General features: G+C 42.5%; 1 protein-coding gene across 2 annotated transcripts; it reads left to right on the top strand.

Annotated features, from left to right (window-relative positions):
* The first annotated feature begins 18,079 nt into the window (after positions 1–18,079).
* On the top strand, positions 18,080–45,453 carry LOC147612330 (uncharacterized). Of its 2 annotated transcripts, none has more exons than XM_086782938.1 (3): positions 18,080–18,161; positions 18,333–19,078; positions 45,000–45,453. In XM_086782938.1, exons 2-3 carry the CDS (start codon positions 18,425–18,427, stop codon positions 45,285–45,287), a joined length of 942 nt encoding a protein of 313 aa, XP_086639064.1. In that variant the 5' UTR covers positions 18,080–18,161; positions 18,333–18,424; the 3' UTR covers positions 45,288–45,453. The 2 variants fall into 2 exon arrangements, with proteins under 2 accessions (XP_086639064.1, XP_086639063.1); XM_086782937.1 differs by having other exon boundaries at positions 18,086–18,244.
* Positions 45,454–72,089: the final 26,636 nt, after the last annotated feature.

Here is a 72,089-nt window from a genome sequence, read left to right as displayed (position 1 = left end):
ACAAGGGTTAACAAGAGTGCTTAAGAGAGGGTACAAGATAAACTTAAAGAGAGTAGGCATAGTTAATCCCTTCCACTAAAACTAAACCCACCAAGAATATGGATTGGACTCCCGACCGAGAATGGTCTACAACGGTGGCAAGCCCACATATACCCTACAACGGTGGCAAGCCCACATGTACCCTACGATCACCAATCTCATATTCTTAGAGGCATGGAAAACTCTTGGAAATCCCACAATTACACAAGAAAACACTCACATTCATTTCATTCCTCAAATACCCTACAACGGTGGCAAGCCCACATATACCCTACAACGGTGGCAAGCCCACATGTACCCTACGATCCACACCAATCTCATATTCTTAGAGGCATGGAAAACTCTTGGAAATCCCACAATTACACAAGAAAACACTCACATTCATTTCATTCCTCAAATTTCTATCGAAAATAACTAGTTGCAGTACAGATTTCATTTCATAGATGCAGGAGCACTCCAAGACCGGATTATCAGTGGAAAAGAGTGGATTGATACCAAATCAATTAGCGAGAAGAAATGGCTACCATGGAAGTCAATGACAAAAAAGCCACAGTCCTCGTATGTACCCAAGAGGAAATTATACACACACCCACACCCTCAACTACCCCTCCCGTTCCCCCTCACGACCCATCCTCATCACCCGCAGTCTCCCATGTTCCCACACCCCATGCCTCACCAAAGCTAGTCAAAAGAGCACTGTCGGCCCCATCCAACCTTGACAATCAAGCCTCGTCGTTGATAATCTCCCTCCACCCTACATCCCTTGACCACAAGCACCCCGACCTCTTACCATTATCATGACAATCAATGGTTGGTGCCCAAGAATCTTCTAGCAACTCAAGGATTCTATAATGGCTACACATAACTCTAGATCCCAAAATGGCCATCTCCGAAACCCAAGTGCGAGAATCAAACCAAGCCAACAAAACCCAACCCTAAGCCAAAGCTTCAACTTTGGCTAGTCCCCACACCAGTCTGCTAGAAGCACAAGGGTACTATAAAGGCACCATTCACCTCTGGCTACCCAAGAACGCCACTTGTGCACAAGGGTACTATAAAGGCACCATTCACCTCTGGCTACCCAAGAACGCCACTTGTGCTCATCCACCACAACTCCCCAAGGAGTTGCGAGACAATAGGCCCAACGCCTGAAAGTTAGGCAACCCCAAGCACAAAGAATGCAATGACGATGGTGCCTACCCAACATGCTCATGGCTCAAGGCTTCCACAATGGAAACACACACCTGTGGCCCCCAAAGCCACAATTAAAAGCCTATCCTCAATGTCGACAATCTACTCGTAACTCAAAGCCTCATCGACAAACAACCAAGAAGCCTCGTCAACCACGGGACCACATCACTTAGCAATGATGGGTGCCCAAACATCTCTTAGAAGCCCAAGGCTTCAATGATGGAAACTCCATCATTTGGATCCCACGGTATAACCATCAACAATTAGCCCAAACCACACCAACCAAGCCAATACTTGCCAAATCGTCCCGGATGGTTCGACACGACCAACAAAAAGCCCCTCTTCATCGCTCAAATCCTATATGGACTTGCCCCCACACAACCCATGGGCACTTACAGGCTCAATTCGCTCAACCCTTTCAACCAAAGGATCCTCGTCCACAAAGCTCCACCCGGCCCCTCAACTTCGTCACCAAACCAAGGGGCAGTGCCACACACATGTCAGAGCTTATCCAACCACTCTTACTTCTCATTTAAGTATTCCATGCTAGTCTACTCATTCAAGTACTCTGACTTCTCTAAAGAGGATATCCAGCTGCAAAGGCGATAAAAAAGAGAAAAAAAATGCCAAAAACAAAATAAAGAGTACTATTGGGCACATAAAAGAAAGCAAATTCATAAGCGCCTATACGACTGGCTGGATAATCACCAGTACTCCACTAACTTCTTTCCATGTTACTAACTCCCCCACCCCCTCTCATTTCCAGAGAGACAGGAGAACCCACCAAGTACGACACTTCCCAGCATCCCTCGACAGCCTCTCACCAATCATAAGGATGCCATCGAGTTTAGGAAGGGAAGTATGTTAACCACATATTAGTTAACACGTTCCTACGACATCTATATCCGCACACTTATGTAATGGGTGCCTGCACTATATTGTAAATCTCATTTGATGAGGGAAATGCCTTAAAGATGCTCCCAAGTATTGAGCTTCGAAGGACAGACAAGAGGATCTCGATTAGTTGGCCAAATCATGGAGAAAATCCTTGTAACTATGTTTTGGAGCACCTCGGGTGGCCTAAAGGAAAAAGACTTGGAACTATAAAAGCCAATTTCTAATGTTTGTAACCCATTCTCCCATTTGTGCAATAGAAGTGGAATGTTCTCTCTCCCTCACTCTTGCAACTCTAATCGAGCATATGTGGTGTGCTTAGGGTTAGGGTTTGGGAGTGATTAGTGCTAATCACTTATTCTCTTTTTCTTCCCTCTTGCTTCTTCTCTCCCTCTTGCTTGAGTGATTAGGCTATCACCGCACGATCGTCTTCCGCGAAGATCCCACATGATCTTCGGCGAGAGAGGTTACACCACTCCTTGGATTAGCAACCGCCTCGATATGGCAATGAGTGCGGGGGAGGATACCGGTGACGAGCAACTATGGTGGAGCTCTTAAGCATTGCTCGAGCTCGGAATATCGATAACTTTCTATGACACGTTAGGGTGAGCTTAACAAAGACCAAGCCACGGACACACCAACCCGAGTGTTGGCACAACTACAAAGCAACCATCTAGCAAAACAAGGCCACCTAGCAATAAGTGGCCATCAGTGTAAAGAAGACCTCATATGGTCATTATTGGCATTTTAATAAAAGGGACAATCAACCTAGTGTCGACATCCAAGTTCTTCTCAATCAACCAATAAGTGCAGGTAAAACCCTTCACTCTTCTTTTATTGCTTCTTTTAGGGGATGGCACGACTCATCCTATTACTCACATTGGGAATGTGCCATTGGCTATGTAGGATGGCAAGATGAGGTACTTGTTGAGAAATGTGGTGCCATTTAGTACAAGACTTAGTAGGGAGTGAGTTGAGTAAACCAAAGAAGGGATTTCCAACAAGAAGCCACATGAGCAAAGCTGAATTATCCCACATGAGTTGGCAAAGCCAATGTTGTACTCACCCATATAAAAGGGGTTATTTCAAGCAATGGAAGGACACAAGCATCTTAAACTTCTCTATGAGTGCAAGTTAATATATCTTGCAACCTAATTAGCTTAAATCCAATCCTTAGTTAGTATACACACACACCATAGATTAGGTTAAATGGAAGGACACAAGCATCTTAAACTTCTCTGTGAGTGCAAGTTAATATACCTTGCAACCTAATTAGCATAAATCCAATTCTTAGTTAGTATACACACACACCATGTGTTCATCTAGGTATAACACACCATAGATTAGGTTAAATGTGTTTATGAATTTAAGGTTAGCACACTTCCATAGCCCTTGCCATTGCCTAACATATCATGATTCTTAATAGTACTTGGCTGATGTACTTCATATGCCTAACATAACAAAGAATTTGGTTTCTACTAGGCTGATGGTTGAGCAGGGTTTATAGGTACACTTTAATCCTACGGGCTACTATGTTGAGGACTTCAACAACGAATGTCATTTGGTTGCAAAGGGCTAAAGAGGGAAGAATTTTTACTTTGGATGATGTAAGGATGCCTGAGGTAAAAGCTGCTATGTTTGCACAAGGTGTAGGTGTTGTGGACAATATAAATATCTTGCATAAACTTATTAGTCATGTGAATGAGCAGCGATTAAAGTCTATGTAGAGTTTAGAAATTATTACAGGTTTGCCAAAGTTTAAGGTGGTTGGAATGCATAAAGTATGATAAGCATGTTAGTTTGGAAAGCAAACAAAGAATATATTTCCACATGACAACAACATAATCATGAGAGAACTTGATGTGGTGGAGTCCGATGTATGGGGGTCGACAAATGCGGCATTGTTTCTATATATTTTTCATTGATGGGACCACATAGGGAAGACATGGGTCTATTTCATGAAAGAGAAAAGTGAAGTGTTTACTCGCTTAAAAAAATTCAGAATGTTGGCTAAAAAGTAAATAGGTTTATATGTTAAGTTTCTAAGATCAAATGGAGGAGGAGAGTACTTCTCTAATGGGTTCAGTGATGAGTACTTGAGAAATCATGGAATTCAAAGGCAATTCACATACAGGTACACTCCACAACAAAATGGTGTTGCTGTGAGACAAAGAATAGATACATTGCTGAGGTTGCTTATGCATTGACGGGGCTAGGAAGAGCATGCCTCACCATTATTAGGCTGAAGCAACTGTAGTTTACATTATGATGAACAGGACCCCCACAATGGCAATGGATGGTGTGATGACTCCAAAGAAGAAGTATATTAGCTCGTGGTACAAAGAATATACTATATGTAACTATTGGTAAATATGGATTTGTGCCTTTATCCCATTACTTTATAATCCATAAGATGATTTTTTTAAAACTAATAAAAATATATGTTACACATTAGTCCTCGGTGTATGTTGCAACATCAAAGTGCAAGTTTCTATGTTGTTGTATCTCTATGCTCACACGTATACTTATCAATTGTGCATCACAAGTATAATGACATATTATGTGTGTCTTTTGTATCATTCTTAACAATAAATATTGGAAAAGAATTTGGATAAGAGGTAACACTAACCATAGAGGTACTTATGATTCTCATAAAAGGTTATCATTAAACAACACTTTCTGTTACAATAAATCTTTTAATACTCTTGTGTAGACACATACCGTCATCGATGCTACCTTCTTGAGCATAGTTGGAACAAACCGTGCATAACCATTTTCACTTGATTATGTCATTAATTCTTGCTCCACTATGCATAGACGCGGATTGCATGGAGATGTAAGTAATAAACATATGAGTACTCCAAATGATGGGTGTTGCGCATTATGTGAAATTTAGAGAAATGTTTTCTTTGAAGGTGAAGGTGAATGTCAACATGGAAAAAAGTTTTAGGATAGTTTCTTGAAGCACCATGCAAAAGAAGAGCAAGTGATTGTGGAGCTTTATGCGCAGGATGTGGAGATTGCACTATGGTAGCCCACAAATTAGGCATGAACATAGTTTGTGTTAATCCTGAAGAGGAGGTTGTGAAGACTATCTTGATGAACATGTCATTGTAGTTCAATGAACATATGTGTGGAGCTTTATGCGCAGGATGTGGAGATTGCACTATGGTAGCCCACAAATTAGGCATGAACATAGTTTGTGTTAATCCTGTGAAGAGGAGGTTGTGAAGACTATCTTGAGTGACGAACATGTCATTGTAGTTCAATGAACATATGTGTTTACAAATATTCAAGTGAATGGGTTTAACAATTGTTTAGGATTATGTCATGATCTTATTTTTTATATAAATAGAGAGAGAGAGAGAGAGAGAGAGAGAGAGAGAGAGAGATGTGTGTTCGGTTTTAAAATAAAATGAGAATGAGAGTTTCTTTTATGTTTGTACTTAGCATGTCAAATAATAAATAAAGTAATGGCATTATGTGTATTTTGTAGAAACGTGTCAAATAAACAAATAAAGTACAATATACAAAACAGATCTAGTGGCTATATAGGCAACATAGATACACTTCTCCACACTAATTTCCTTCCTCTAGTTCATGTCCAACCATTGTTGCACATATGTGGTGCTAGTCGTGCACACAATAAGTAGGAGAATGTTCCTTTGCCCAAATTCATCCTACTCTTAAACATCCAGTCCGAATAGCTACTAGGTTCAACCCTTGCAGTTTGGAATAGGCCTAACACAACCTCTCCACAACTTGTACTCGTGGCACCTACAAGCAATCCAAGATTTGTGTGTCAGTATGATGCAAGCCATGCTTTGACTTACAAAGAGCACCTGGTGCAACATTATTGTAATTATTGCAATGAGAATTATGACCATTGGTTCATCCATCACTAATATTGTTGAATGTTAAGAGTATTAGAATAGATTTCAATTGCTTTAAAAGTGTCCATTTTAAGAACACTTTAAACCTTAAAATCTCTTAAAACATTCATGAAAAAAAGACTAGAACCCATCAATGGAATCAAACTTAGATCACAATACACAACCAATCACACATAGCCTATTATTGCACAATGGCATAGTATTAGAAATGGATTCAAGTCAATTAAAACTACCCTATTTCAAGAACACTTAAACCTTAATAGCTCTCAAAAAACTCATGAAAGAAAAGACTAGAACCCATCAATGGAATCAAACTTAGATCACAATACACAACTAATCACACAGAACCTATTATTGCACAATGGCATAGTATTAGAAATGGATTCAAGTCAATTAAAACTACCCTATTTCAAGTCAAACTACCTTATTTCAAGAACACTTTAAACCTTAATAGCTCTCAAAAAACTCAAGAAAGAAAAGACTAGAACCCATTTCAATGAGATGAAGGAATCTTGGGCACTTACTTTTATCATTATGGACAAAGTGGCAATAATCTGACAAAGATAGAGCTCAATAAAAAAATAGGCAAATGCCATGATGGATTAAAATGTGTGAATGGTTAACCCAAGAAAAATCAAGCTACACCTTTTAACTAACCCAATGTAAGAGTTCCGACTAATGTAAGTCTAGTGATGACTGATGTAAGAGTTTTGAGCATCACAAGCTTCGGGGCTTCCACTTTGTGGCCTGTATCTAACTCCTTTTGTTGAGGTACCATCAATTTACCTATGTTTGTTGGCATATCCACAAGGGAATCCTCTATGATCGTATCTTTTTTAGCATGTTGGATATGTACACATTTAGGGGTGCTTCTTTTACTAGCGTGTTTAGTTCGGTTACTTACCTTGTCAAAACACACAGACTTCGTTGAAGAGATGCAAATGCAACTTCCTCTTGTGGGTGGTATGCTAGCTTTGTGTCTAGATTACCTCTCTATTGTAACACCCAAAGGCTCCAAAGCTGATGGGGTGTGGAGGAAGAGAGTCTATCTAATGATGACCGATGTAAGAGTTCCGACCAATGTAAGAGAGTCTAGTGATGACCAATGTAAGAGTTCTCACCAATGTAAGTCTAGTAATGATCGATGTAAGAGTTCGAGTGTCAGAAGCTTCAGGGTTTCCATGGCTTTATGGTCTATATCTAACTCCTTTTGTTGAGGTACCATCAATTTAGATGGGTTTGGCATATCCATAAGGGAGTCCTCTTATTACTGTTTGTTTGTCCATCCCTCTGTGGTTAATTAGGGATGCCTAATTACCACTATGCTTGTAGCATGGCAGTTGGGTGATTCTCAATATTCTATGTGTAGGACATATGAAATTAGGGATGGCTGGAACTAAGTGTTTGATTTAATGCTTATGTGTTGTTGAGTAACTTTAGCATGTGTTGCTAATGTGAATGTGTTTGAATGGATAACATGTAGGTTAGTGAGATTAATGAGCTTTGTGCTCGTAAGACAGAATAGCCGGGATGTGACGGCGGTGATATGGCATGAGCTATTATTCGGGACAATTCTCATTTTTTATATTCTGGTCATAGTATTTACTACGAGGTATTTTGTATTAGTGTTGTCCACCCACTTTTTTTATCCTTGGGTGTGATATTGTTTTGTTTAGCCCTTGGGGTTCTTTATGTGTTTTTCCTTTAGTGGTTTAGATAGGAAGAATTTAACCCAAAGTTAAGATAAATTTATGTCAGCATCCTTCCACTTCTTGGGTATTTATGCTTTATTCATAAAAATAGCCCACTTGCCAAAAATAGTTGCCGAGAGCCTTGTTCATATAGTCTGAAGAAGAAATGACAGGAAAACTATTCATAAGTCGAGTAATGGTTGTTATTGAAAATTCTTCTTTTGTTCATACAGTCTAAAGAGATGACAATGAAAACTATTCCTAAGATGGGCAATGGCTGTTAATCGAAAATTCTTCTTTTGTTTTAGGGATGTGGATGCGTATTTCCAACACAATATTAAAAAAGAATAAAATATGTAATTTAGATAAAGAATCTGTGTGAGTGTTATGGGTCAAGGATGTGATGTCAAAATCCACCACTTGTATTGCCGGATCCCAAACAATTCCACATGTCCATAAAATGAGAGGTCCCCATCCATCAAGGAAAGACCAAGGAGGAGGCTCATAGTAGTCGGATGAGCTTTTCCACCAAAAGATAAATGTGTGGTCCCGAAGTGTTTCGAAGAGCCAAAAGGAGTGGACGGGATAGAAGACTGATTGGCCATTCTTGATATAGAATCCAAGCCTAAGTATATGAAATAGAAACTTTGTCGCAAAGTCTTGCCAAATTAACTTGTAAACAAAAGTGTTTTTATCAAAAATCGAGGCACTATTCTCATAAAAGTTTGAATCACATAAACTAGAAACCTTTTAAAATATTGAATATGAAACTTTGACTAAATAAGAAACATAAATTTAACTTAAACTCTTTCTTTATGCTATGCTTTAAGCTTTAACTAATTTGGCTTGATTTGGTCAAAATTAAACGTGGTTGAAAAACACCCAAAGAGGATAAAAATAAAGAAATGATAAAACTCAAAAATAACCTGGCCAGTTTTAAAACTTAGGACAAGACTTACTTTTAAGCTTTTAATCTAAAACCTCCTAATCAAAATCTCTCCACAATCAATCACACTTTAGGCTTTAAATTAAAACTATATTCTCTTTTCTTTTTTCTTCTTCCAAACCTTCTAGCAAGGTGTGAAGGGGAGGGTAGGTACTTGAAGCTTGTAAAAGCTTTTAAGCTTATGATGTCAAGTTTCTCATGAATTATGTTCAAGAACTATATATTTTCTATCCATAGAAAGCACAACGATTCATATTTTTAGCAAAAACATTTAAAATTTCCTTTATTTTTACAATAAGATAAGCATTCTCTTCAAGGACAAATTGACTCTATTTGCCAGTTCTCAAATGGATGCCCATAAAATTTTTTCATGCCCTGTCCCGACCTCATCCAATCTCGACCTCATCTAATCTATCCAATCTCGACCTCATCTAATCTTACTTTCAAACGCGAGCTAGTTGATATGACACAACTGAGGACAATTACCATCTCAGGCAGGATGGATATTACGGTTTATCTGTCCTTCCCTTTGTGGTTAATCAAGGACACCTAATTACCACTATGTTTGTAGCATGGCACTTGGGTGATTCCGAATATTCCATGTGTAGGACATATGAAATTAGGGATGGTTGGAACTAAGTGTTAGATTTAATGCTTATGTGCTGTCATGTAACTTTAACATGTGTTGCTAATGTGAATGCGTTTGAATGGACAACGTGTAGGTTGGTGAGATTGACGAGCTTTATGCTCGTAAGCCGGAATGGCTGGGACGTGACGACGATGATATAGCGTGAGCTATTACCGAGACGGTTCTCATTTTTTATATTTTGGGTGTAGTATTTACTACAAGGTATTTTGCATTAGTGTTGGCAGCCTACTTTTGTTATACTTGGGCGTGGACTTATTGATTTGTTGCACCCTTTGGGGTTCTTTATGTATTTTTCCTTTAGTGGTTTAGATAGGAAGAATTTATCTTAGCTTTGGGTTAAAGCAACTCCTATTTTTGTAAAGGGCAAGCCCATGCATAAGTGTGCAACTATTTTTGGCATGTGGGCTATTTTTATAAATAAAGCATAAATACCCAAGAAGTGGAAGGATGTCAACACTTCTTGTGGGGGAGGGAGATTGGACCCAATATTGTGTTCAAGGTGATGTCTACTCTATTTCTTGTTTTTTATTTCAATTTATTCTCATCTTGTCAAATGAAATTCAATTCTATGGCTTAGTTTTTTGTTGTATTTGTGAGTTTTGTATTATTCTTCAAAAAGTATTATCCCATGTCACCTCTATAGTCATATCTTTTTTAGCACATTGGATATGTACACATTTAGTGTTTTTAGTCTGTTGCTTACCTTGTCGCTATCTCATTGAAGAGATGTAAATGCAACTTCCTCTTGGGTACACTAGCTTTGTGTCTGGATTTCCTCTTTGTTGTCTCGTGGAGTGTGAAGGAAGAGCTGATCTTACCTTGATAGAGGTTTGAAAAAATTCCTACACTTGAATTACTTAAGCAAGAGGTGAAAAGAAGAAGCTTATGCAAAGAGGAAGCCCAAACCATTCCTAGCATCAAGCAAAGCATGAATCCACGCAAGGCATGTAAGAGAGTAGAAGGCAAAGAGAAGAGCTCAAAAAACTATGTTTTGCTATGGTTAATGCCTTCTTCTGTTGCTTAAAATCAAAATTGGTTATGTACAAGAAGCTAGTGTTTATGCTCACCTAGCCAAGACTCAAAATAGTCCATGCTCACTAGTCTAGCTTTTAACAGCTATATACATAAAGTCTATGGCCTTACGTGAGCTTAACTATAGCTCACGTAGTAAGTTCGCTTTATATGTTATAGTCTCATGTTCACAAAAGTAATTCTAGATTACAAATGTATGGCACAACACCTTACAAAACTAGGGGGATGGTCACTGAGCGAGCTTGGTGGAGGCAGCTTTTCTTGGCTTCCCTCTCTCTACTTGAACAATCTCTCGTTAACTATTGCCAGCACCATCTCCACCCACCACCGCCCAGCCCAGCGCAGCCCACACCACCCTCTCTCTCCTTCCACCCTCTTCTCTCCCCCACCTCTTCTCTCCCCACTCTCTCTCTCTTTCCTCCCTCACTCTCTCTAGGAGATCCTCCTCTCTCCTTCTCCACCCTCCCTCTCTCTCTCCCTTTCACTCTCCCACCCTCCCTCTCTCTCCACTCTATCCCTCCCTTTCACTCTCCCACCCTCCCTCTCTCTGCTTCTCCCATCCTCTTTCCTCCCCCTCTCTCTTCCCTCCCTTTTCCTCTCCCACCTTCCCTCTCTCACTCTCTCTATCCTTGTCTCTCTTTGCTAGCACACTCTCTCTCTTCGATTACCACCATCCATTTCCCTCCCTCTCTTTCACTCTCCCACCCTCCGTCTCTCTCTTTCACTCTCGCACCCTCCCTCTCTATCCTTCTCTTACCTCCTATCCTCCTTTCCTCTCTTGCTCTCTATATCCTCCTCTCCCTCTCTATCTTTCTCTTACCTCTTATGCCCCTTCCCTCTCTGGCTCTCTATATCCTCCTCTCCCTCTCTATCTTTCTCTTACCTCTTATGCCCCTTCCCTCTCTGGCTCTCTATATCCTTCTCTCTCTCTCTATCCATCTCTTTGCTCACTCTCTCTATCCTTCTCTTTACTCTCTCTCTCTCTCTATCCTCCCCCCTCTCTCTCTATCCATCTATTTGCTCACTCTCTCTATCCTTCTCTATACTCTCTCTCTATCCTCTCCCTCTCTCTATCCTTCTCTCTCTCTCTCTCTCTCTCTCTCTCTCTCTCTCTCTCTCTCTATCCTTCTCTCTTCTGTATCTCTTTCTCTCCCTCTCTATCCTTCTCTTACCTCCTATCCTCCTTCCCTCTTTCGCTCTCTATATCCTCATCTCTCTCTCTCTATCCATCTTGTTGCTCACTCTCTCTATCCTTCTCTTTACTCTCTCTCTCTATCCTCCCCTCTCTATAACCTTCTTTTGACTCTCTCTCTCTCTCTCTCTCTCTCTCTCTCTCTCTCCCCTCTCTATAACCTTCTTTTGACTCTCTCTCTCTCTCTCTCTCTCTCTCTCTCTCTCTCTCTCTCTATAACCTTCTCTTTACTCTCTCTCTCTATCCTCCCCTCTCTATAACCTTCTTTTGACTCTCTCTCTCTCTCTCTCTCTCTCTCTCTCTCTCTCTCTCTCTCTCTCTCTCTCTATATATATATATATCCTTCTCTTTGCTAACTCTCGCTCTGTCCTTCTCCCTCTCTATCCCTCTTTATCCTTGTCTTTGCTAACTCTTTAGTCCTTCTCTTTGCTCACTCTCGCCTCCCCCCCTCTCTCTTTACCCTTCTCTTTGCTCTCTCTCTCTTTACCCTTCTCTTTGCTCTCTCTCTCTCTCTCTCTCTCTCTCTCTCTCTCTCTCTCTCTCTCTCTCAATCCTTCTCTTTTCTCACTCTCACCTCCCTCACTCTCTCTCTCTCTCTCTCTCTCTCTCTCTCTCTCTCTCTCTCTCTCTCCACGTCTTGTGTTCGAATCTCACTCCCATCGGATAGATCATATTTGGTCTCTTGGGATTGTTCCTACGACGTTAAAAGGGCTTCTTCATCGGGTGTGTGGGTAAATAAACAAAATGGGCTAACCTTTCTATCACCCAATGTGTGGTAGATTGGTTAGCTCATGGAGTTGTTATTCAACACGTCTTATGTTCGAATCTCACTCCTGTTGGTGGATAGATCATATTTGGTCTCTTGGGATTGTTCCTACGACGTTAAAAGGGCTTCTTCTTCTTCTTCTTCTTCTTCTTCTTCTCCCTATACTTCTCTTTACTCTCTCTCTCTCTCTCTCTCTCTCTCTCTCTCTCTCTCTCTCATATTTTCTCGAACTCCTCATTTTGTTCTTACTTACTCAAGAACCTTCTCAGAACACAAGAACCTTCTCCTCATTTTGTTCTTACTTACTCAAGAACCTTCTCAGAACACAAGATCTCTCTCTATCTTTCCTCTCTACCCTTCTCTCTCACTCTTGCAATCCCTTTGTTTGCTCACTCTCTTCGTCCTCCCTCTCTCTCTTCCCCTCTCTTTGCTCTCTTTGCTCTCTCTCTCTCTCTCTCTCTCTCTCTCTCTCTCTCTCTCTCTCTCTCTCTCTCTCTCTCTCTCTCTCTCTCTCTCTCTCTTTATGTCCTTCTCTTTGATTGCTCTCTCTATATTTCTTTCTCATTTCCCAAAACAAAGCTTACTTAACTCATGTTTTGCATACAGATCCTCAAGTCTACAAATGCTTCATTACCTTATTCATCCACACAATACAGAAAATGTCAATTCTTTAGTGGTTTGTACATATATAAACATCATCACAAAACCCCAACATGTGTTGCTCTCGCCCTCTTTCTCTTTAAACAATCATAAGATCATGACCCAGTCACTTGAATATTCATGGCCCAGTCACTTGAATATTCACAAATAAATATGTTTACTACACTACAATGAAATCTTCATCATCAAGACACTCTTCACAACATCCTGATCGGGATCAATACAAACAATGTTCATGCTAATTTTTTTGCTACCATAGCACAATATCCGCATCCAACATAAATGTCATGAGAATATATTTTAAGTCCTCTAGAAAAATATTATTTATCCCCTCTTGAGTAATTTGGGGATGCCTAGATTACTCTTGCGTCATGCTGGCTAGGTTAATATCGTGGGTGACACCACTATAAATATTAATACGTGCGGTATATGACGTATGTTTGAGGCCACCTATGATTATTTCAGTTAGGTTTGTATGGCAGGGTGATTCCAGGGGTACTTACGCCTGGTAGTCATGAGTTGGTGATGATTTGTGCCTGTTTAATATTTGTGGGATTAATTTAATAATTAATTGGGCTTATATTTTCAGGTGATGAAGACTATGGGAATTGAAGAGTTTACTTTGGAAGAAATGTCTTGGTTCATCACATTTCATTTTTGGCAAGCATAGTAGCTTGTAACCTTATCAAATGATTTTTCCATTTTGAACTTTAGGAAAGATACATTTATTTATGTGGAATTTATTAAAGCCTATGGCTTTACCCTAGTCCCAATTTGACACTCTATTTTTGTTAAAGAAGAGTGCCGTGCTCTCTAAAAAGCACATCTTGTATTTTGGGGGCTATGGCCTAATTTTGGTGAAAAGGAAAGCTAATAAAGAAATACTCTTGTGTGGGGAGGGGCCACGCACAAGAGAGGGGAAGATTGCATCCAATATGGTCTTTTTGGAGCTAAGTATTTTTGTTTAAGTGTTTAATTTTTCAATTGATTTGATTTAGTTGAAGCTTACAAGCAATGGTTTTTTTATGATTGAATTAATTCTCTACTTTTCCCAAATCAATTCCTAGAATAAGATTCCGGTTGCAGTGGTATCAGATAGTTACAAATAGCACTATCTTAGATATGCTTAGAGCCTATGTTTCCCAGCAACCTAGTGCATGGGATAAGTACATACACCTACTCCAATTTGCTTATAATAATACTCCTCATACTGCTACTGGTCGAGCACCATTTGAGATTATCTATGGAAGAGCATTGCCTATTCCGGCTACTAGACTCTTTCATAAGATTGAAGCAGCCGACCAATATGTTAGAGACTTTGATCGCATTCTATCTGAAGTGCGTGATTGTATTCAAAGAGCTCAAGAGAAGTATACATCTCAAGCAAATAGGAAGCGCAAAGATTTTTCATTTCAAGAAGGTGATTATGTACTTTTAGAATTGAAAAGCGTCGATTAAAGAGTGTGGACAAATTCCCTGCAGTGAAGCTAGCGCCTAGATATTATGGGCCATTTAAAATCCTTCAAAAGATTAATGATGTGGCCTATAGACTAGAGCTTCCATCTAATTGGAATATCCACAATTCTTTTCATATCCATCTCTTGAAACCTTTTCGAGGAACACTTCCTACTCACCCAACATATGAGGAACCACCTCTTATTGAAGGAGAGGAAGAAGTACTAGTTCCTGATGCAATCATTGACCAAGAGATAACAACAACAAGGACAGGTAATCAATACTTCAAGTATCTTTTGACTTTTAAGAATCATCCACAAGAAGATGCTAAATGGATGACTGAGAAATTTTTCCGAGTTTACCCTGAAATTCTTCATTCTTTTCAAACCCAGCAAATCCGCAAATTGAGGACAATTGCAAACTCAAGCAAGAGGGATGTCATGAGAATATATTTTAAGTCCTCTAGAAAAATATTATTTATCCCCTCTTGAGTAATTTGGGGACGCCTAGATTACTCTTGCGTCATGCCGGCTAGGTTAATATCGTGGGTGACACCACTATAAATATTAATACGTGCGGTTTATGACGTATGTTTGAGGCCACCTATGATTATTTCAGTTAGGTTTGTATGGTAGGGTGATTCCTGGGGTACTTACGCCTGGTAGTCATGAGTTGGTGATGATTTGTGCCTGTTTAATATTTGTGGGATTAATTTAATAATTAATTGGGCTTATATTTTCAAGTGATGAAGACTATGGGAATTGAAGAGTTTACTTTGGAAGAAATGTCTTGGTTCATCACATTTCATTTTTGGCAAGCATAGTAGCTTGTAACCTTATCAAATGATTTTTTCATTTTGAACTTTAGGAAAGATACATTTATTTATGTGGAATTTATTAAAGCCTATGGCTTTACGCTAGTCCCAATTTAACACTCTATTTTTGTTAAAGAAGAGTGCCGTGCTCTCTAAAAAGCACATCTTGTATTTTGGGGGCTATGGCCTAATTTTGGTGAAAAGGAAAGCTAATAAAGAAATACTCTTGTGTGGGGAGGGGCCACACACAAGAGGGGGGAAGATTGCACCCAATATGGTCTTTTTGGAGCTAAGTATTTTTGTTTAAGTGTTTAATTTTTCAATTGATTTGATTTAGTTGAAGCTTACAAGCAATGGTTTTTTTATGATTGAATTAATTCTCTACTTTTCCCAAATCAATTCCTAGAATAAGATTCCGGTTGCAATAAAGCTCTACTAACACTTGTCCTTGCTTTACATGATGGCTCAACAAGCTATCCCAAAAGTCATATCCACGATGAGATCCACCTATAAAGAAAACACCTCTCTTAATTCCACCCAAAAATGTAAAGCCCTTATTTAGGAGCACATGAAGAGTTAACTCCATACCTCACCATGTTGTCCCATCTGGGCATCTGCCCCAGTGTATCATGTTGCAAGGATCAATGATATAATCAAGTGAGAAAGGTTTTGTATGGTTTTATCCAACTATGCTCATGAAGGACGAGAGTATGTATCTGCACAAGAGTATGAGATGAATTTTTGTAGCAAAAAGTGATGCTTAATGGAAACCTATATGGTTAGTGTTGCTTCTCTTGTCCAAAGGCCCTTCCAATCTGCTTTGTACATCGCACATTCACCAAGGTGTCCAAGGAGAAGCCAAAACACTCGGTATGAGCTATAATGGTTGCCACTTGATGCACAGTACCAATGACATATAATAGAGCCATTGTCGTCTAAGATGGTCTTACAAATCTAAAGCAATGCATGCTCCTCTCCATTTATGTGGCATTAGCAGAAACGAAGCATGTAAGTTGGTTAGTAGGAGAGGGTTTTAGGGGAACCATCTCTTTATATGATGTAGCTGTTTCAGACCTCGCGAATGCCTTCTTGCAATCCACAAAGAAGCATGCATTCATGCTTCATCCACAAAGAAGCATGCATTCATGCAAGGTAAATATCACGGAGCAGACCCTACAATAACAAAGTTGATGGAGAAGGCCAAAACATCAAAAGCTCCAAGTCCATCAAGCCACTAGCAGATTCATGTGGGGGAAGCAGTGATGAGTGGCACACCAATGCATGTGCAATCAGACTTTTTTGGTGATAACATTACTATTAGCTAGCGTAAAACTCATCACATCGTCCAGAGTATGTCACATAAAACCAGCCACAATTATAAATCTTGAGAAAGATAACTCATCACATCGTCCAGAGTATGTCACATAAAACCAGCCACGCAAGAAGAAACAAGGTAGGAAATTAAGCTTTCCACCCACTATTTCTTCAATTTCAGGTGGTCAAAAAAATGCAAAGAGAGAGACAACTTAAGCAGAGCTGCAGGAAATTGTGGAGAGTGAAACACAATTCAATGTGGGCTATATACGTCGAACATCTCCACACAGCAAGGTAACTTGCACAAGGATGGTTAGGTGGCCGAGATGGCAAGTGGTTAGGTGGTTGAGATGGCAAGTGCAAAAAGAGCATCAAGAACTGCGGGCAAGGTGTTCCAGCTCCTTCTTTCTATAGTATGAGAGAATGGTATGGGGGACAAAGGTGTCAGTTTATGTAGTTTTGTAATAGCAGCGTAGATCATACTTGGAGAGTATGTAACACCATCTGTTAATCACCTGCTAGACCCCCGATTATTTGGCCAGTGGGACGAGGTACAAACCTAATTGTGGATGAGATTTGAGAATTGGAGGCTGGTGGATTTGTGTTGCAAAAGGGACAATGTCAAGAAGCAAATGATGTGGGCCAACAGTCAACAAGGTATAGAAGTGGCATATCAAATATGGCAGCCAAGTGAATAAATTCGACAGTCTCAAGTACAGCTACGGTCTTTGAGCATTTGGTCATTACAGTTGGGCAGATGGACGTTTTTGTAATTGAGACTGAGGAATTACTAGTGCGTAATCAAAAATACCAGGTGACTATGGGAAAGAATCCATCATGCACATGTCTTTGGTATGACCTAAATGAGAAGGGGGAGCCCATGCTCGGAAAGGTGGTGCTTGGACGGGAGCACTTGGAATATAGGTCCACCTTGACTAGAAACATGAGCCAACATTGCACTAGCTTGGGTTTGGGAATGTTGCATGTCGAGGAAGAATGTGTACTAGGAGAAAGGTGAGTGAAGCTGGGAGTACTCATTGTCATAGGATTTTGGGAGTCCATGCTGCACCGCATTGAAGTAAAGCCAAACACATAATGAATAACAACTCTCTAAAATGCCAACCATTAGATTCATGCCTCAGTGTGTGCGTGCACACGCACATATCCACTTGAACTTATCACAAGAAGTCCACCTCATTAAAAGCATTAGAAACATACAAATAAGTGATATGGAACAATAGCAACAAGAATTTACTAAAATAGTATAGTAACTTGATACACGCATTAAAAGGGCCTGTGAAATGTGAGATTATTGTTGCTTCACTAGCAGAGATCCTTGGAAGGCACTTGCATCGAAAATGGCTTTTAAGTGTTATCGCATATAGTAATGTCTCAAATCTACCTTTGCCTCTTGGAAAAATATACCAAGGCCTAAGGACTCTACAAAAGGAAAGAATTCTTCCTTTGGAAAAGCCACCGTGTGTAACCGGGGTGTGCCCGCCCTAGTCATGGAACTTTATCCCACCACCGTGTGTAACGGCCCTCGATGCTTCAGCTGGAATATGCTACTTTTTTATTTGAAGCATCGCCATAGGCTAAGGCGTCCGCACCAAGACTCAGACTGTGTCTCTCTCTCTCTCTCTCACTCTGAGGCTTGGTTTGGTTGTACATTGTTTGCTTTCTTTCATCTCCTCTCTTCTCTTTTCAGGTATGCGCCTCTGTTTTCTGAGGCCGCTTTAAGTCTCTGCGGTTTTGCTTCTTGGTGCTTGTGCTTAATCAAGTGCCCGTTTATGCAGGGTGTTGCCGGATGTATGCGAAGGGGTAGGGTTTTCAGAGGGGTCGACGATCGGTTTCGCAACAGGAATAGACAGATAACCTCCTCAAGAAGATGATGCAGGCTTCTCAAGAAGACGGGAAGGCATACACACCATACAAGCTGAAGCACACCTTGACGGGCCACAAGAAAGCCGTGTCTAGCGTCAAGTTTTCCTGCGACGGAAGACTTCTAGGGAGCTCCTCCGCAGATAAGACCGTCAGGATATGGAGCGCATCAGATGGAACCTTCCGGAAGCTTCTGGAAGGGCACAGTGAGGGCATTTCGGACTTCGCATGGTCCTCTGACTCTCGCTACATCTGCTCTGCCTCAGATGACAAAACCCTGCGCATTTGGGATGTCCAGACTGCAGAAAATGTGAAAACCCTGAAAGGCCACACAAATTTTGTCTTCTGTGTCAACTTTAACCCTCAATCCAACCTCATCGTCTCCGGCTCTTTCGATGAGACGGTCAGAATCTGGGATGTGAAAACAGGCAAATGCCTCAAGACCCTTCCTGCCCACTCAGAGCCTGTGACTGCAGTGAACTTCAACAGGGATGGCTCTCTCATCGTCTCCAGCAGCTATGATGGCCTCTGTAGAATATGGGACACGGCCACTGGACATTGCCTCAAGACACTTATTGATGATGAGAATCCCCCTGTGTCTTTTGTCAAGTTCTCTCCAAATGGGAAGTTCATCCTGGCCGGTACTTTGGATGACACACTTGTAAGTTATCTTCATAATTAAATTTATGCTTGTGCAGTAGTAAAATATGCATGATCTGAAGGGGTGCGCGCGCGCACACACACACACACAAACACACACACACACAGAGATTAACGTCTACAAAAGACCAATTGAATCCATGAAGTGACTATATCATGGAGAAAGATAAAACATACTAGCTGCCTAGATAAAGCAGCCATTATGAGGATATACAAAATTATAAGGTAGCCCGTAGTGGGTAACGCATGTGGTGCGATAAAAACTGCACATTTCAAGTCCTGGGCCTCTATTTGGTCAAAAAGGGGGTTAGTGCATCTTGCATTTTTGTATCCTTCTATTAGTTAAAAACAGCAGCCACAGGGTAAGTGTACATGCAGAAAACCCTCATAAGAGGCAAAAGAAAATGGGAGGGTGATTCCCTCCATGGTTGGCTGCTCTCCAAGGGAACTTAATCAGAAGGAGGGGGGGAAGGGGGAAAGCCATACCGGTGGCCTATAATGCCAAGTGACCTCACCGGCCCGATCAAAGAGAAAGGGGCTCCGGCACCATGTGCACAAGCAAGCCCCATGCCATCTGCTCATGTGATCTGATCTGTCGTGAAGCTTTCCCCGTGGGCCGCGGAGGGTATGAATGATGTCAGTGGAAATGGAACGGATGGACTCAGCCATATATGCCACGTAGGTATGCTATTGATGATCTCCCATCTCTGACTAGTCCTTGGAGGCTAGGGCTGTGATATTTTGTCGGAAGTGGGTTCTGTATCAATTTGCAGTAAGAGAGTTGGAGAGCTTGTGTCCCCCATGCTACTACCCCAAGTGATGGTACACGGCGCAAACCATATCACCATGTAGAGGCGAAGGATCTTGTGCCAAACATGTTGTGCTTTGGAACAGTCCGAAAGGTAGTGCCGTTGCGACTCTATGGGATGGCTGCATTGTGATGGCCAAGTGCCGATGGCGAGGCTGCGATGGGCTAACTACTAGAGGAAGAGTGACCTTCCATGGTCGATAGTTGTCAAACTCGCTTCCAAAAATCTCTAAGGAAGTGGGAAGAGATGCTGTGAGAGGCTGAGTGGCTACTCTGCCGGGGTACCATCGATCTTGCACATCTAGGTCCTGAGATCCATCCTCTATGTGTAATGAAAAAAGGGGGTGGTCCAAATGGTGAGATACCTTGTTGTTCAGGGAGCCAAATGGTGATAGTTATTCTTGCCAGGAATGTATTCAATCATACCTCCAAACTTGTCACATGCACTTTGCACTCAGTGCATGGTGACAAGATGGCTCATCATCAGCAAGGCAACATTTGTACATTATTAGAATCGAGTAGGATGATATTTGTTGTACGCCGTGACTCCATTGTACATCCTCAATCCATGATAAGTCAGGCACAAGCTACGTAGGTCATTCCTCAGCCTTAGCGGGTCAGTCAGTTAGTCAGTCAAGTCCCTTAACCCACTTGTAGAGAATCATTCATGCATGTAGAGTCAGTAGAAGCCTTAGGGTTTGCATCAGAAAGCACTCTGTATTTTGCATAATGTGCATTCATATGCCTGTGCATCATTTAGAACATCTCAAAAGCCTTAGGAAATTTACTAGGATTTATTTGGTATTTTTTTAATATTTTATGGTATTTATTTAGCATTTAATGTCATTTATAAACATAAAGTTTATTAAATTATGACCATCCAACTTGACCAGCCCCTAGTTAGTATAAATAGGCTTGCAGAGGGCTTAGACATTCATTCAGTCTATAGAAAGCTAGGCGCCTTCATCCTCAGCACTAGGAGCATTCCCCGCCTTCAGCCTAGACTAATCCAGCCCTTCTGGAGCTTCTGCGTTAGCCTCTCAACACCCTTGAAGCTTGCGTTTTTGCTCTCAGCAGTCCCTGCAGTTTGACGCAGCACATCAGCAGTCTTATTCAGCAGTCCCTTCAGCCTAGACTAATCCAGCCCTTCTGGAGCTTCTGCGTTAGCCTCTCAACACCCTTGAAGCTTGCGTTTTTGCTCTCAGCAGTCCCAGCAGTTTAACGCAGCACATCAGCAGTCTTATTCAGCAGTCCCAGCAGTTTAACGCAGCACCACAGTCCTTACAGCCCTCAGGCGCAGCCACCTGTATCGTAAACGCAGCAGTTCAGACCTTCAGCCCATAGGCGCCTGCATACAGCACCCTGCCAGGCCCCAGTACAGAAGGTTCCCTTTGAGTTTGAGCATAGATCACAGCCAACAAGTATTCTGGACAGTTGTCAAATCCCCACGGATCCCCTCGTGATCGATCTTGGTTCGAAACTCGAATCCTGCAAACAAACGAACAACAAACAACAAAGGGGGTGCAGGCCTGACTCACCTCCCAACCATGACAGCCGTGGGCGAGCCCACAGTCTTGGCTATCCCCACCGAGCCACGAGCTGAGCTAACTAGGATGACGTACCGACCAATCTCCTCCTCACGACGTCCCATACCGCCGCGAAGCTGCCCTCGCGGGCCTCGAGATTGCTGCCGGCCTCGGCTGCATAAAGCAGGTGCACGTCTGCACTAGATCCAGGCTCCAAGACCATAGAGCTCTCACAAACTCGCGAGACTCTCTATAATACAATAACTAACCTTGGCCACCCTTTTATAGGCTCTTGGCCGGTCATCGGGCGTCCACACTTGGTCGCCCGCCCCTCCATACTTGGGTGCCCGCCCGTTAGTATATCCCTAACTCAGCTCGTCAATCAGCCTGCCTAGTTCCAAGCTTCCCCAAGCCTCGAAACTAGTCTTGCATGCGTATAGCACACGGTAGATACCCACTGTGCACATGACAATAGTTTAGTCCTGTGTTTGCAGTTCTTCAGCAGTTTTCAGTCTTGCATCAGTTCTACAGCAGTACCCCGCCTTCTGTGCATCATACATGCATGCTATAGTCATCTGGTGAAGGTAACATATCATTCATAAGCATTTTCAGCATATTTACATAGCTTAGAACAGTTCACCGCAGTCCTTTCTCAATCTCAGGTGTGCAGCCCTTCCTCATGCCCTTAGGAAGAGTGCATAGGCTCGAGATCAGTTCATTGAGGTGTTTCTACAGTCGTGTACAGTTCAGCCAGGCTTCTGATCCTCCGAGATCTTGCGTTTGGCTTATTTACAGTCCACAATCATTCTCTCTAAAGTAATAAAGCAAATACTATCTCGGTAACGGGATAGGGGCACTTCCGTGGGTAATTTGGGACCCAATCTGGTGTACAGTTTGATAGAATGTGCAGTGGAAGAAGGGAAAGTGGAAACACAGGAGGGAGAGAGAGAAAGATGGAGAGGAAACACAGGTGAGAACCTGCTCTCAATATCATCATCAAAAGGAATACATGTCCCGAGCAAGAGGGGAGAACCTCGTAAGTGAGGGACTGCAGCTAGACATGCTAGGCAAGCAATGCAAGCAGTAAAATATGAGGGAGGCATGCCGGCTATATATACCTCTACATGAAGGCAGCCGACTAGGGATAAATACCTCCACGACTGGGGAAAATCCCAAGACCATAAAATGGGGAATAAATATGGGTAAAATATGAGTGAGGGGTGACCAGCCCCTCTGACTAACATGGTCAGCCCTAGAGGCTAAAATAGGACACCAAATAGGAACCCAGCAAGTAGGGGATGATGTCTAACACCCCCTCTCAGCACCGGATGCTGAGCAAACTCCAAGAAGCCAGAGACGCCGTCCTCGATCAAAGATGAAAGACTGCAGAAACAGGTACCAAGAAAGCTCCACAAGCAATCTCCTCAGCAACTCAGCGGCAAAAGCAACAGAACAAGCTGCCAGGTACACCGTTCCTCTGGAAGAAAACAACCATATAGGTTGCGACGTGCTGCTCCAAATAATGGTTCCAAACCCAAGTGTAAGAACACTCCCCGAAGTCGAATGTCGTGTATCCAGCCTGGAGAAGGTATGAAAAACCTCAAAACCAACCAAGATCAGATCCTGTATATAACCAATCCTGGGACAAGCAGACTGCTCCTTACTGGAACCCTCAAAAGAAATAGAGTCAATCTGCTCCAACTCTGTACCAAGAGTAGCCAAATGCTGTATAAAAGCATCCTCTGAAATGGTCGGCATCGCAAGATGTGTAGACTCTGTAGAAAATATGGGGTCCATTTGTTCAAACTCCATAACATGAGTTGCCCAATGCTGTACATAAGTACACGCCACTGAGGTGAGCATCGCAAGATGAAAGGACTCCACATCCCCCTCTGAAAAATGATATCGTCGGACTGGTACAAGCCCAACCTGATTGTGATCCAAATCCAAAAAACTCTGGAAGTACCACTGTGCCCCAGGCACGGTTAGCAACTACAGATCCAAAGCATCTCTCCGGGTCCAAAAAACCATCCTCCAAAACAACAAGCCATCAGAACCGGCAGGGGGAGGGGCATCCTCAGAAGCATCACAAAGAGAGGCAGAGGTAGACTCCTCACAATGAGGAGGGGAAGCATGAATATAAACCGGGAAACCGTGTAGGCCAGGAACAAAACACAGGTATAGATGCTTCAAAATCAGCAAAACGCTGATTGAAATCTGAAATTCAGAATCCTCCTCAAGTACCAAATTGCCTCCAAAGCCACAATCCAATCAAGAAACCCCCTCTGCAAGTGATCTCTCTCCACTGGAGAAGAAAACGCAGCCAAACAAGGGCTACAAACCTGAAAATTCAGGCCAACCAGTGTCCACACCTCCTATGAGGAAAAACGCTGAAGAGAAGGTACCTTCGGGTCCAACAGATGAAGCCCAGTTGAAGGTAGAGCTACCAGCAAGATCGGTTCAGAAAAAACGCAGCAATCATGGCTGCAAATCTGAAAACGCAGAGGTATAAGGGGCTGAATATGGAAACGCTGAAGAAATAGGTACACCCAAGCCTCAGATCAGCAAATCAGCATCAGAAACTTGTAGAAGAAAAAAACACAGCAAATATTCTGCTGTTGGCCTGTACAAAACAGGCGACCAGCACTACAGGGGGGGTATGAATGCGGAGAACTGCTGAAAACTGCTGTAGACAGCCACCTGAATAAAAATGCAGCAACCTATGTGGTGCTGTCCTTGCTGAAAACGCAAAAACGCAGGTCTGTCCAGGGGCAGAAAAAACGCAGATATGAAGAGGTATAGGAGGGAGCATCCAACGCTGAAAATCATCGGCGCTCTGATACCATGATAGAATGTGCAGCGGAAGAAGGGAAAGTGGAAACACAGGAGGGAGAGAGAGAGAGAGAGAAAGATGGAGAGGAAAAACAGGTGAGAACCTGCTCTCAATATCATCATCAAAAGGAATACATGTCCCAAGCAAGAGGGGAGAACCTCGTAAGTGAGGGACTGCAGCTAGACAAGCTAGGCAAGCAGTAAAATATGAGGGAGGCATGCTGGCTATATATACCTCTACATGAAGGCAGCCGACTAGGGATAAATACCTCCACGACTGGGGAAAATCCCAAGACCATAAAATGGGAAATAAATACGGGTAAAATATGAGTGAGGGGTGACCAGGCCCTCTGACTAACATGGTCAGCCCTAGAGGCTAAAATAGGACACCAAATAGGAAGCCAGCAAGTAGGGGATGATGTCTAACACAGTTCTCATCTCTCTCTCTCTCTCTCATCTCTTTAAAGTTTGAAGTATTAAAGTGGATTACTAAACTCACGAAACTCAGGATATAGAAGACGGTGTGAGCTTTTGTGTGACAGGATTCTCCAATACGAAGACTTCCGCTGCATATTACATTGGTATCAGATTCATATTGTCCACACACATCGTATCCTAGCGTGGGGGCATCCTTGAATGGTTAGATTGCGTTCCGGCACGACCACCGACTTCAGCGTCATGTCTACAGAAGAGAGTACTCATCAGCCGGAAGACGTCTCCCCCGAAGGAGACCATGTTCTTCCGCCTACAGCAGACACCATAGCTCTTCTTAGAGCTTAGAACCAGCTGCTCATGGAGCGTCTCCAACTCTTGGAGGCAGCAGCAGCACGTCCTCCTCCGCCTCCAGCAGCACCCGACTACATCTCCCTCTTCTTTCAGATGGAACAACAAAGGAGAGAGGATGAGGCCCGAAGGAAAGAAGAAAAAGCAGAAAGACGGGACTATGAGGAAGCCCAACGCAGGATCGACGAAGACCGGCGTTAGGCTGAACTCGCCGCTCGGGAACACCAACGTGAGCTTGATCGAGAACGTATGTTACTTGAGTACCAACGAGAAAAGGAGGCCATTCACTTGAGGTATCAGCAGCTCTCCTTAGTCTCCCCAGTCATAGGTGTCACCAGCCCGCAGCCCGCAGTAGCATCAACCTCCGTCATTCGCAGTCAACCAAACTTCAGTACGTATGATGAGAAGTGTGATCATTCATGAGTTAATCAATTTATTTATCAGTTTAATGCTCATTTTCTATTAGCTAGGATCACAGACCCACAAGATAAAGTCCACTTAGCGGCTCTCCATCTCATTGGTGAGGCAGTCACTTGGTGGCAGTATTGGTCTAGTATTCATACAGACCAGGCCACAGGTGTCACAGCCTTTGAATGGGACATCTTTGTCCATGACATGAAGACCAGACTTCTCCTGCCCTAGTATATGACCGGTCTGGCAGATGAGTTCTATGGACTCAGACAGAACGGATTCCCAGCGCTTCAGTTTTCCGGAAAGGTTATCACTTTAGCACGGCAGCTAGGGTTATCTGCGCAGGCCAAGATGGAGCAATTCATTCGTGGATTGGATTTTAACATTCGGTTCACAGTTCGTAACTTTGAACCTAGCACATATGACCGGGCTTTGACTCTCGCTCAGAATGAAGAAATGAAGATGAACGGAGGCAAGCCCAAGCAGTCATCACAGTCCAGTTCCAAACCCCAACAAGGGACGGGTAATTCGTCTTCTAAAGACACTAAGACAGACAATAGTCTGTCATGTGCATGACATGCTCATGTACCTTCTCAGGGCTAATCCAGAAGGGGCAGCTAGAAAAAGGACAAGTAGAGTTAGGATTTTGGAGCACAAGGCCAGTGTGGACTTGGAGCAAAGCTGGAGGGCATGAAGAGGAAGGCATGTCGGCTGTACCAGAATTAAGCAAGAGGTTGTCGGCTATATACAGGTGTGGTCGACTAAACTGGAGAGCAAGGCGGCTGCAAGAGTTACTATTTATGGGAAAAAGTGCCCAGTCGGTTGGTCCGAGAGCAGTCGGCCAGCTCAGCTTTGATTCAAGAAGACTATATAAGGGCACATGAGCTCATTGATAGATTCATTCAACTCTTTAGGAGTTGGATCCTTAGGGTCCAACTTTAGGACCAGATTTTGGTGATGTTCAGCTTTTGTATGAAGGCAGTCTTAGATTAGGTATCTTTTTGTACCATATTAATATACTGAATTTCCAGCATCTCTCTCTCTACTCTCTCTTCATGTCTGCATTTTGCATCAGATTGTTTCCAGTGGTGTTTAGGGCTGAAAGAAGACCCCTAGAGCTTCCGCATCACATTGGTATCAGAGCATCAGGTTCAGCAAAGCTAAACACTGATTCAGTCCCATATGATGGTGTATACGTCCAAGGTACAGGAAAGTACACGGATACAAAGCCCAAGGCAAGGAACACAGAATCGGGAAGAGCTCCTAGGAGGTTTGTTGGTGGTGTTCCACAGAGCTAGAGGGGATGGCAGTCCTGTGAGCCAGATAGGTTCTCGGGCAACGCTCCCAAGGGAGGATTACCCTCCAAGGGGTGACGTGAGAGTGCCAGACTCATTTCTTAGGAATGAAGACCAAGACAATGTTCAGAGTTAGGGCAGGAATGGATTGTGGACTGGATGGAACAGATGCATAGATCTTATTATGAGACAGAGTGGTTTTGGAGACTGGGTCGGGCTTTCAGAGAAAAGGGTTGCTAGGGATGAATGGATGACAGAGGGACTTCGAGAAAAGATTGGGATGATGACAGTCATCCAAGAACAGGTTGGAATCCCGTCATCAAGTTTAGCAGAGGGGGATGTCATGTGCATGACATGCTCATGTACCTTCTTAGGGCTAATCCAGAAGGGGCAGCTAGAAAAAGGACAAGTAGAGTTAGGATTTTGGAGCACAAGGCGAGTGTGGACTTGGAGCAAGGCTGGAGGGCATGAAGAGGAAGGCATGTCGGCTGTACTAGAATTAAGCAAGAGGCTGTCAGTTGCATACAGGTGTGGTCGACTGAACTGGAGAGCAAGGCGGCTGTGCAGGCGTTACTATTTATGGGAAAAAGTGCCCAGTCGGCTGGTCCGACAGCAGTCGGCCAGCTCAGCTTTGATTCAAGAAGACTATATAAGGGCACAGAGCTCATTGATAGATTTATTCAACTCTTTAGGAGTTGGATCCTTAGGGTCCAACTTTAGGACCAGATTTTGGTGATGCTCACCTTTTGTATGAAGGCAGCCTAGGGCTGTAGATTAGGTATCTTTTTGTTCCATATTAATATACTGAATTTCTAGCATCTCTCTCTCTCTCTCTCTACTCTTCATGTCTGCGTTTTGCATCATATTGTTTCCAGTGGTGTTTAGGATTGAAAGAAGACCCCCAGAGCTTCCGCGTGTTACACAGTCCTAGCTCTAGTTCAGGAGGTAAGGAATCCAAGCCTAAGAAAACCCCAAAGGAAAAGGCTCAAGCAGGCATTACTGGAGGTTATCTTCCTCCAGACGAGCAAAGACAGTATTAGTCTGAAAACCGATGTTTTTTCTGTCATACCATTGGGCATGGTAAGAAGGATTTTCCAAAAAGACAAGTGGAGCAAGCCTCCAAAGAGCCTTCTGCCATAGTTGCCACAGTATCCCCCGCTCCTCCAGACCCGCCTGCTACCACAAATGCAGTTCAAATCTTACCTTCTATGCATTTCATGCCATCCGTGGTACTTGATGCTAAGCAGGAGGGTGAGGCAACAACCACATAGAAGAGCTTGATCCGAGCTTATGGCTCTGCCAAGGGCCGACAGTTCATAATCCTTTTTGACATGGGCAGTTCTGAGGACGCCATCTCTCCCTAGTTGGCTACCAACATGAGCTGTACCTTAGTGTCCTATCATTTGGAGGTAGACGGGTTTACACCTGGTCTTCGCACCCATATATCTCAACAGGCAGAACAGTTTTCTTTTCAAGTTTAAAAGGCCTCATTCCAGCGAGATTTCATTGTCTCTCCTCTCTTGGGATGTGACATGATCTTAGGAATCCAGTGGTTTCGCCAGAATGAGTCTATTCCCAATTGGGGGCAGGACACCTTTATTATCTCTAAAGGTTTTCGTGAGCTTGTCATGATTCGGGGGGATAGGAGCATTCTTGGCATCCCTATGATTTCTCATCTCCAGGCCAATCAAGCTATCCGCAACAAGGGAGCAGAAGGAGCATTGATTTATGCTTAGACAGCTTCTATCTCATTGATAACCGCTATCTCATCCTCTTTAGTTCCTCATTTGGTAGATCTTCTTTCTCATTCAGACATTTCTCAGGATGATCTCCCACCCGTTAGCAGAACCTCCTAGCAAGTTTCCCTCGTCTTTCCAAGACTTTTCAGGGCAAAGGGCAAGCTAGAACAGCAGTCAGTTCTCAAACATTGGAAACATGTTCCGCAAACGTTGTCCCAAGCTTTCATTCCGTAGTTTTGGCGCTTTTTCAATAGTTAAGAAGTTAAGTGATGTCTCCATGAAGTTAAAGTTGCCTACCAGTTGGACAATGGATGATGTTTTCCATGTTTCTTGGCTAAAACCATATGTTGGTCCAGAAGTGTTTGATGTTTCAGATGAACAGCAGCCAGCAGCCAGACGTGGTAGACGAAGCAGAAGTTATTGAGCCCGAGCGTGGTAGACGAAGCAGAAGTTATTGAGCCCGAGCAAATCCTTCTTCATCGATGGAAGCATGGTTCCGGTCGACGGATACGTCAGTTCTATACGAAATTCTGAGATTGAGGTACCTACGAAGCCGTATGGCTTGACGAGGAGTTCTTCCAGGAGTATCCCCAGTTGTTGGCGGACGACTTGGAAGCCATGAACCTGCCGCCAAGCTAATCAGGAGGGAATGTCGCATGCACTCTGCACTCAGTGCATATGGTGACAAGATGACTCATCATCAGCAGTGCAACATTTGTACATTATTAGAACCGAGTAGGATGATATTTGTCGTATGCCGTGACCCCATTGTACATCCTCAGTCCAGGATAAGTCAGGCACGAGCTACGTAGGTCATTCCTCAGCCTTAGCGGGTCAGTCAGTCAGTCAAGTCCCTTAGCCCACTTGGAGAGAATCATTCATGCATATGTAGAGTTAGTAGAAGCCTTAGGGTTTGCATCAGAAAGCACTTTGCATTTTGCATAATGTGCATTCATATGCTTGTGCATCATTTAGAACATCTCAGAAGCCTTAGGACATTTACTAGGATTTATCTGGTATTTTTTCAATATTTTATGGTATTTATTTAGCATTTAATGTCATTTATAAACATAAAGTTTATTAAATTATGACCAGCCAACTTGAGCAGCCCCTAGTTAGTATAAATAGGCTTGCATAGGGCTCAGACATTAATTCAGTCTACAGAAAGCTAGGTGCCTTCATCCTCAGCACTAGGAGCATTTCCCGCCTTCAGCCTAGACTAATCCAGTCCTTCTGGAGCTTCAGCGTTAGCCTCTCAACACCCCTGAAGCTTGCGTTTTTGCTCTCAGCAGTCCCTGCAGTTTAACGCAGAACATTAGCAGTCTTATTCAGCAGTCCTAGCAGTTTAACGCAGCACCATAGTCCTTACAGCCCTCAGGCGCAGCCACCTGTATAGGCTCGAGATCAGTTCATTGAGGTGTTTCTACAGTCGTGTACAGATCAGCCAGGCTTCTGATCCTCCGAGATCTTGGGTTTGGCTTATTTACAGTCATTCTCTCTAAAGTAATAAATTAAATACTATCTCGGTAACGGGATAGGGGGCCCTTCCGTGGGTAATTTGGGACCCAATCTGGTGTACAGTTCTCATATCTCTCTCTCTCTCATCTCTTTAAAGTTTGAAGTATTAAAGTGGATTGCTAAACTCACGAAACTCAGGACATAGAAAACGGTGTGAGCATTTGTGTGGCAGGATCCTCCAATACGAAGACTTCCGCTGCATCTTACAAAACTATTGGAAGATGTGACTCCATTTGGCTTGTTTATCACTCCATTGGGCACTAGGCATATTTTGCAACCATTTAAGTAGCTCGTTAAATATCATTGTGGGTACTACGTTTAAGGCGGGTAAGAGTTGGATGGGATTGGTGGCTGATGCGAGAGGTGCGGATGCAGTTGTGGCAGTGGCTACTGTGGTGGCCTCTAGAGGTCTTGGAGTCTTGTGCAACCTGTTGGGTGTTGGACTCACACACTCACACACACAAACCTGCACATTAGGGTTAGGTGCAGGGTAGAGAAGCTCACACACAGAAATGAGAGAGAGAGAGGGAGAGCCAAAAGTGTGGTATCCACAAAATGCAAGTCAACCCTTGCATGTGTGCCACATCCATATAATATAGAAGTACAAAATATTATATGTTAGAGTGTCCTTTCACACTTGATGTCCAAGGGGAAAAACCACATGGAAAAAAGTGCCCTTGGTTAAGCCCTGTTCACACATAGCACTACCATAAGTGAGCATATGCCTACAAATCCCCCCTGTAGTGGAAGTGTGAACCTGTACAAGGTAGCAGATCACTCTCTGTATGAGAGTAAGCCCAAAGCTTTGCGGAAAGCTTCAAACTTTTCTCGAGGTAAAGCCTTTGTGAATAGATTTGCAACATTATCCTGTGTAGGGCAATAAGATAAACTGATCTCCCCTGCATGTAGCCTCTCTTTGACATAGTGATAATGAATCTCTATGTGCTTGGTACGTGCATGAAATACTGGATTTCGTGCTATGGCCATAGCACTCTGGCTATCAGTGAGAATGGTGGTGGGTGTCTGCTGACACTCATGAAGATCAGCCAATAGTCTCCTCAACCATACACAATCTACTGTAGCTGTAAAGACTGCCCTGTACTCAGCCTCACAAGTAGATGTAGCAACAGTGGGTTGCTTTTTACTCAACCAAGATATGCATGAACTGCCAAGAAAAAAACAATTCCCACTGTATTGCCTGGTATCATAATCACCAGCCCAATCTGAATCACTGTATGCATAAAGCTGCAAGCTGTCCCCCCCTGGGATAGAACAAACCAAGATCCAGGGTATCCTTAAGATAACGCAAGATGCGTTTGACTGCTTGCCAATGCTTTGTGCCTGGGCTGTGCATGAATTTGCTCAACAGACACCCCAAAAGATATGTCTGGCCTCGTGTTACACAAGTAAATGAGGCATCCCACTGCCTGGCTGTAAATGCCGGCCTCAAAAGGCTCTCCAATATCATGCATAGGAAGCCGTACACCTGGTTCTACCGGAGTAGAAATGGGCTTACATTCATCCATGTGAAACCTTTTTAGCAAACTTTTTATGTACTTAGTTTGTTGCATAACAATGCCATCATCTGTATGCATAAACTGTATGCCGAGATAGTAGTGTAAAGGCCCCAAATCTGACATATCAAATTCAGCTTTCAAATCAGCTTTGAAATCTGAAATTTGTGCTTTGCTTGTACCTGTAATGAGCATGTCATCTACATACAAGATGACTAAGAGAATATCGGCATCGGTTTTCTTCACATACAATGTGCTTTCAGCTGGACTATTCTCATAACCTTGGCTGGTTAGATGAGCATGTATCTTATCATACCAAGCTCTTGGAGCTTGCTTTAACCCATACAATGCTTTGTGCAACCTGCATACTTTATGTTCCTCACCAGGAACTACAAAACCAATGGGCTGATTTACATATACTTCCTCCTGTAAATCCCCGTTCAAGAATGCAGTTTTGATGTCCAATTGATGCACTTTCCATCCTTTATGTGCAGCCAATGCAATCACAGATCTTATTGTGGTCATTCTCGAAGTAGGAGCAAAAGTCTCACATAATCTATTCCCTTTTTCTGGGAGTAGCCTTTTGCCACAAGTCTTGCTTTGTACCTATCAATAGTACCATCAGACTTTCTTTTGACTTTGTACACCCATTTTGTTCCAATTACATGTTTGCCTTTAGGCAATTCCACAAGATCCCATATATTGTTCTTCATTATAGAAGAAATTTCAGCTTGCATAGCTTGCAACCAATGCTCATTCTCATGTGCTTCTTCATAAGAAGAAGGCTCTTCTGAATCAAAGAGACCACCCATTGCGAATGCAGACTCCCCACGATGTACATTCAAAGCATGGCTGGAACTAGCCCTTGTTCTACCTTTGTCTACCTTTGAGTGGAGCTGCAAGTTTGCTTTCTTGCAAAGTTTTCAGCAACCATCTTGGCACTGACTTGGCTGTGTCTATGGCTGTTTGCTCTTCCCTGACAAGATCTTCCACTTCTTCCACAGAAGGGGGCTGAATGGCTGGCTGTTCTACATGTTCTACATGTGGATTTTCTTGTGCAGGGGCTGGCTGATCTAAATCCCCCCTAATTGCAATGGGTAAAAGTCCATCAAACATGTCCTGTATGCCTATCTGAATTTTCAGCAAATACCACATCTCTACTGACAAAAATCCTTCGTGTAGTTGGATTATAAAGACGGTATCCTTTGCTCTCATTGCTGTACCCCACAAAAATGCATTTAATTGCTTTGTCATCTAGCTTTGTTCGGAGTTGTTTTGGCACATGTGCATATGCCAAACACCCAAATGTACGCATATAATCCACTGTTGGCTTTCGGCTATACCAAGCCTCAAATGGTGTTATGGTTTTCAAAGCTTTTGTTGGACACCTGTTCAACACATGAGTTGCACACATTATAGCTTCCATCCAAAATTTGTGAGGCAACTTTTGTGCTTTCACCATGCATCTTGCCATCTCCATGAGAGATCTATTTTTCCTTTCAGCTACACCATTCTGCTGCGGTGTATAAGGCACAGTACATTGGTGTTTGATGCCCTTTTGAAGTATATAATCCTTGAATGCATTTGACATGTATTCTCCACCTCTATCTGAGCTGAGTGTTTGGACTTTACATCCACACGTATTTTCAGCCATTGCTACAAAGTGTCGAAAGCATGTAAACACATCTGCTTTCGCTTTCAAAGGGTAAACCCAAGCAAACTTGGAGTAGTCATCAATGAATGTGACAAAGTAAAGATGCCCCCCTATGGATGGTGTCCTCATCGGACCACATAAATCACTATGTATGAGCTGTAATTTAACAGCTCCATCTTTGGGGAATGGTTTTCGTTGCATCTTTCCCAAAATACTGTTAGAAGTCATCTCCTATCTAGATTTATACACCAGGGTATCATTTTTCCTCACTCCCCGCATTTTTCCCTTATTTTTTTCATTTTTTTGTGGCTTGGGAGGCAGCCCTGAGTTGGTAGGAGGATCCATTTGCTGGCCGACTACATCAGATGTGTGTACTGGAGCTGGCCGACTGTACTTGATGCAGTCGTGGACCCTCAGAGTTGGCCGACTGGTTGCATGCTGCTGGCCGACTGTAGATGCAGTCGTGGAGCCTTTTTTCAGCAGGCCGACTGCACATGTGGGGGCATACAAATAGGCCCCCCACCCCATACCACTCATTGTATCATATTCGGGATCTTCTTGTGTATATCAGAGCAAAGTTACACACCTACATCTCTCTCTCTCTCTCTTGTGCTGTTTTTCTGCATGCGTTTTTTGCTCTCGTGTTCCCAGATCTGGTCATCATCTCCGTTGCGTATTCTGACATGGTATCAGAGCCCTAGGCTCTAGATAGTTCTTGGGATTTGTGTGAGCAAGAGGCGGACTGTTTTGTGGCTGATTGGTGGACTGTTTTGGACTATTCGGGAAGAGGAGAACAAGAGGAAGGCGGGCTGATTTGCTGGACAGCCACTTGCAGGTTTTAGTTCTTCTTTGTTCCCACCCACCCACCCTTTTCAGAGTACATCCCCGCAATGGCAGATCTGTTTGAGATGGCCGAGAGACATGTGAAGATCCCGACACTCCCCACGTTCCCGGTGGACCGTCAGTTGGACGGGAGCAACTACGGCATATGGAAGGTTATGATGGAATCGGTTCTGGAGTCCTACGACCTCGCTGATTTTGTCATTCCACGGCCGGAAGTTGAGGAAGGGGAGTTACCGTCGATCCGAAAGGACCGGGAGGCTCAGACACAGATGTGGGATCGTGTCAACGCCAAGGTCCGTTCGTTTATCTTTCTCAATTGCACACCACAGGAAATCAATCATGTAAAGCATATGATGCTGGCCAGAGGTATATGGCAGCATTTGGCCTCTCTTTACAATAGGGTATCGCCCATGAAGAGGATTTCCTTGGAAGTACAGATGCGGGTTATGAGCCTTGCAAAGTCGTCGATGATGCGGGAGCATATTAACAAGCTGCAGACTCTTCAGCAGGAAGTTCTTCAGGCTGGGAAGGAGATATCGTCAAAGGACATGGCCATCACGTTGCTGTCACATTTGCCCTCTTCGTACTCAGCATTTTACTCGTCTTTGATTACCAGTGGCAGGCTCAGCACCATCACGTGGGAGGAGCTTGTGCCCATGGTCCTGGACCAGGAGGAACAATTTACGAACCCTCCTCAGGGTGGAGGTTTGGAGGCCTTAACTGGCCAACGGTCGAAAGGCCGTAACACGGGCAAAGGGAAGGCTTCGTCGGAGAAGTCTTCTGAGAAGAAGTCCGTTATTGACCGCGAGAAACTAAAGGCAGAGAGGACCTGTAATGATTGTGGCGAGAAAGGCAACTACTGGAGGCAGTGTCCCAAGCGGAAGACCGAGAAAGATGAAGATTCCTCTGCAGCAATCATGAAGACTCCGGCTTTTGTGCACCTGGAGGTGATGGACACGGATGTTTCATTTTCTTCAGGCAGGGAGGAGATTGGAGGACTCTCCGCAACAGATACTCGGGAGTGGATTCTCGATAGTGGTGCTTCCAAGCACATGACTCCTTCCCGTTCCGGTTTATAGGATCTCTGCAGGCTTTCTGGTCATATTCTTACTGGTGATACATCCACTATCCCAGTTCACAGTGAGGGCAAGATGGAGATAGTTCCCGATGGCAGAGGGGGGAAGCATTCCTCCCAGGTGTTGTATGTTCCGGCACTTGGTTTTCATCTGTTGTCAGTGCATCAGGTTTGCAAGACTGGTGTACGGGTGGAGTTTAATGAGCATTTTGTTGCTCTCCAGGACAAAGCAACAGGCCAAGTGGTTTGGGAAAGCGGAGTGGATTATGGAGTTTACAGGCTTTCAGCACTCTCTCTCCCAGGTTTGTGATGAGTGGCAGTTTGGTAATGGCCACTTAAGTGTGGATACGCTGCAGGTGCGGGCTTTTCGGGACCAGATGGTGGATAGCTTGCCAGTAGTAGGTGGCAGCAGTTGGCAGGAACTTTCCAGTACTGATGTTGGTAGTTCTTGTGTTCGTCAGTCAGAGGAAACTGAACAGGTAACGTATGCTCTGATGTCTCGTAGTATTCGGGACAAAGAACCTCCAGTAGATGAGGATGTTCTTTCCACGGGGACCTTTCGGAAAGCCAAGCAGGTGGCAGGTGCTTACTTGTAGGAGGAGGTGGTTTCTCCAGGCTTTGTGGTTCCGGATTCAGAGGGGGTGGTTGACAGGTTTCATCAGGTTTCTAGGACTTGTTTGTGCACTGTAACAGGTGTTGATCCTTGTGAGCAGTATGATGCTTTTTTGACTCAGAAGCTGGATGGTTCATTGATCTGGTTGATGGACACCAGATTGGACGGGAGCTTCCTGATGAGGCGGTTGAGCTCATGGTTGCGGATGACTCTTTGGGAGGCAGGATTGCGTTTCTTGTGGTTTCTGCGGCATGCGAAGGATCATGGACTCTTGTACACAGGAGGGGGATTGTTGGATGGAGTCCGACTCCACGGTTGGAGTGACTCGGTTTGGGGAGGAGATTCGGACACGAGGAGGTCTACTTCAGGCCCAGGAGCAGTTTTACGGAGCAGTTGGAGACAGTCATCTTTTGCCTTGTCGAGAACAGAGGCAGAGTACCGGGCTGTTTGTGATGCTGCTTGTGAGGTGGTGAGGATGAAGAGGTTGCATTGCAGGTTTGGGCTTCCACTGGAGGAGCCCATGGTCATCCAGAGGCACTTTGTTCGTGAACTGATCGTTGCTGATGACATCTTGCTAGAGTTCTGTTCGACGGAGGACAGTACGGTGGACCTCTTCACGAAGTCGCTCTCTCGGGATTTGCTCAGGCGGCACCCCAGCTCCCAGTGGTTGGTTTTACAGTCAGGAGTTGAGAGGGGGTGTTAGAAGTCATCTCCTGCCTAGATTTATACACCAGGGCCTTTGTTGTGGGTGTGCCCGCCCTTATCAGGTGTTTTATCATTTTTCTCGACTCCCCGCATTTTTCCCTTATTTTTCCCATTTTTCTGTGGCTTGGGAGGCAGCCCTAAGTTGGCAGGAGGATCCATTTGCTGGCCAACTACATCAGATGTGTGTACTGGAGCTGGCCGACTGTACTTGATGCAGTCGTGGACCCTCAGAGCTGGCCGACTGGCTGCATGCTGCTGGCCGACTGTAGATGCAGTCATGGAGCCTTTTTTCAGCAGGCCGACTGCACATGTGGGGGCATATAAATAGGCCCCCACCCCCATACCACTCATTGTATCATATTCGGGATCTTCTTGTGTATATCAGAGCAAAGTTACACACCTACATCTCTCTCTCTCTCTTGTGCTGTTTTTCTGCATGCGTTTTTTGCTCGTGTTCCCAGATCTGGTCATCATCTCCGTTGCGTATTTTGACAAATACACCCCTCACATACATGTCTTGGTGGAGACTCAAGAGGCGGCATATTATCAACCATATGATGCTTCTGCAAAAGCATCAAACTCTGAAAATTTACATGCCCAAAACGAGCATGCCATAGCTCTGCATCATGCATAGCAGGAGTGTGGGCAGCCACTGTATTTGCATCATAAGTGCGCTTGTCATAGCTGTCCAGCTTATACAAGCCTTTGTATCGTGTTCCAGAAGTGACTATTTCATAACCCTTTGATGGGTCTTTTACCAAACACTTCCCGTCCTCAAATTCAACCTTTAAACTTTGGTCGTTTATGGCTGAGACAGAGAGCATATTTTTCTTTATCCCTGGAACATACAATACATTTTTCATACATATATTGGCACCATTGGTTGCAATAAGTATGACATTACCAATTCCCTTTACTGGATATGTGGTATGATCTGCACATGATACAGTGCGGCCATTTGAAGCATAAACCAAGTGCTGAAATACATCTTTGCATGAAGTGATGTGGCTCGAAGCACCACTATCAAAATACCATGATGCATTCTGTCTGTCAGATGCAATGCAAGACATATCAGTGTCTGAAGCACCTGGTGTGTCACTAGTGCGTGTGACCAAAAAAGTGTACTCTTCCTGGATTACATTAGCTGATTGCTGTGCTTTGTCATCAGAAGAGTCTGCTACTGCATTGCCTGCTTCTTTACTTTTCTCTTTTGCAATCCGCTTCCTACATTCACTGATGTACTGTCCAGGCTTATGGCAGTAGTGACATTTGCCCTTCTTTTTGGGCTTGTTTGCATCCCCTTTGTCAGACTTTTCACCACTAGAAGAGGGCTGTCCATGACCAGCCTTGCTAGACTGTTGTCCCCCATGCCTAAAGCTCTTTGCTTTACCCTTATCCTTGGCTGTAAATGCCCTTTCTCCACCACGGTTGCTCGATAAGTTTGCTCTTGTTTGCTCTTCTTGCAAGAGTAAACCCACGAGCTCTTCGAAAGTGACGGGATCAGCACCTCCTCTCATTGAGAGGTTGAGAGAGGTGTGAAAGCCCAAGTAGGAAGGCGGTAAAGAATGAAGAGTGTTGGTGACCAGCTGTTTGTCTGGGATAACCTCATCAATGTTGAGCAATTGTTCCTGCAAATCTTTCACTTTGGTGAGATGATCTGCCATAAGTGTCACCCTCATCCATAGAAAGAAGATCCAATTGCCTCTTCAAGTAGGCAACTCTTGCCTCGTTTGTGTACTTGATACATTGCTTCCAATGTGTCCCATGCAAGCTTCGATGTCTTGCAAGAACGAATGTGCGGAATAATAGTCCTTTTCACTGAAAGGGCTATCAATGACATGGCTTGTGCATCTCTAGAGTCCCATCTCTTCTGCTCTTGTGTGGGAGCAAGATCTACATCAGGAGCTCTTTGAGCACCTCCTCTTTGAGGCGTGGCCGGCTGTATGGTAAGTGGGCGTGTGTCATCACCACACACGATGTCCAAAGCCCTTTGGCTACCAGCAAATTACGGATCATGAAACTCCAGAGGGAGTAGTTAGATCCATCCAGCTTGTCCTCCTCCTGGGTGAGCACACCAAATACATTTGTAGCATTCTGTGCCATGTCAACAAAATATATCTGCAAGCAAACCAAGCACCAATGTGCACTGCCAGGCAACCAAATGTCCTGTGCAAATGTATGCCTGCAAATCAAAGCAAGTGTAAACCTGCACCAAATTGTCCAATTACACACAATGTGTATACATACGCGACAAATCGCAGCTGTAATGTCCAATTAAATGCTCCAGTAAAAAAAATCCCCAATTTTTATGCACTCCAATCGCTTCAATGTGCATCTAATTGACCAATTTCCTCAAAAGCCCCAAATTTCTGCAAATGTTGTTCAATTTGTCGATTTTGACCTCAATTTCAAAAACCCCCAAATTGCAGGCAAAGCAAAATGCCCAATTTTTTCAATTTGTCCTAAAATTGAGAAATCCCCCAAATTGCCTGAATCCTGTACCACCTGCAAGCTTTCGAATCTTCTCGGCAAACCCCCAAAATTTGTCGAATCTGGAGCGGAGTGCCTGCAAACCTTAGTTTGTTTACTTTGTTTAATTTTTCTGTTTGTTGAAACAAAGGTACCTGCACGTGTGGGCAGCAATGATGCACAGCCGGGAAGATGTAGTACGGAAGCATAGTCGGGAAAAGACCTGGGCGTTGAAGAGAGTCGTTGGTGGTGGAGGTGTTGGAGGGAGTCGTTGCAGGCGGAGACTCAACAATGAGAAGGACACGGAGCTACAGGCGGGTGCGTGTACTTGGCAGCCAGCGAGGAGTGCAGAGGATAGATGCGCTCTGGGCGGTGGCGGACCAGCAGAGGCGGGCGCTGGTGTCGGGCTAGCCAGAGGTGGGCGCTGCAGTCGTCAGCGTGAGTCGACGGAACAGCAACGGGCGATGTCAGGCGGAACGGGACGAACGGCGAGGGCGTGGTTGAAGCTGGGCGACGGAGGCCGGAGCGGGAGGGGCGACGTATGGACCGTCGACGGCTCTGGCCGGAACGTAGTCGACACTGCGAACCGAGCACCGACGGGCGGACGGCAGGTGGGAGTTGCACTTGGGCGGAGGCGGCTTTGCGTGCGGAGGTCGGAGCAGCGGACGGACGGACGGACGCCGCGTGGACGGAACAGCAGGACGGACGGCGTGGCGGCTACCTGCAGGCCGGAACGGAACAGTGTTGGCCGTCGACGGCTCTGGGCAGTCGGAGGGGGGGCGCTGACGGGAAAACGCTGGCTGTATACGACGGTGGTGGGTTCCCCACTAGTGCCGCCCGTCTTTGGTGGCCGGACGGAGGAGCGCCGACGGAAGCAGGCAGTCCAACGACGGAAAAATGCAAGCGACGGATGGAACGACAGTTTTCGACGGAATTTCGAGGACGGAATTCCACAGTCAGCAGCAATTTTTCCTGGGGCAGAAATCCACAGGCAGCTCCTTGCTTTGATACCAAATGTTGGGTGTTGGACTCACACACTCACACACACAAACCTGCACATTAGGGTTAGGTGCAGGGTAGAGAAGCTCACACACAGAAATGAGAGAGAGAGAGAGGGAGAGCCAAAAGTGTGGTATCCACAAAATGCAAGTCAACCCTTGCATGTGTGCCACATCCATATAATATAGAAGTACAAAATATTATATGTTAGAGTGTCCTTTCACACTTGATGTCCAAGGGGAAAAACCACATGGGAAAAAGTGCCCTTGGTTAAGCCCTGTTCACACATAGCACTACCATAAGTGAGCATATGCCTACACAGCCTGCCACTTGGTACAATCTTTCTTACCATGCCCCATGGTGTGGCAAAAGAAACATCTGTTCTCCCCCTTATACTGCATTTGCTCTTTTGGTTGGAGATAGCCACCAATAATACTCTCCTTGGCCTTTTCCTTAGGTGTTTTCTTAGACTTGAAGTCTTTATCGTTCTTGCTTCCTAAGGTGCTATGGGAATCTTTCTTCGAGGAGATCGATGAGCTTGAGAGTCTAGAGGAGGCTCTTTCACAGCCGCAGTGGTGGCAAGCCATGGAAGCAGAGATGTTCTCTATTGAGTGGAACCACACTTGGTCTTTGGTGCCATGGCCTTTATATCGTCGTGTGATTGGTGTGAAATGGATTTTCAAAGTTGAGTTTCATGTAGATGGAACTTTGGATAAGTACAAACCTTGCCTTGTTGCTTTAGGATATGCTCAGAAGGAAGGCGAAGACTTTGATGAGACATTTGCTTCTACAGCCGGATATACCACCATCAGGATTGTTTTGGCTCTGGCTGCACACCTTAGATGCCCCGTGTTCTAGATGGATGTCAAATCTGCTTTTCTGAATGGAGATTTAGAGCGGGAAGTTTCAGGGATAGGACACCCGTGTGATTGGTGTGAAATGGATTTTCAAAGTTGAGTTTCATGTAGATGAAACTTTGGATAAGTACAAAGCCTGCCTTGTTGCTCGAGGATATGCTTAGAAGGAAGGTGAAGACTTTGATGAGACATTTGCTTCTACAACCGGATATACCACCATCAGGATTGTTTTGGCTCTGCTGCACACTTCAGATGGCCCGTGTTCTAGATGGATGTCAAATCTGCTTTTTTGAATGGAGATTTAGAGAAGGAAGTTTATGTTGAGAAGTCTCCTGGTTTTGTGATTCAGGGATAGGACACCTATGTGTATCTTCAGAAGAAGGCTTCTGATGGTGCAATGTAAACCGGCCTTCAGAAAGCAAAGGGCGGTGAATCAAACACTCGCACATAAAACACTTCAACACCATTGAGGACCTAGAAAAGGAAAACAAACAGGGGGAGCTAAAGTGCTCCTGCAAACAGTACACGGACACCGATTGGCCCCAAAACGCAGTGGCGTCCCTTGCGGTATTTCTTTAATTGATTATAAGAGCTTTGATTACAATATAAGGCTGGTAATTCAGCCGTCCTAGTAGAACTCCTGAAGCCTGCAAAGAACCTGCATCTGGCTTCTTGTCCACACGGCATCCACAAATAAATCCAGCCATTGTTCACATCGAAAGACTCTCTCACATTGAGTCTGTATACAGAAGCTTTCTCCCATGATCAAGGCTGCCACAACCATCCATAGCCTCTCACACTATGAACAGCATCACACCCTGACACATCCAGTGCTTCTGCATCACAACACAGACTCCCAAAATGTCTCTCAAAAGAGAACTCGTATCACAGCACAGCATACCATACAGTCGACACACCTGTACAAACCCTCTCTACCTTCCAAGGGTACTATCCATCTCTGTCATGGATGCCCTGTCCCCTGTCCAATCAGTAGCAAGGCTGTACCAAACATGTGTCCATTCCTGTACTTTCTGCCTACATGTGACCTATCTCCTGGAGAAACCCAAAAGCATGTTTCCTTGTCGAGAAACCTACGACCTGTTTCCACAAAACAAATACAGAAAACTTGACCTTTTCTTGGCTGGAAAATCCTGCCCTTGACCTGAATCCTTCACCCCTTTGCGTTAGCAAGCCCTTGGCTATCTTGGCCCCTTGGTTTGCTTGAGCACTTGGTGAAAAATGAGATGAATGATGGGATTATGGCCCCCACTATTTATACACCTCCTCAGGAGCAGTTGGCCAGCTGAAAAGCAGGCTATGTCCCACGACTGGTTTCAGCAATAAATGCTGAATTAAATCCCAAAAAGTGCTGCCTTTTTTCCTAACAGCCTGAAAGTGATACGCCTGCTTCTGATTGGCTGGAAACAACTTTTGTCCACAATCCCAAGGCTGTATGGGCAGCCTGTATGGGCTGCCCCATGCATGCCCTACAGCCATATAAAGGCTGTAATCTTCTGGAGATTGCCTTATCTGTGCCCTAGGGCTGTCCTACAGCCCCTCCATGGCTGGTGGGTTCAGCCTGGGCCTTCCTGGCCCACATGGGGATGGTTTCACACCATTCCCATGCCCATACTAAGCTCCGGGGTAGCCCTATGGGCTGGCCCCTTGTCCTAAACATAATCTACTCAGTGATCTGGCATCCGGTACCATACCAGATACACAGAACCACTGACATCATTCTAGAGGGAGACTCAGAGTGCGGACTGGCACTGTCTCATGTACAGGACAGTGCACACCTTACCTTAGACTCCTGTGCAAGACAATGCACACCTGACCTCGGACATCTGAGATGGATCCCTGGCTGACTCGTGCCGGACTGGGCTCACATGGGACCAGTTCACCATCCCAGGTCCTGCACCTTCTGTACAGAAATGTCTACGTGGCACCCAAGTGTGGGATGCACGTGACATCCCTTGTGCTCGTTTTCAACAATAATCAATTGTTTCTAGCCTTCCATAGTTTGTGCTTTGGGCCTACAACTTGTGTTTTCTCTTTCTTTCAAGAACATCTATTTATTAAGGCATTGCCTAGAGAGAAGTTTGAAGCTTTCCACAAAGCGTTGAGCTTACTCCCATTTGGATAGTGATCTTTTGCTACCTTGCACATCACTGCAGGGGGCATTTGTAGGAAAACTCATAATGGTAGTGCTAGGTGTGAACTTGGGCTTATAAGGGGCACTCTTTACCTTCTACATTGAAGGGTTTTTTCCCCTTGACTACTTGTTGTGAAAGGAGACCATATGTACATCATTTTATTAGTGGTTTAATCTTTCATGCTCAAGTGTCTTTAATTACTTAATGGTTAATTGTCCTGGGATACACGCTCGAGGGTCATTCACAGCAGAGAAACATATGAAGACATCAATATAAGTCATCTCCACAAAACAGTTGTCCTGAGTGTTAGTGCATACTCATGGGGATAGGAGTAACAACCTCAAGAACCTCTTGTATGCATGTAGCTAGTCTTGCACACAATGTAGCATTCAAATCCGAAGTTTAGATCTGGGATTCCTTTTTATGTAATTGCCTTTTAAACAATATAAAGTGGTGTAGCTCATGTCAACCTTGTCTATTGTGTATTTGTATAATTAATTAGGGTTAATCTATCTATGTGCTTGGTGGTAATCATGATCAGCTTCCGTGTGCATGTCACGTTGGTATTAGAGCATGTAGATTCGTCTACAGGCAGAACATCAGGGCATTTAGATCAGCTTTTGTGCTAGTTTGCATTAGGGCATCCTTTGTGGGCTTTTTAGGGTCTGTAGGACAGCCAAGACCTGCTTGGCTGGCTGATCTGTGCATTTAGGGTTTGCTTTTGGAGCCTGAACAAAATTAGGGTTTGCGTTTGGGGTTTTGTGTAACAGGTGGGACGTGTTTCAAAATCAGGTTAACCTTAAATAAGATTTAAAGCACTTGATCATGATACAACACCACCACGAGTAGAGATATGCACAGTACACCACACTGGAAACTGCAAGTTTGCCCCCCCTCTCCCCTCTTTCTCTTAAGGAATATTCCAAAACTCGTATGGTCCAAATACAAGGTCATGGGCGCTTGGGGTTAACCACCGGTCCGCACTTGATAACTCCAAGTACAAGTAAGCAAACAAGTATGCCCATGTGATTCCAAATCACCTAGACAAGTGCTCTCGTGTCCTACAAGAGAGTACACAAGTCTCTTGTCCTACAAGAGCAAATCCAAGTACTTTGTAGAAAGCCTTCTTGTACATACCAAGTGCCTTGTAGTCGCCTGGTACCTCTCAAAAAGATGCGTTGACCCCTTGTCCAACCTGTATGCTGTACAGCCAACCTAATTCTGCAGATTCTCTCGACAAAAATCCCACACGTGTAACACATTCTTATAAGTGGATAAGTGTGCCATGTGGCATCCACCTATTAGAGTGATAGATTTGTATGGGTCAAAAGATAAGGCTGCAAGCCTACAAAGCATTGTTCGTGGTGAATTTGAATCACTTCTATCATATCAATCAATCTATCATTGAGTCGTGCAATACTTTCTCTTGAGCTTTGTCACATACTCTCTCTCTCTCTCTCTCTCTACAGAGAGCTCTCACGGACTTCTTCCATACCAGCACTCCGAGGGCCGATCCACCCATCATACCTAGACCACAGGCTACTGCAGGAGCTCGGCTGAGAGGTGTGACACTCGACAGAGCCACTGAGTTTTGTCAAGGATCTCCACCTTCGCTTCAAAGGGGGTTTTGTTGGGATTCGGAGTCTCATGTGTGTGAACGTGCATGTGTGTGAATAGCCCCTAAAAGGGTTATTGTTCTAGTAGTGTGAACACACTCTTATAAGTGGATAAGATAAGTGTGCCGTGTGGTATCCACTTATTAGAGTGTGATATTTGTATGGGACAAAAGGTGCACTTGTGCGACCTCTAATCCTAACCTACAATGCTAAACTCAAGCTTTGGTAGTTTTTATTTTGGTGAACATAGGCTCATCCATTCAATACAAGGTAATGTATTTTTTCAAATCAAAGCGTACACTCTGTAGAATCAAACTAAGGAGATGATGTTCTTGAAAGGGGTCAGGTGGAAATAAAGGCAAGCATGTGCTTAAAGGCCTGGTAGCCTTGTGAATTTTTCATCTTTTTTAGTAAGCATTCGGCCTTTTTTTTTTTTGGGGCTGCCCAAGATGTACTTGACATTCATACAGAAACCTAGGGCTCGCTTAAACAAGTTTGATTTTTTTGTGCAGCGATTGTGGAACTACACCACAGGAAAATTTTTGAAGATCTATACAGGACATGTAAACAGAAAGTACTGCATGTTCTCCACTTTTTCAGTTACAAATGGAAAGTACATTGTCAGTGGTTCTGAGGATTGCTGTGTATACCTTTGGGATCTACAGTCGAGAAATATTGTGCAGAAGCTAGAGGGTCACACGGATGCAGTGTTATCAGTATCCTGCCATCCAAATGAAAACAAGATAGCATCGGGTGCCCTTGAAAATGACAAAACTGTTAAGATTTGGGCCCAAGAATAGATATATGATAAATGGATAGTTTGTCTACTGGCCCATTAAAAGCAAAATTCTAACTTTAATGATGCTCAGTAAGTTTTTTTTATATCGATATTTTGTAGAAGCACAACTTATCTATCCCTTCAACTGAAAAATTAGTCATTTAGTTGACAGACGGCATTATATTGGCTTCTGATATCTGATCTAAAGTCAATTTTTATATTCTTTTGGCCTAGGTGTTTCTTTCTAACAGGGCTTAGCTGATCACATTATTGATATGGCCAAAGTCTATGTTTGCTTGAATTTCTATGCACGTTTACATTGTCAACATGATGATGATGATGATGACTTTTTAGTGTTTATTCTTCTTGGATGTAGTAGGCAGGACTCATCTTTGTGAAAAGGGCACTAGGCTTGTGCCAGGCCATCTAGTATGTAGATGGTCGTGGAAAGAACATTGAAGTTGAAATACTGCCTAAACTAAGATGTATTTCTTCAACACAGGGTGTGCCACTATTGTAGGAAGCCGGGGCACATAATAAGATATTACCTTAAAAGGAAGAAGGGCGAAGAGAACAATGATCGAGATGAGCAAGAAGCAGAAGCAGAAGGATCAAAGCATGAAGATGCAAACTTTGTGAAGGCAGAACGTTTGTTCTGAATTGTGTGTGGGCGACAATTGGCAACAAAAGGCGGTGATCTCTTCATCAACGTGGGTGGCAGCATGGTGCGTCTGGTAGCTTGATATGCGGAGTAGGAAACCGCTTGTTAGAAGCTTTATAGAAGCATGCAATCTCAGTTTACTGAAGGCTACCAGTTGGTGAGCATTTGAAGAACCAACTCTAGTTGCGTCTACATGTGTTCCGGCCACCTTTTGTATTGAGAGGGAGTGTAGGCTAGAGCCCTAGCTCTCAGTGCCAAGCTGCTCTGGTCTACTGGTTGGGTAGGCCGCATCTACATTGTGAGCATTTTCTTGTGTTGAAAGAGTTCTTGGGAGAATATACTAGTCGTGTGGTGTGCGCGCTTGAGCCCATCACTGAGAAGCTTGGTTGCATTTCGTGTCGAGTGAAGGTGAATTCTCATGCATGCCAAGGTCTGATAGGTCAAAGTATGTAGCATGTCACATTTCTAGGTACAAAATCTTGTTTCTTCTATGTGTCGTTCCCCTTTTTGTTATTTGTTTTGTTGTTAATACCACGATTGTTGTTGTTAGAAACAACACCTGTGCATGTCAAACTTACAAAAAGAAACAAACTTTTTAAATTTATTAGCTTGAGAATCTTGACGTGGTTTGTTGTCCCTTGGAACTTAATTCTGTCACTCACTATTGTAAGCTAAAAAGATTTCCGTGGATAGAGAATGAGGTGAAACATTTTTATCTCCACTCTAAGAGTAGGCTTCAATCTGGCGATAGCTTTGTGCTTTTGGTCCTTGATCTCACTCTTTCAATGGCTTGTAATTGGATGAGACCTTACCAAAACTTGTCCACGTATACCTACACAGTCTCTTTGTCAAGTTAGCAAAGCATGTCTCATTGTTGACATGCTCGACCTTTGTACTGAGATGGCAAGAAATTCTTTTTGACGAGCTTTAAATGAAACTCCTTTCAAGTTTTTAGCCTTTCTTGTCCTTTCTTGATTGCATTCCACCATAATGATGCACTTTCAACCAAATGATTTGCATCATACTTAACCTTATCTTTCTCAGAAAACTCTTTCCAAGAAAGATAATCATTGAGTTGGCTAATCCATGACAACATCATCTTTGCATCTTTCTTACTATCAAAATACTAAAATGTGAAAGCTTTACGATCGATTTTCTTTCCTTTTTGTTTCTCTTGCTCTTGGAAAGTCTCCTTGATAGTCCGTCCGCGAGTGTCAAGTTTCTGTTAGAGATTAGTTATTCCAATTCTATTCTCTTAGCTCGTTCCTCATTTAATTGAGCATGAATAGATAGGAGTCGCTCTGAAATAGAAGGTGGTTATGGGTTTATCATGATGAGGAATGGAGAAAGAAAAATAAAGTAGTAAAAATTTGATAATAATTAAGATAAGCAAGAAAATATACATGTATGTATGTACACACACACACACACACACACACACACATGAATATGAAGGTTCTCAGTGAGGGTTTCTTCGTAACCAATGTCATGTTGGATCCCTACCTCGGTAGGCATGCTTGTGCTTTCTTCCCAACTGTCATTGTGTTCCATCTGACGAGCTTAAGTCCCTCTCCATTTTGTTGGTGCTATTGCGGGTGAGTCTCTCTAAACTTTGTTGTCAATAGCAAACCTGATATTCAATAGGTAATCTCTAATATGGTGTCCAGTCTATCCGAACTTAAAGCATCGATTGTCATGAACCATATATTGGCGTTGTTCTCTTATATAGGATGCTTGGAAGAAGGGAGGTTTTCTTTTGGATATAAATTATTGTGAGGCATTTCTCTTACTTGAACTTATCAGCTCTCTATTATCATTCTGTTCTTGGTGTTGACCTTTATTTCTTTTAGGGTTTGGAAATTTTATAATGTCACCATTGGATAGTTGGTTTCTTCTTCCCAAGTGGGTCGGCTTTCTATCCCTCATTCTCTCCTCTTGGAAAAACTTTAGCAAAATCTTATGCCATGACCACCCACTACCTCTGATATGGATATCGACTTTACATTCTTTACCAAATGGTCCAAAGTAGGATTAAGGTTTCAGATGAACCGATTTACAAGAGACACTTTGCCCATTAATTGGGAAAAATCTCAAAAGTAGAGTGTGTTGGAAATAGGGTTGCATGAATGCACACGTACACACAGTGGAGAAGCTCAAGGGAGTACACAATGAGATGATAGATAGGTAGATAATGAATGTGTCTTGTACAAAGATGATAAGTATACCCCAAGATGGGTGTATACTAGCATAGGGAAAAAAATCTCCTAAAGAAGGAAAAGTGCCCCGGCTGGTCCTAGTGTGCTCACACATATCACTACTAAATATAGCTATAATTCCCCCGTGGAGGGATGATGTGAACATGGGGTGAGCTGGCACTAGAAGCATAGAGATGTGCCAAGCTCTTTGGACTATGATAGGGAGCCTAGACTAGTACCTAAAGAGAAGTAAGTTTAAATCTTTACGAAAAGCTTCAAATTTCTCTTTGGGAGAGCCTTCGTGAACAAATCTACCAAGTTGTTGTCACGTAGTGTTTGCACCGGCTATTTTGGCATACTTTTTGACTCCTTAATTTCTGTTCTTTCCTCATCAACTGTATCATCTACATTTACCTCATCACTAGGTTGACCTCTGTGGGTTGAAAACATGCTTATTTGTAACCTTTGAGGGCTAATTTTCAGCATTCCTTTGATTACCCAAATGCAGCTTAAACACCATGTCACGTTTATGCAAACGTAGAAAACTGCCAAAGTTCAAGTGAGCAAAGCGTGCATGCCACAACTTAGCATCACTATTGCCTTTGTGGCAGAAACTGTACATACATCATGCCTTTATCTTTTATATGCATCTAGCTTGTAAAGGCCATGAGACAAAGTACCAAAAGAAACAATTGTATTTCCGTCACTACTATGATCATGAAAAATACATCTATCGTCCATAAACTCAACCACTAAGCTAACCTTAGTAATGCCAGAGACAAATAATAAGTTCTTCTTGATCCTTGATGGTACATATAATATAAGTGAAAACATGATTATTCCACCACTTGTAACAGTGAAAAAAAATTTACTAACTCTTTTTACATGATATGAGGAGTTGTTTGCACAGGTAGCATTGTTTCCCTATGGAGCAGATTCAAGTGATGAGAATAAACTGCGATGAGAAGTAATGTGCTTACTAGCACCACTGCCAAAATACCAAACATGTACATTTATAACAACCATGCATACATCCTTATGTGAAGGGTCAAAATTGCATAGCACAATGAAAGCCCAATCATCATGTGCATAGTTTGTAGATTCTTTGTTTTCTGTACTAGATGCTGACGCATCAGCTACTATAGCCATACCTAAATCTTTCTTTTTCTCCTTCTCCAGTTGTTTCCTACACTCATTGATGTAGTGACAAGGTTTCCTACACTCATTGATGTAGTGACAAGGTTTCCTACAATATTTGCATTTACCCTTTTTCTTGGCTTGTTTCCTTTCTTGTCTGCTGCTGTAGGCTTGTCCGATGACTTTGATTTCGGCTTGTAACTACCCTAAGGAAAGAATTTACCTTTTCCTCTTCGTTGACTGGCATCAAAAGCCGCATCTCCTGTATACATGCTAGATCTGTTTTTTCTAGATTGCTCTTCTTGCAAGAGCACAAAAAACCAACCCCTCAAACTTTGAGGCATTTAGATTGCCTTTCATCATCATGAGTCTGATATAGTAGAAGCAAAACCTTGATACGAGTCTAGAAATGCATCCAAGACAATCGGCACCAATGAACTGTCATGATATATTTCATCAACACTAGCCAACTGCTCGTTAAAACCCTTAATTTTTGTAAGGAAAATGTCCATGGAGTCTACCTCATCCATATGCTCTGACTCTAATTACTTGCGTATATAAGCAACACGTGCTTCATTACGTACCTGGTGTAATGGTGCAAGTGCATCCAAGCATGTTTAGCAGTCCTGCATGAATGTATGTGAGGAATGATACTTCTCTTGACTGACAAAGCAAGCAATACATGTGCCTACACATCTTTTCCATCCCACTTTGTTTGTTCTCATGTAGGAGGTATGCTATGTTGTGATAATGCACCATGTGAAATTGAGTTTGTGTCTGATGTGCCTTCTACATCATTTTCATTAGAGAAACCAAGACATTTCTTAGTACCAAACATAAATTCCATAGCCCTTTGGCTACCAATACATGCCACATCATATAGGACCATAATAGGTAGTTGATCTCATCAAGCTTATCCTCAATATTTGAAATACATCACTGTATGTCATTTCTGATAATACCCAAGCAAGTAATTATTGAGATATCAAGCTCAAGTAATGTTGCGGACCCACCTAGGTGATAGCTTTTGCACTTATACCACTGGCATGGTTGGGTGAGATTATGGATATGCTGCCAATAGATAACACACTGTGTGATAGCCACTTTGGAGTACTAGAGTTATGACACGTCAGCTCATATAGTCGGTCAGGTTCACACTATGGACTGACCATTATATGTTATTGTAGGAGAGTAATTTTCCTTTATGAATTATATGGTTGTAGAGAAGAGAAGAAGACACAAGAAAATTCAGCCATCCATCTCTCTCTTGTGCCTTGCTCTCTCTTGTGTATGTGTGTTTTCTTGCAAGGAACTCAAGATCTCCCTCTTCCTCGCATTATCTTTATGGTATCAAAGCTTTGATTTGTGTGAGAACTAAGGAGGCAAGCAAGAGGCAAGAACAAGCAAGCAAGCAAGTGGTACAGGGTAAGAGCATTATCATCTCTTCCCCTTCTTGTTTAGGTACAACACCCCCTTGGGAGCTACACATCTCCGATTGAGGAGCTATCTTTGTAGGCTTGGAGGTGCCTGTGTGGTACCCAGTACTTTGAACTAAAGTTTACAGCCAGATTTGCATTTTGGGCACATTTCGGTCTCCGTTCGGTCACACTACAAGGTATTTTTGGTAGTATCTCTAGTCGAAATCTGGTTATTGCAGTGCAGTAGTGCATTGTGTGCAAACAGTGTTTGTATATGTATTGTTGATATTGGGTGTATGTTCATGTACTCTGGTCAGATCCGGTGACATACAGGTTGTGCTGAAGTACCACTGGAGGAAGATACTAATGTGTTATAGGTTATATATTGCAAGTCTCTGATTTTTGCACACAAACATGTTTGATAATGGATAAAGGATTTTGGGACTATGTTCAAGGAGACAATAAAAGGAGCCTCCAGAGTTGTCTTCTGAAGAGAATGCCACTCTAGCAGATATAAAGGTATTCACAAGGAATGGAATTAGGGTGCAAGGAAAGTATTGGTTTTCGATGAATGTTAGAGACATAATAATAGGTCACGTATAGGATGCCAATGCTTCAGCAGTTGCATGGCAGAACCTGGTGCAGATGTTTCAAACCAATACAAAGGCAACGAAACTGCAGCTAAAACAAGATTTGCATACTGTGGAAAAGAAAAGCATGTATATCAATGAGTATGCTTTAAAGATCAAGGAAACTGTTGAATCCCTTGGGTCTATCAATGTATCGGTGGTGGAAGAAGATGATTTGGTGAGTGTTTAAATGGGCTTAGAAAAGAGTACAAGCCATTCAAGACCTCCATTATTGCAGAACAGGGAGAATGTTCCCAACATTTGGGACTTAGTGTCTATGCTGATCATAGAAGATAAGTCTCTTGGTGAGGAATGTTTTTCAAAAATTAAGAACACATCAGAACATGCCAGAGGCATATAGGTAGAGGTCATGGTCGAGGCCAAGATGGTGGCCAACAAGGAAACAAGAATTTTGGACAACAATAGTCCAATGAATCGAAGTAGCAATTGTACACACATGGAAGAGGCGAGTCTAGAGGTAGGGGGAGCCAAAGAGGTTGAGGTGGTTAGCAAAGAAATCATAGTGCATAGAGTGCTATTATTGTGGTAAACCAGGACACATGGCAAAGGATTGCTTTAAAAAGCAAAATGACACATGCTCATTTCCACAACAAGAGACATGTCAGGATCTCAAGATATATGGTTATGGATCCTGGTGCCTCTAACCACATGACCAGTTAGGTGAGAGGTTTAGAGACATGCAAAAAATGAAAAAAACCAAGTTATGTAGAAATAGGTGATGATACTGCACATCCCATTGCGCATGTTGGTAAAGTGCCATTATCTATGTAGGATGCAAAATGAAGTACTTGGCAGGTGTACATATTCCAAATATTACAAAGAACCTGGTTTCTGTTGGACAGATAGTTAAGTAGGGTGGTCTACAAGCGAGGTTTAATCCTCAAGGATATTTTGTGAAAGACTTCAAAAATCATTGTTGCTTGGTTGCAAAGGGTAATAGAAATGGTAGGATGTTTGCTTTGGATGTCAACATGCATGAAGAAAAGGCAGTCATGTTTGCACATGAAACATGTGTCATTGTAGATATTGACATATGACACAAGCGCATTGGTCAGGTAAATCTATGCAGGCCTAAAATATTGTTATAACTTCACATAAAGTGCTATTATACTTCACATACTTTATGCCAAAGTTTAAGGTTGATGGTATGCATAAAGTATGTGAAGCATACCAACTTGGTAAGCAAGTCAAACATGCATTCCCACATGAAAATCACGTTAGTGCAAGGCCATTAGATGTTATACATTCAAATGTATGGGGACCCACCAAGACTACTGCAACAATTGCAAGTTGTAGATATATGTTACATTCATTGATAACCACACTAGGAAAGTGTGGGTTTACTTGTGAAGGAGAAAAGTGAGGTGTTTGCTCACTCTCATATATTTAAAGTCTCGGCCAAGAAGGAAAAAGGCATGAAGATAAAATTCCTGAGATGAGATGGCGGGGAGAGTATTTCTCCAGCAAGTTCAACGATTTCTTAGGAAAGCAGGGAATCAAGAGACAATTTACATACAGGTACACTCCGTTAACAAAATGGTGTTGCAGAAAGAAAAAATAGGCACATTATAGAAGTGGCACATGCCTTGATGGTAGAAAAGAATATGCCCTATTATTTTTGGTCAGAAGTCGGAGCAACTGTTGTGTACATTATGAACAGGACATCCACTATAGCTGTTCATGTTATGTGTGAGGCCACCATGAGACCTCCATGAAGACTCCTAGAAGAGAATAGGGCAACTCTCCACCCAACCACTGTGGATATAGGGACCCTAGCTGGCTAACTATACCCCTAGCCATCCACACTAGTCCGGACTCCCCTGAACCGTTCGACTCCCCCTAGTCCTACCCTTTTCTTGACATTACTCCCCCCTTTTGGAAGAGTTTTTGTCCTCAAAAATGAAGGTAGGATATCGGGTCTTGAGAGTACTAACATCCTCCCAACTTGAACCTTCTTTCGGTCTATCCTTTTACTTAACTAGACACTGTTGTCCAATTCTGTGAGACGAGTTTGCTTCTCTTGAAAATACAAGATGCGCTCTGGCTCATGTGGTAAAACTAGAGGGGTCAATTAAATCTACAAGAACACCTGTATCCACCACATTGGCATCTTTGCCTAGTCATTTCCGTAGACGACTAAGTCGTTTCTGCCGCAGAGATGACTAGCATGAAAAACGGGGTGAACCTTGGAATGTCATGGCAGAGCTAACTTGTAGGCAACTTCACCTACATGCTTACATATTGTGAAAGGTCACAATACCTTGGCGACAACTTTGGCACTTTCCCATCCTCAAAGTTTCCAAACTCGGGGGAACCTTGAGAAATACTTGGTCACCCTTTTCAAATGTGACCACTCTGCGGTCTTCGTTCTGCATAATGCTTGTAATGATCTTGGGTCCGTTTAGCATTTTTCTTAGCGATCTTAAACATATTGTTAAGATCTTGCAAAAAATCCTTAACCTTTTGAATTCTTTCAATAGCTAACCCCATAGCTACTAGAGATTGGGGTTGAAAGCCATACATAAGCATGAAAGGACTAAAGCCAGTAGCACATGCTTTGCACTATTATAGGCAAATTCTAAAATTGGTAAGTAACCTTCCCAATTTGTTTGCCGTTTACTCACATATGTCCTTAGCATATCCTTGAGTACTTAGTTGACCCTTTCTCTATGACCATCACTCTGAGGGTGGTCAACAGTGTGCTCATACTGAGCATGGTGTCCAACCTTTTGAACACTGCTCACCAAAAGTGACTATTAAACTTCTGATCTCTATCACTGACTATATTGGCTAGCAGTCCATAGAGTCGATAGATATTCTCAATGAAAAGCCGAGCTAAATCTAGCGTTTTCACTATGGTTTTAGTCGAAATAAACCGAGACATCTTGGTTAACCTGTCCACTACTACAACCCAAATGACATCATGGCCTCTGCTAGTTGTAGGTAGACCTACAATAAAATCCATAGAGACGCTTTCCCACTTACCATCAGGGATCTTTAAGGGTTGTAACGACCTGCCTATCTTAAGACACTTAGCCTTATTGACCTGAAATTTTTGACGATGTAAAACATATTCTTGGACATCTCTGTGAAGTCCAGGCCAATAGAATTTCCTTCTCACTAAGGCATAGGTCTTCCTAATTCCAGGATGACCTGCACTTGGACTATCATGACACTCAGAAAGTATTTGGCGCCTAGTGTCTGAGTCCAAGGGTACACATAATCTTCCTTTATGTAACAAGTACCCATTATCAATGGAAAAATGCTTCCAACAATTAAGCTCGTCTCCCCAGAAAGAGAAGAGCTGGGTGTGGAACTATCATCTGCACTCGCTCTACTACAGAGTGGGAGGGATCCCTGCATTGAACAAATTTCCACACCTTTGCATATGACTGATCATATTCGAACTTTCCTTTGAGTGAATGTAAAAATTCACTTTTCAACTCCGTGAAACTCAATGAGTTGACTTGAGGCATGCGACTTAAGGCATCAGCCACGACATTGTATCGGCCCTTACGATACCTTAATTGAAAGTCAAATTCTTGGAGGATTTTTGCCCACCGAGCTTTACGATCTTTCAAATAAGTTTGAGTTGTCAACCATTTGATGCTCTCATGGATTAAAGACAATCTCAACTGGGCACGCACGGTAGAGATAATGTCTCCACTTACCTAGAGCATAAATGATGGCATAAAGCTCATGTTCATACGCAGAATAATTTTGCTAAGCTCTATCCAACTTCTTGCGCAAAAGCTATTGGTCTTCCTCCCCTTGAAGAAGCACAACACCAACTACATGATCTCTAGCGTCCATTTCAACCACAAACGGTAGATTAGGATCTACTGTTGCCAACACAGGTGCGGTAGCTATGGTAACCTTAAGAGGATCGAAACTTTGTTGTTGGTTAGCACCCCAAACAAAGTTGAAACCCTTAGATTTTAATTGGTCTGTCATCATTGGAACCACTAACTTAGCATAATCCCGGATAAATTTACGATAGAACCCTACCAACCCAAGAAATATTTGTAATTCCTCTAGATTGGTTGGATGAAGCCACTTAAGGATTGCCTCTACTTTTGCAGGATCCAATTGAATTCCCACTTTCAAGATTATGTGACCCAAATAATGGATATCTGAGAGGCAAAGAACTCACACTTTCTCTCTAGCGTAAAGTGTATTTTGCCTTAGCAATTCAAACACTAATCGTAAGTGTTGCAAATGCTCTTCCTTGTTGCGGACTAAAGATCAAAATATCATCAAGAAATACTACAATGAATTGACCAAGATACGAGCGTAAGATGCTATCCATAAGCATCATAAACATAGCTGGAGCATTAGTTAGACCAAATAACATAACTAAAACTCAAAATGCCCAGATTTGGTATGAAACGCTATCTTAGGAACATCCTCCATGCGGATGCAAACTTGATGATAGCCCGACCTTAAGTTAATCTTGCTAAAGTAAAGTCTATGCATAAATGCATAGACCCATCTTTCTTCGTTACCAATAAAATTGGTGATGCCCATGGCAAATTGCCAGGCCTAATGAAGCCCCATGGTGAGGTAGTTAGCAAGCTGATGCTCTACCTCACTGGCTTCACTAGCGCTAAGCCGATACGGAGGCTTGCAGACTAGTTTAGCATCCATGAGCACTTCAATTGGCATGCTGGACATTGCGGTGAGGGGGCAAACTAGACAACAAGTTGCTTGGAAACACATCATGAAATTCAAGTAAAATACTTTGTAAAGAATTAAAAACTTATTGAGTGAGCTTAGGAAAAATTTGAGTTTGTTCATTTATTATGCATAGCACTAACATGTTGTTCACATATGACAGAATTGAGAGATGTAATACTCAAACTGGAATTAAAATCACCACCACTAGCATGATCATGAGACAAAACTGAAGGAGACATGTAACACAAAAAGAGGTTTTCTATTTCATGAGCATATGTACAAGGCGGTCCACTTCAGTAGAACAAATGAGTGGAGATGGGGGCATATTGTGCTCACCTTGCAAATGATCTTGTTTACCATTGACCTCAAAATCAAAAGTATTATCTAGATAACTACGAGAAAGAGACGGTTTTTAATGAAACAACCATTCACGATTCAAAATAACATCAGCTCTAGTAATATGCATAATCTGAAAATCTAAGTGCATTTTATGTCCCTGAATAGTGAGTGGTACATCGTGTCCCATACATGCTTATCATGCCCATTAGCAAGAGATACCATGTATTTATCATTAGTAAGAGATACCATGTATTTATGATCACTAGGGATTTGCGGTAATTTTTAAAATTTTAACCAAGTGATAATTTAGAAAGTTATGTTTAGCCTCATCGTCAATCATGACATAACTCTTCCTCCGTTGATGTGTCCATGCATCCGAACCAAATCATAAGGCCCAAAAAGAGGGTACCCACATCATAGAGGTTACACAACACTCATGCGTGGCATTGGTATGGCATACTTGAACTTTAGAAAACTTTTGAGAAGCTTCAAGTGGAAAGACTTGCATCGTGTGCACTACCTTACTACCGCCCTTATCGACATCTTTACCACGATTCTTTGGAAAATTCTATTTATCATGATTAACCGCGTCACTACCTTGTTTGGCCCCCTTCCGTTTGTTCCCCTTAGAACTATGGAAGTCGGATTGTCCAACCCAAGGTGTTTTGGCAGTGTGTTTCTTCTCAATATTATCATCGAAGATCTGAACTATTTTAATGGCATCTTCTAAAGTTTTAGGGTATTAAGTTTTAACCTTATTATTATATTCATTATCTAGACCACACAGAAAACCTTGTACTACTTTCTTAAAATCATCCAAACCCTCAAGCTTGAGAATGATCTCGCGATCCTTTGAAATATATTGGTTTAACGTGAGACCTTCTATCTTACAGTTGTTCCAAGCATTCCAATTGAGATCCTTCTCGTTCTCAAGTAAGAATTCTTTCTAAAAATTTACCTCAAAAGCAACCCATGACATAGGTCAATTGCTCTCACCTAGGCTATACCACTTGTATGCCTTGCTCTCAAGCATGAGACTTGCCTCTCGAGAGCATAAACAACATCAGGAGAACACTTTAAGAGGTGCAAGTCCGTCCACTTTTGTAAACAAATATTCATTGCATCTTTATTATGCTCCTTCTCTTCCCCCCCACGGAACAAAAGAGGCTTCATGCTCTTGATGAGCATAGCTGCCACTTCCCGATTCTCGAGCATTTCGGTGTCTTGAGTTGACCCCCTCAGGAGTAGATTTCCCTAGAGTATCAACAACTGGGACACTCCGAAACCATGAATTGGCAACCAACTTCTTAAGAGCATCTTGCATGGTCTATAAACTTTGAGAAAGAACAAGTAAATTTTGTTCAATACATTGTGTGCGGCGTGATTCTAATAAAGTATGTGCATGTAAATCCACAAATCTGTGATCACCCACATCCAGATCAGCCATATTGCTATCCCAAAGATGGATGACCACCATGTACTGACCCTCGGGGTTCTCGGAAACTTCAGAGGTCATGGTAACAAATGAAATTTGTATACAAGATGAAGACTAGTATACCTAACCAAAACTGGCTCGGCCTTGCTGTAAGTTGTCTGGCATGGCCTTGGTTGATTTCTCTTTGCTCTTGTGTGGACACCGTCAGTGTTGGAGCGAGAGAGAGAGAGAGAGAGAGAGAGAGAGAGAGAGAGAGAGAGAGAGAGAGAGAGAGAGAGAGAGAGAGAGAGAGAGAGAGAGAGAGAGAGAGAGAGAGAGAGAGAGAGAGAGAGATGCTAGCTTTCTCTCCTTCATGGGGTATACACTTGTGGGTAGTGTTAGTGGCGGGCACAGCCTACGTGAAGCCGAAGAATCCATGCAATATCACCCATAAACTTGAGTTTCGTAAAAAGTACGATCCCTTAGTCAAAAAACACAAAGAAAGCGCATACACCAGTGATGAAGGCAATAGAAGATGAAAATGTAAGAAGTATTGATGTTGCACCACATGTAGAGCCAAAAATCACATGTGCTTAGTGGACCTGGAGAGCAGTGGATCCAATGTTAGTCCATGGTCAGGTATGTTGAGGACTGATGTAGGTACACATGGATCATATAAAGGGAAGGAAAAGGTAGATCAACCTTTTGTGTCTAATCTATTAGAAGGTCATTCATATGTAAATAGTGACTCTAGTGGCTCTGAGTAGAGCCTTGATAAGGAGCTTGGCATTCCTTATGTGGTTACTCCTGGTGTAAGGAGAACCATGGATGTTTTGAGGACACTTGGTAGTGACCCAGGTGTACGCAAGTCTACATCAACAGCCTATCGCTTGGCAATCCAACAACTTCCTCAACATAGCTAGACTAGAATAGACCTTACGCTAGGAATTGATTCAAAGTCCTACACCAAGTAAAAATACCCTCTTCAAAATTCTCACAAAACATGAAGGAAAGGTTCTACCTTGATTCCTCTGAAGATTCTATAATCTAAAACCAATTCTTAGATTTTTTTCCATTTTTTTGTTTTGAAATCACTTTTGGTCTTGATGTTTGGAAAGCATCTATATTTTTGGGTCCACCCTACCACCCACTTTCTAGTGTTTAATCTGTTCAACTCCTATAAAATTCATTGGCCAAGCCTAACCCTATTCGATCCAATAGGCTAGCCTCCACCCAACCACTTAGTCCTCAGATTTGGTGATTGATTTACATACCCATAATTGAATTTTTACATTTAGCTTTCACCCATGCATTCTTTGCAAATTTTAATTTTATACTAAAAAAACCATGATTATTTGTAAAACCAATCCTTTACAAAAAGATATAGTGGTCGTTTTCTAAGTACTCCTAGGTCCCGGTCTCCATGATATATGAGCGTATGAGTCCTCATATTAGACCAAATTCGATGACACTAGGGAGATCTACTCAATCCCATAAGCAACCCACCACTGTGGATAATCTACTCACCCCACCATACGAAACCAAATGGGAGATCTACTCAATCCTGCTATAATGCCAAAACGGGAGATCTACTACTATCAAAAATATTGAGGGATCTTGCTACAAAACCAAATGGGAGATCTACTCAATCACACTACTATCAAAAATATCAAGGGATCTACTCACCCCGCCAATGTATAAACCATAGACACATGTCTCATTTATTTATACATTGGAATGATCCACATTCATTCTATATAAGCCACCAGTATAGATAAAAGAAACAAAAATCTTTCACAAACAAAATGATTCATTCTTAAAAAGCATTCATCAAGCATTAACAACACAAATCATAGTGACATGGAACCTTTGCAAACGAGGAGACACTTCCCCTGTTTATAAATTCACATCATAATTTTAGGGCAACTCTCAATTCTATGTTTCAAAACCTAAGTTTACATGGGTAGCCTTCAAAAACCTCAAACTATGTAATATTAGCTCTAATCTCATTCGGTGCTATGAAAAGGTCATTGCTCTTCTAAAAACATAAACAAAAAAAATAGAATAAAGAAGCTAAGGTTCAGGACCAAACCAGGTGTGAATGATGGTCTATAAATTATTAATAGACCATAATTAGCAAGTGAATACGTCATTAATAATTTAATAATCCTAATGACCTAGAATTATCTTAGAACTAAATAGAATATAGTCCTAGTCATATATTAATTAATCCTATTTGCCTAAGGGTTAACTAAATAATTTGGGCTTGGACTAAAAGTAGCAATTTATCAAGAAAAGCAAATCATAAAAGCTTGTAGGAGTGGTAGACTATGGTTTGCAAAAGTTTTAAATAATGGGTTTTGGATATACAACAACTCCACAAAGTATAAGGTTAATTTTTATGCTTTTTGTAATTATTAAAATTAGAGAGTTAATAAAAAACATAACGATTTGTTCAAGAAAAATAATAAACAAATAGGAAGTTGTACTTGTTGATTTGTACCACAAAAGCCATACAAAATTTGAATTTGATAAATATGACTAACCTTGAGTAAAGGTAAATTTGAGTGTATTGCAACAAATATTGATGAAGGAGATGCCCCAAATCCAAGGAAAAATCCATGATTTTTTCTTTTGGAAAGAGAAGCTTGTACAATTGTCCAATATATACTTCCAACCTCCAATTTGAATCCCCCAAGCAAGGAAGGCATACACATACATGTACCAACTCAATGATAGCAAGTACTCAAAGAATTTGAAGAGAAAAATCACTCCCAATAATGTAGAAAGGAGGCATGGTAAATTAGAGGGTGAGGGGGTGTAAATTTACAGCCCCTCGTGCTTTTCCTAAAAGCATGCACAAACCTAATATAATTAGGCAACTTCAGTTTTTCTTATTTTGAAAGCTAGGGGGCATGAATCCTCTCTTTCAAATTTAGCCCCATACATTTCTATTTTCAACATTATCCCAATTAAATTTGGCTTGGTCACATATTTTTTTAGCAATATTAGGGATAAATATGCATGCAAGACTCTCCATACTCCATTTTTGGACACTTTCTTTCTCCCTTTTTCTATAAGCCTTATCTTAATTTATTTTTAGTCTTAGTCTTAGCCCCTATCCTTCAAGTTAAATAAACCTTAGACTCTACCCTTCGATTTTAATTTAATTTGTGCAATCTGTGCAAATTCTTAAGGGCCTAGAATTATTATTTTGTTGACTAAATAAATTTTATTTTACTTCTTGGCTTACACATAAGGTTAAAGTCTTGGGATTAATTTTTCACATCAAGATTTATCATTTTACCCAGTGCACATTAAATCTTAGGTAAAATTATTTAATGTGCAATGTGCAACTACATGTGCACATTGCATGGTTTAATGGGCATGTGTGCAAGGTTCAATTTATTTTTCTATTGATAGTTTTGCACATACCTAGGGCTTAAGATTATTAATTCACATAAAAAATACTATTCCTCGAATTGAGGAACTTTTCTCTCTTTACAAATTTGTGTTGTAAATTATGCTACCCCTAGCACATTATTGTGCATAATCTTAAATTCTAGGGTTCCAAGGTTAAAAAGTGTTATTTAATAGTTACACACATTGTTTTGAAATACTGAAGAGAACTTTTGAATTTGGAATCAATCATTTTTAACGTTTTAATAATATCAAGAGTATTTTCTCTCTACAAAAGTGTTACAACAACGGTACCTTGTACGAGGTATCTTACACATACAAATGTTTGAGGGTCACATAGCACTCTCCCTTGCTCCAAACATTAACCTGACATCTCTTGCTATTTTAACAAGGTATATACAATGTAGAAGTTCTTCATGTGGGGCCTCCTTCTCTTATAGAAGTGGCTTGAGTTTTTCAAATTTAAGTAGTTGTGGTAGAAAATCCCCATGTCATCATTAGCAGAATGAGTGCCATAACCACCAATGTCAATGAATAATTTGCAAGGGTAATGACAATTCAAGTCCTCATGGCATGATAGAACAACTTAATGCTTAGAGATTGGGGTTCTTTATGGGCGAGACATGGCTAGGGCAAGGTGTGGCTGTGTTAAACTCGAATCAAATAGCAGAGGTTGTATTTATTGAAGCACTTTGGAGGTACCTACAAGGTTGATGATGATCCAAGCGATGGGTTGTACCATGGGCCAAACTTGCAACATAAGGTCGATGGTTATCTAAGCGATGGGTTGTACAATTGGCCAAACTTGCACCACCTACCATGGTTCCCCTATCCAAAGATGTACCTAGATTGTAGATGTGAATTATAGGCACCATGTCTTTGAAGACCCACACTATAAAATTGGTAACATTATATAATGCTAAAGAAGTGAAAGTTAAGAGGATATACATTTGGGGTGGTGTACTAGAGGTCATTAAAATTCTTCATTCAAAGCCATATCTTTGTGGTGGTGAGTGGCATGGGGCCGTCAATGTATGTAAAGTTGTAGATAGGCCCCTTCCTTCCAAGCATAGGGACTTATGCAAGGACCAACTTCTTTTGATTGGCATGAACTTGGGGTCAATGTGAACTTATCTAAGTATGGCCATGTAATCTCACAACATTTGGTGGTTGTTGAAAGAGATAGGGTGTGCAACACCACTTAGGTTGTCCTCCTATGTGGCCACTCAGGTTGTACTCATATGTGGCCACTTGGGTTGTACTCTTATGTGGCCACTCTAGTTGGACTTCTATTTGGCCACTCAGGTTGTACTCTTATGTCTCTTGTAGCTATGAAATCCCTTAGATTAATGAAGTGCTAGAGGCCAACCTTATCAAGGTAAGGGGGGCCTACTTGGGTAGTTTAAAATTCTATCGATGGGATAGGAAACCCTAAAAACATGAATTTTCCTTAATGGTGATTGTCATTTTGGCAAATGTATCAAGAAAATCCAAAGGTGGCTTTCTAGGTTCCCTACACAATGGGGATCTAGATCCAAAGGCCGCTTTCTAGGTTCCTATGTAGTGGGGAACATGAGGTGGACTTGGCTATATCAACCATGGTTCCTACTGAGATGTTCCTTGTGCATTGCTTCAGTCCTTAGATTTAGTATATGTGTAGTCATTTATGTGAAGTGCAATGCGGGAAAGTAAAAACATTACTCAATGAATAGGCAAGGGTTACGTCAAAAGAAGGACTACAATGTGAAGGAGTTGGGACAAAGTTAGTGCCAAACACATGTGAGCTTGGAGACTTTGTGCACTAAGCATGCCTGGGAATGCGTGGGTAGTTGGGTAGGTTGGGATCAGGGATGTGTGTAGGCTTCAGTGTAGGTTTTTGGACTTTTGACTTAAAAACTTTTGGAGTTTCCATGGTATGCCTTTAGACTATCTGGGTATACTAGCTCTACCCACTTATCAATGGATATGCTGCCCTTGGACTATCAGGGTATATGAGCTCTACCCACTCATCAGCGGATATGCCTTTGGACCTGTCCTGCTATACTAGCTCTACCCACTCATCGGTGGATATGCCTTTGGACTATCCTGGTATACTAGCTCTACCCACTCATTGGTGGATATGCCTTTGGACTATCCGGGTATACTTGCTCTACCCACTCATTGGTGGATATGCCTTTGGGCTATCTGGGTATACTAGCTCTACTCACTATCGGTGGATATGCCTTTGGACTATCCGGCTATACTAGCTCTACCAACTCATCAGTGGCTATGCCTTTGGACTATCCGGGTATACTAGCTCTACCCACTCATTGGTGGGGAGCTATAATATAAGCAATAAAAGGAGGGTTTTAAATTTTTACCTCACTTACTAGTTTGTTGTGGAAGAGGGTTAACATCAACATTACTTTTTAGTGTGCTTATCGAACTTTCATTGACTTTGCGGGTTTCTAGTGGTGTTGTCTTTTGTCTTTTTGGGCTTCTTCCAAGGATGCTATGTGTTTGCTATTCTCAAGTTGTGTCCTCTCTCTCTCTCTCTCTCTCTCTCTCTCTCTCTCTCTCTCTCTCATGGGTAAGTACTTGAGCTTCAGCTCAACACACTAGCAGAGAGACATGGGCATAGAGCATCAGAGCAGGTAGGCTTTTGTAGATCATTCTCTACTTTGGATCACGTCTTCACCCTTTGAACCACCATAGAAGAGGCGAGAGCACGACACTTTAACGAAAGTTACCATTGCTTTGTGGATTTTTGCAAAGCGTTTGATATAGTGCCTTGAGCTAGACTACTGCAGAGACTCTAGGATTTGGGGGTACCATCACACATGATTTGGGGGATCATGGCATTACATGAGTCTGGCCGGTGAGATGCCTAGGAGCATTATTAGAGGAGATCTCCAATACCATTGGAGTGAAGCAAGGATGCCCACTATCTCCTACTCTATTTGACCTCTACATCAACTTGATTTTGGCCTTCATTGATAGAGGAAGGGGAGGAGGCGTATCACTAGGAGGCATCCTTGTTTTCATACTCCTTTATGCTAATTTTGGCCTTCATTGATAGAGGAGGTTTTGATAGAGGAGGGGGAGGCGGCGTATCACTAGTAGGCATCCTTATTTTCATACTACTTTATGCTGATGTCATTTTGCTTATCGTAGACTCTTTAGAGGCATCTTGACATGCTACAGGACTTTTGTGCACAACGGGATCTCACAGTAAACCTTGGGAAAACCAAGGTTATGGTCTTTAAACACATCCCCTCTTTTCACATCTCGATTGAGTTTCACCTACATGGGAAGCCAAGTGGAGATTGAGTTTCACCTACATGGGAAGCCAAGTGGAGATTGCATACTCATGTGTGTACTTGGAAGTCACTTTCACAAGACCGGCCTTCTCAATGAGCCATGCCGCATAGGCTAGGCTGATACAAGGGTATGATTCTCTTGCTCTCATGGAGAGAAAGTGCTTCCAGGCCCACTTCCAGGAGCCAAGGACCAAGATGTGGCTATTTGACACCTTGGTCACTTCGGTATTGATGTATGGAGCACCCTTTTGGGCACCTGATCTTATAGTGGCCAGATGGCCGAGGATAGAGAGGCCTCAGGTCATGATGCTCTCCCATATGATACACATCAATCTGTCAGTTCCACATGATATTATCTTGGCAAAGTTTGCTATAGCACCCATGTTAGTAGAGGCACTCTTCGAGAGAGTCACATACATTCATAGGATTAGTGCCATGCCCCTTGGAGACTCTTGAGGCTCGCCCTACAGTCCTCCCAATAGCTAGCAGTAGAGCAGATGGGCATGAGTCATGGTATAGCCAAGTATGCACCTGGTTCACGAGGCACAGACTCAAGATGGATTTCCTCCCCCCTCTAGTACTCCCCATTCATCAGGATCTCTTAGGATGACAGGAACTGAGTGATTAGATATGATTTATTGGGGCTGTACATATCGGATACCTGGATCACAACACATGAGCCACTCTCACACAAATGTCAGTACTACGTGGATACTTTCATGAGGCTTACACAAGATGGTTTCATGCTAAGGGCCATATATCTTGACATATACATGTCACATGCCATGTGGATTGCAGTGGGTTAGTTGTGGGTGTCATCACACCACCTGAGGATAGAGACAAGGAGAGCCATGCAAATACCTAATGAGGAGAGGGATATGCACTATGTGCCAGCAGGAGGTTGAGTCAGAGGAGCACTTCATATGAAGATGCACCATATATTATGAGGCTCGAGGGATTTTCCTCTCTCTCTTCAAAGAGGGGTTTAGACCCTTATCTAGGATCATGGATTACCTAGATTAGTGGTGCCTGGGCCTCTTCCTACTATAGCTTCTTTGCCATAGAGACTCATTGATTAGGGAGTCGAGATCCCATGGAAGACATCCACCTTGGCCCCACACAACCATCACTCAGTTCTTCTGAACCCATGGAAGGATGACCCCACCAGCCATGGATGACATACCCACAGCCTCATCAAGCCACACATTCTTGATTGCCTAGTCCGCTGCCAGACCCCACGTGCCAAACCCCACTTTGGTGTGACTCTAGATCGGGCCACGGCACTACAACGAGCCCGATGGCCTAGACTCCCTAGATCTCACCAATAACATAGACATCAACCCTAGCTTGAGGAGATCTTGGAGAGGCATAGAACCACCTTCCCACTCCTCCTATTGGCGGATCTACAAAGCCTTCTATAGGCTAACCCCATGATCAATATCCTTAATGGCCCCCTGCCCCTACTGGGGGGTTAGCTCCATAGGTTGTACGATGATGATGGTCCCACTTTGTATCTTATGGCTCAGATTTGACACTCCAAGCTCATAGCTCTATTCTTTGTTTTCTTTTGTACCATGATGAGATTACATTGACGCTATTGTATCACTTTTGGTCTCATAGACCCACTGGGTCTTTTGAAGACGTTTAATATAACTTTCTTTCTCGTGCTCCTCTCTCTCTCTCTCTCACTCTCCCTTGTGCTCTTGTTGATCCTCCCCTTCTCCATGTGATACCAACATTAATCGAGGGTAAGGCCCATGGGTGTGTAGCTAGGCAAGAGAAATAAAGGCTATTATTAGATGCCCAAGAATAGAGAGATGCCCTACGTTAAACCTTGGAAAGGTAGAGGTTGATATTACAGATCGTAGGATCAAAGCTCGATGGGGACAACGCACACAAGGGATGCAAAATGGGTAGCTATGTGGTGTGCATTAGTGGTGGTGGGGTTGATGTGGGCTACAAGATGATCATCTCTAAGGTGGGATGCATGATAGGCATAATGTCCGGCTTTCATGGGCATCGCCGCATGGACATTTTAAGTGGGTGTGTACATGCAATTGTTTTAGTTTTTTTAAAAATAATTCCTAATAGATGTGTTTATATAATTGATATTATGTTACATATGTACAAATGGGGTTTAAGTTTTATGGCTTACCATGTGGGCTCATTAAGCAAAGACAAAGAATCACTTGCCCATCCATGATAAAAGCTTAGATGCCACCACCTTGCCGGTGCACTTGTTTCAACTTTGGCCTTCAAGCTACTATTGATGAGTTGGTGTTGCAACATAGCACACGGGGGTGTTTTGGGACCATGGTGAACCCTTTTACCCTTGGGGTTTCTTGATAATGCCAAGGGAGTGTGTGTGTGTAGCTCTCTTGGGGGATTGGCACCAAGGGTGGCTCTTCTTTGAACTATAGGGGGTGCTAAGGGAGTGTGTGTGTAGCTCTCTTTGGGGTGCCAAGGGAGTGTGTGTGTGTAACTCTTTTAGGGGATTGGCATTAAAGATGGCTAAGGTGCTAAGGGAATGTGTGTGCAGCTCTCTTGGGGGTGCCAAGGGAGTGTGTGTAACTCTTTTAGGGGATTGGTGCATCAAAGGTGGCTCTTCTTTGAAGTGGATGACTCTTCTTTGAACATGATGGGGTGCACACACTACATGAACATGGTGAAATGTCCATATCCTCTTTTGTTTTGGTGGTGTTGGCACATGAGTCGAGGTGGCCATTGCCCTCCACTCTCCTACTTAAACTTTAGGTGTGGTGTTGGAGGCATAGATTTGGGCCTCCACTCTATCCAAGATTTAACATTGATGGGGTGTCTGTAGAGACCCGGGACACATGTTTTTTTGACCTTGGAACCCAAATGTAGGGGTTTACTTCGTGGAAGCCTTGAGCTTCTAGTAGCTTTATCGAGATCCATCAAAGTGTTACCTACTATGGTGGGAATGGTTGATGCATCCATCACTTGTTGGCTCCTTTTAGCTTGAGGGGTTTTGATGTAGACAGAAAGGTTTTTGGGATCCAAAAAAAAAGTTTTCCCTCTTGTTTAGAAGCCCTAAGTTTCTAACACTTTGATAGGGATCCAACGGGGTTCAAATTGAGAGTACAAAACTTTTGCTTCAAGCTCCCACTTGGCATATTTATGCTCATAGGTAGGATTCTTTGACTAAATGACATCTTATTTAATTGGGATCTAGTGGGGTTTGGGTTGAGTGTAAAACACCTTTGCTTCAAGCTCCCACTTGGCATATTTATGCTCATAGGTAGGCTTCTTGGACTAAATGGGGCTACTAGGTCTTTGTTTTGGTGTCAAATACCTACCTTGGCTTACCATGGTACTCATGGGAACACCCAATTCTTCTTAGTAACCTCCCTAAAGGTCCATTAAGGTTAGTGTTTGGGGGTCTTCGTCTTTGTTGGCAAGGTTTGGATCTCCATTATGGCTGGAGGGGGTCATCAACACATTGAGGCTAGATGAATGTTGAGTGTGGTCACCTGAGTTGATGGTGTGTGTAATTCAATGATGAGGCTTAGGATATTGAAGGGTTCAAGATGTCCTCATCTACCAAGGATATAATCCATTCTGTGGGGAGAGTTGGAGGGTCATGGTTCTTTTTTGCTAGCTGAGAACGCAATCAGTGGTCACAATCCATCCCTTCTTGAGGATGATGCATTCTTTCATTATGGTTGGGGGTTCATGTAAAGCTTACAAAATATAATGTAGGCTTATATCTAATGTAAAAAATCTACTTAAAAACAATCAATGATCAAGGATTGGGAATTGTTTACCATGGTAATGGTAGCTGTAGATGGTGTGTAAGGGGTAGGTGGTCAATGAGATCCACATCTCCCAAGATAATATGTTGTGACTATCCTCGGTGTGTTAACCAAGGCTAGACACACATCTAGGTGTTCTTTATGGGGGAACTCTAACTCAAGGCAAGCGAGTTCCACCATTATTTCTCATTTAGTTGCATCCTAAAGGTTAGTTACATATGCACATATATATCTGTACGCTTGGGAGTCTACAGCCTCTTTGGTTATTTTTTTATGTGTTTGCCTTGAGGTGTGTCCTTTGTATTTTATTGTCATCCTCTCATTTCTCCTTGTTTTTCTTGTGAATTTGATAGATCATGTCCTAGGTGAGAGGTCCACAATAATGTTTTAATTTGGTACCCTTGAAATATCCTTTCATCTTAGCCCCATCTAGGTTCTCTATCTTTATTACACCTTGAGGAGCAATTTTGATGACTTGAGAGGGACCTTGGCCTCTATACTTGATTTTTCATGTGGTGTTCTTGACATTGTACATAAGTACCCATGTCTCCTACCTTCATGCACTTGTCCTTTAGTTGATCACATCAAGCCGTCAAACTGCTCTTGCACCATAGTTTCTCAACTATCAATCTATACATGGATCACAATCTTTACTCACTTAGTTTCTCTAAGGAAACTAACCTCTTTGTGAAAGGGTTTCATTTGAGGTTATACCTTGGTACAATTTGAAGGCTTGGAACTAGTGGTCCACTGGCAGGACTACATCAAGCCCAAATGCAAGCTGGAAATGTGTGATGTTGATAGCAACCTTATAGGCAATGTAGTAAGACCATAGATTTAAGTGCAAGTTGTGCTCCCAATTACTTCTCAATGCCTCTACCATCTTGGTAAGAATAATGCACAACATCTTGTTTTGGTGCTCTCGACTTGTTGGTCATTCACTTGTGGGTAGTAAGGTGTTGACTTCTTGTTATGTGTACCACAAGGATGCACCTGACGAACTCTTTGAGAAAGAGCTCACCCACTTCATTTATAAGATGTGTACACTGTGATTGCTTACTATTTCTAGTGGGCAACCAAAATGAGTAATCACTATTTCTAGTGGGCAACCAAAATGAGTAATCACTATTTCTAGTGGCCAACCAAAACCACTATTTATAAGATGTGTGTACAACCAAAACTAGTAACCACTATTTTTAGTGGGTAACCAAAACCAGTAATCGCTATTTCTAGTGGCCAATCGAAACTAATAATCACTATTTCTAGTGGGCAACCAAGATAAGTAATCACATTTTCATAGAGGAACCTTGGTATGGTAGATTTTATGTCAGCATTCTATATAGCTTTGGCCTCTTCCCACTTCGTGAAGTAATTAATGGTGACTATGATGAAGCATGCCTGGGTTCCATTTTATATTCTATATAGCGTTGGCCTCTTCCCACTTTGTGAAGTAATTGATGTGGTGGTGACTACGATGAAGCATGCATGGGTTCCCTTAGTGGCTAGGCTAATGTGAAGAAAGTCTAGTCCCCATTTTTTAAATGGTTATTCCGAATTTACGGGGGTTAAGGGCGTACGATCCTTGGTGAACCATTTGCATTCTCATTGCAAATGGTTATTGTTGTGAATTTACGGGGGTTAAGGGCATATGATCCTCGGACCATGGCGAACCATTTGCATTCATTACAGTGTTTGACAAACTTGATTGTGTTTTCAAAGAGTGTAGGCCACAATAGTTCCGCCTAGAGAAACTTGTTCTAATGTGTCCCCTATAAATGTCATCCACCTATGCTAGAATGGGCTTGTTTAAGAATGGTGATAAATTCGTATTCATGAATGCATTTCCTCATGATTTCATATTTATCCTTCCTATAAAGCATTCCCACTATCAATTGATAGGGCCACCTTCCTAAAATGAGGCATTTGGCTCTATCATTCTTATTGGGATAGTCTTTATAGCATACACCAAACCCCTCTCTCTCATTGGTTATGTAATTGTGTTTAGCATCATTGAGGTGATAGATACCAAAGGTCACACGAAAGTCCATGGTGTGCTCCCCCGGTTGCCATCTCTCTTGTTCAGCTAAGCCATTTAAAAAAAAGAGACAAAACACCAAAAATATCTATAACATCAAAAAATCCAAACAAATTACAAAACCCAAAACATCTTTAAAAAATATTAAATTTCAACACTTTGGACAAATTAAAATATATAAAGCCTTAAAAAATTTTGAATAATATTTTTACGTTTTATATTTTTTTGAATAAAAAACCTAAAAGAACCATGCAAGCTATGTGGCTAACTCAAGGGGATTAAATGTGCCTTTGATGAAAGTGTATCCAATGATTAAAATCTACCAACCCTTAAGGTTTGTGCATCAAGTAAGGTTCATGCATCAAGTAAACCTTCTAATCACATATGCCATACATTGTCTAGACCCATCATGTCTACGAGTGTGCCACTAGTTAAGTGACTAGTCCTTTGCTAGCCCTAATCTCTGTCATAGATGCTCAGAATCAACTGTCCACAACCCTTACAATCCCTAGATGCCCAAACTTTCTAAGAAGGGGGATTGCAAAAGGAATGAATGGTGCTCTAAACTCAAAAGGAGCTTCACATGGTCCAAGCAAGTCATTTAAAACCATGGACATAGAGATCTCTAAGCTCATGGAAAAATATGATGGATCTATTGATCCTATTCAATTCATTCAATTGTTTGAGCATTCTATGGGTCATAACTCATCACAATGTTTCCATTCGTGTGCAACAACTGCATAAATGTCATCTCAAATCCAAGGAACCCCATGCACACATTAAGTTCCCTTGTCCCAAACATAGAAATAAACTAAGGGGTAGAAACTACTAAGGAAGTAGTTAGACAAACATTGTAGTGTTGCATAAGGTAGATGACTGCCCAACACTTCGAATGTTTCAATGTATCTGCAGCTCCACACATTGTACAACCAATATGACATTGATCACATGTTCATATTAGATGAACTCTGTGCACTCTTCAAAAAGCTATAGTGCTTAAATAGAGATTAATCTCTGTGTTTTAAGGCTAACCAAGTGTTTTAAAGCTTCAACCCCAACTTCTTCCATCTTTAAAGAATTTTATTGAAGCACTTGATCTAATTGTTTGAGGAAGCTCCTCAATTCCACACTCTAATGTATTGTAGTTTTGCTACCCCAAAATAATGATCTTTCTCATTAACCCTTATCCTTTGAGGATTTAAACCCAATTAACATAGTCTAATCATGCCTTCATCATGTGAATCTTCTAATGCAAAACATCTAAAGCCCAAGAGGAAAGGAAAGAAGTCAATAACCAAAAACTTAATAGATAAAAACATTGGTTAGTAACTATCATTATGCCAAAACTCAAGTTTTTTCTGATTTTTTGTCTTCTAACATGACCTCTACGGAGATGGGGGCTTTTAGTTTCTAGCATTTCATCAAAAATCAATGTAAGGATTTAGACATTGCCCTTGGACTTCCAAAGCCAAGAGGTAAAACCTTCCCAAAGTGATGGCTAGTTCAACTAAACTAGATAAATTTGAAGGGTATAGTTTTCTCACATGGAAAACTAAAATTAAGTTTACCCTTATGAGAAAAGGGTTATGGGGTGTAACCAACATGAAAAAAAAATGCCAAACACCGAAGACAAAAAAACCCCTATAGATCAGCAAGGATGAGAAGGATTTGGCTATCATAGCCTTAGGACTCAATGACACTTATATCAATCACATAGATGGAAAGGAATCTTCCCTAATGAGGCTTGGAATACCTTAAACACTCTCTTTAGGGCACAATAAAAACTCCAAAATCAGCCTTTTA

Source organism: Cibotium barometz, chromosome 45 (genome assembly GCF_041138505.1).
Source record: "Cibotium barometz isolate CiBa-2024 chromosome 45, ASM4113850v1, whole genome shotgun sequence".
NCBI lineage: Eukaryota > Viridiplantae > Streptophyta > Polypodiopsida > Cyatheales > Cibotiaceae > Cibotium > Cibotium barometz.
This window is presented reverse-complemented; position numbering and strand designations above follow the sequence as displayed.

What these genes read in the sequence shown, in the direction of transcription:
- LOC147612330 (XM_086782938.1), top strand. Translation starts at nt 18,425, where the DNA reads ATGATGCAGGCTTCTCAAGAAGACGGGAAGGCATACACACCATACAAG. An exon ending in GTACTTTGGATGACACACTT is followed by an intron (nt 19,079 to 44,999) that starts GTAAGTTATCTT and finishes TTTTTTGTGCAG; the next exon opens with CGATTGTGGAACTACACCAC.